Source organism: Erpetoichthys calabaricus, chromosome 6, assembly GCF_900747795.2.
Source record: "Erpetoichthys calabaricus chromosome 6, fErpCal1.3, whole genome shotgun sequence".
In the NCBI taxonomy this organism is placed as follows: Eukaryota; Metazoa; Chordata; class Cladistia; order Polypteriformes; family Polypteridae; genus Erpetoichthys; species Erpetoichthys calabaricus.
Genome location: NC_041399.2, coordinates 198,818,002 through 198,890,090, shown reverse-complemented (window position 1 = coordinate 198,890,090; position 72,089 = coordinate 198,818,002). Strand labels below are relative to the sequence as shown.

The 72,089-nt window shown below is 41.7% G+C and overlaps 1 protein-coding gene across 1 annotated transcript; it reads left to right on the top strand.

The window, feature by feature from the left end:
• The first annotated feature begins 35,992 nt into the window (after positions 1 to 35,992).
• On the top strand, positions 35,993 to 68,594 carry aoc1 (amine oxidase copper containing 1). Its single transcript, XM_028804304.2, has 5 exons — positions 35,993 to 36,174; positions 46,555 to 48,111; positions 51,093 to 51,381; positions 63,654 to 63,786; positions 67,932 to 68,594. Exons 2-5 carry the CDS (start codon positions 46,569 to 46,571, stop codon positions 68,205 to 68,207), a joined length of 2,241 nt encoding a protein of 746 aa, XP_028660137.1. The 5' UTR covers positions 35,993 to 36,174; positions 46,555 to 46,568; the 3' UTR covers positions 68,208 to 68,594.
• Positions 68,595 to 72,089: the final 3,495 nt, after the last annotated feature.

Genomic DNA, 72,089 nt, shown 5'->3' with positions numbered 1-72,089 from the left:
ATATTCTTATTTGACTTTACAATTACAGACTTATTTCTTTGTTTTTCAGTTAGAATTCTTGGCAACAAATTAGTTTCACCGATTGTGCATAACATCTATTATGTTATAATTTAAAAATCGACATGACAGAACCGTAATTATCTGAATTTGACAGATTCCAATAACAATAATTTTGCACGTTTGCTTTCATTATCTTCTTATCTGACTTTACAATTACAGACTTATTTCTTTGTTTTTCAGTTAGAATTCTTGGCAACAAATTTGTTTCAACGATTGTGCATAATGTCAATTATGTGATGATTTAAAAATCAACATGACAGAACCGTAATTTTCTCAGTTTGATGAATTCCAATAACATTTTTTTTCTTTCATCATCTTCTTCTCTGACTTCACAGCTCCAGCCTTATTGCTTTTCGGTTCAAATTGGTTTTGATGTTCCCTCTCTTATGAATAATTTTGTATGTGTGTGTGCTCATTGGTTTATTGATTATTTTTCTAACAATTCATTGTTTATTTCCGGTTGCCACTATTTTGTTCCACGATCACCATTTTGTATCAGTGGTTGCCAAGGAGATCAGTCCTGGAAGTTAAATATATCACATCAGTTATGAACGATTTAAAGATCAGCGCGACAGAACCATAATTTGCTGAGTTTGTCATAATCCAACCAAAAAAAAGTTTCCTTCCATCATCTCCTTATTTGACTTTACAGCTCCAGACTTATTGCTTTGTGTTTCGATTACAATTCTTGGGAGCAAATTCATTTTAATGATCTTACATAACGTCAATAATGTGATGATGATTTAGAGATCAGCTTGACAGAACCCTAATTATCTGAGGGTGACAGATTCCGTGTTTGCTTTCATTCTCTCCTTGTTTCACTTTACAGCTCCAGGCTTACTGCTTTTATTTTTCGATTATTTTATTTTGCGATTCTTGGGTACAAATTGGTTTCGATGATCTCTTGTGTGTGCATGTTCATATGTTTATGAATTATTTTACAAAGAAATCATTTGTTAAATTTAAGTTGACACTATTTAGTCTTGCAGTTGTCACTTCACATCAGCAGTTGCCAAGGAGAGCAGTCCTGGAACTTACACGTATGTGTATCCAGCAGGGGGCGCATGCTCCCTGGGAAGAGGTTTGTCAGAGATTGTGTCGACAAAAGTCGACATTCGCTCTAAAACGGTTAACAATATTTTAGTGAAAATCCATATGTTTGGGGCATGTATGACTATACATATAAATTACACGGCACAAGCAATATGAATTTTTTTCATGGATGTTTTGATGTTGTTTGCTGTTGTTCAGCATTGGTCATCATAGACTTCTATTGTATCAGAAACATCATTATGTCATTCTGCATGAAAACACAACATGAAAAATTTTTGATGGCTGTCACTACAAACTAGATGAGGTAAGTGACATATAAAGGAACTCCGCTAAGATGTGGTGAAAGAGTTCAGGGTGGCAAAGTGAAGGGTAATGATGATGTTCAGGGACTCCACTGATGAGCTGGTCAAATGTGTACAGATAACAATGAGAACAGGGCGCAAGTGGGCAACTGACACTGTGGTGACACAGGCTGGAAGTTCACTTAAGGTAAAGGGAATCATTGGGAACCCATACATGAGAAGTCAAGGACTTGGAACAACCCACTTCCGGCAAGTGAAAGGTGAGAGATGGTCCAGCTCAAGATACGACACCTGGAAGAGGAAGTCCGGAGAGCAAAAGCAACTGACCTGGCATCCCAGGAAATAGGGGGCTAAGTGCGACCATTTAAAGAAAAAAGTCTCATGTCTGGAGCCATTCTTGGTCTCCTTTCTATTAAGGTCAGAGTATGTTTTCCTTTCATGACTGGCAAAGATGAGGGCTTTAGAAAAAGACCACCGTGTAAGCTATGTGGGATCAAGGGCACCCTGGCTCACATCCTGGATGGCTGCAACACTGTCCTCACTCAAGCTGAGATATAGGTGGTGACACACGGTTCTAGAAGATAACTTCTATCCAGAGTTCCGCCAAGGTGGAGAAAAGGCCAACTTCTGCAAGCAAGACAAAAAAGCTACATCTTCAGAAGGCACAATCCCGGCAGATGATGTTGAACCTGGTAAGAATTCTACAGTTCCCTTCAATTTATCCCTATGGCCTGACATTGTCATTTGGTCAGAGCAGACAAGGAAGATCATCCTGATTGAAATCACTTTCCTATGGAAGGACGGGTGCGTCAAAGCCCCTGGGAGGAAAGCCACCAAGTACCAGGACTTGGTCCAGGAGTACAGGGATACAGGGAAGCTGTTCTCTGTCGAGGTAGGCTGTGGAGCAGGGGTCACCAACTCCAATCCTGGAGCGGCCCTGTGGCTGCAGGTTTTCATTCTAATTCTTTTCTTAACTAGTGACCTGTTTGTGCTGCTAATTAACTCCTTTTGAATTCATTCTCACTGACTTGCTCTTGAAGACTCAGACCCCTTAATTGTTTCTTTTTCCTTAATTAGCAGCCAAACAATAATGACACACAAAATGAGCCAAAACAGGACCAGCAAACTGTGACCATCATACAATATCTGAAAAATAAAGAAAGGTGAAAGTCTCAGGAATGTTGATCTGCTCAGATCCACAAAACATTTGACCAGAGTCTTAGAAAAGAGAAAATCAACAATTACAGAAATGTCTGCTAATGCACCATGGGAGCAGCAACAAGCAATGGAATTAAAGAACGAGTTTAATTAACGACAAGAATCGGCGCCTAATGAAGCAACTGATTGGAGTTTGAGGCCCTGACTTAGTTGGTCTTCTGCTTGCTCCCTCACTTCACATTTCATTTTTGTTTGGGTGCCATTTAAGGAAAGAAATTAAAAACGATGAACGATGAAGAAATGCAGAGGAACAAAACTTAAAAAACAAGTCCATTAAAATGAAAGGAAAAGGAGTTAATTAGCAACAAAAACAGGTCACTAATTAAGAAAAGGGTTAGAATGAAAACCTGCAGCCTCTGCGGCCCCTCCAGGAACAGAGTTGGGGACCCCTGCTGTGGAGGGTTCAGCGTGTTCCAGAACTTACTGCCTGGGCAATATCAAGAAGAGAGAGAGAGAGAGAGAGAGAGAGAGAGAGAGAGAGAGAGAGAGAGAGAGAAAGAGAGAAAGAAAGAGAGAGAGAAAGAAAGAGAGAAAGAAAGAAAGAAAGAATAATTCTTTGCATATATATAGCACTTTTCTCACTACTCAAAGCGCTCAGCAATTGTAGGATAAGGGCCTTGCTCAGGGGCCCAACAGAGCAGAGTCCCTTTTGAATTATTAAAGAATTATTTTTTTATTATTAAAGAAAGAAAGAAAGAAAGAAAGAAAGAAAGAAAGAAAGAAAGAAAGAAAGAAAGAAAGAAAGAAAGAAAGAAAGAAAGAAAGAAAGAAAGAAAGGCAGGTGCTTGTGGGGTTGGAGATGCAGCACAAAGAGTCTCCTGCTGTTTATGGCACAAAAGCAAAGAGATGGGCTGGAGATCAGGAGCTGACGTCTAATGGTTTGGCCACCACTGCTGACCCTCAAGCAGGTGGGTGTCATGTATGGGGGGTCAAAACACCCGGGGAAGGTTGGGCACCACCTGTTGACATCAGATCTATACCAAAGGCCCGGGACTGAAGTAGAGCCTGCATCTGGGAATTGTATGCTATTTTCGGGAAGCACGATGACGTATGTTTGTATAATTGGATGCTAACCCTCACCTATTCTGTTTCTCTTCTCGGTACTCAAATGTGGCACTTGGTGCCACGGCCCACCTGCCAAGTTGTTTTTGCCTGCCTAAGGTAAAGTCATCCCTGATGGAGGATCGCAGGAATCATGGGAAAGAGGGGTCCTTTCATCGGATTGGCTGACCCAGCGCTGTTTCAGCCGTGGAATGGCCAAATGGGGGAGGCAGCTTGATGGATGAGGTCTCCAGGAGTCTAAAAATATCCAAATCTTCTTATGTGATATCATCCATCCATCCATTTTCCAACCCACTGAATCCGAACACAGGGTCACGGGGGGTCTGCTGGAGCCAATCCCAGCCAACACGGGGCACAAGGCAGGAAACAATCCCGGGCAGGGTGCCAGCCCACCGCAGGACACACACAAACACACCCACACACCAAGCACACACTAGGGCCAATTTAGAATCGCCAATCCACCTAACCTGCATGTCTTTGGACTGTGGGAGGAAACCCACGCAGACACGGGGAGAACATGCAAACTCCACGCAGGGAGGACCCGGGAAGCGAACCCAGGTCCCCAGGTCTCCCAACTGTGAGGCAGCAGCGCTACCCACTGCACCACTGTGCCGCCCCTATGTGATATCATCTACTGTTAAATTCTGCTCCGTACTTCTAAAATTTTTATTTTTTTTTTACTTCTACAAATTTTTTTTATTTTATACTGTATTGAGGATTTGTTCTGTTCTGTGTATTGTATTGGCCTGTTAAAGCCCATTGCAGCACTTCCTGTGTGATTTTGGGCTATACAAAAATAAATTGTATTACATTGTACTGTATGTTGGATTCCTATGAATTTTCCATTGATGTCTTTTGTCTTTTGTAATTTGACGATTAACGATGTTCCAGTTCACGTCTGCCCGGCTCCTGAGCAACTCTTTAGCTGGACGTTTAATTTGATCACTTTGGCTCCTGAACACGTCATTAGTATTTTTAAATGTCTCTGTTCCTACGTGTGTTATCGTGATAACTGTGTTATCCTTTTCACAAGATAACAAGAAATGGTTTGCAGAAAGCAATTAGTATTTCCATATGTCATAACCCCCCCCAAAAAAACAAAACTTGTCAGTCATCAGGAAAAACAAAGAGATAAAATGATACAGAAATAAGTGGTGATGTCGTAAAAGAGACAGGTACGAGATTACGGCCCTCACGGCTTGTAAATGCACTCTAAAAGAAATCAAACTGAACTGATAATAACAGCACACTTCTTGGTAAAAGAAAAATACACATAAAGCAAGATAGAATGGCATATGTCTTCTGGTAATGTTAGTTTTTGGAAAGTCACTTGCGCTATGTGATCTGTTGGGGGCGCACCTGCACCCCAAACCCCTAGAGATAACCAAACCACTCAGTCACGGGTTCAAGGGAAGAAGTTTTTATTCAGACGAAACGCCTTCTGCAGGCTTTCATCACCTGATAACTCAGTCACCGTTTTGTTTCTTTCCTTTTCTACCTCCACTCTCCTCTGACCAAGCCTTGTCCACCTCCTCCTGACTCTGACTGCTGGATTTAAGACGGAGTGGCCGCTTTCCAACATGAACCCTGGAGCACATCCGGTGGAACAGGATTGCCACCAGGAAGCCCTTCCGTGTCTGGTGGAATCTCTCTGAATTAGTGGAGTCTGCTATCAGCAGGTCCCCCCCTAGTGCTGTTGAGAACCCCCAGCAAAACTACAACTCCGATGCTGCCCTGTGAGTGTCCCAATGGGAGCCATACTAGAGGGACCCTGCCACCCAGTCTACTGGGGGAAACACAAAGTGCTGGGGCTCTCCCTTCCAAGCCTCCCTGACTCCCACCACCTTCTCGGACTTACGCTGCGAGTCGTCTCCAACTGGGGCGACCGCTTCCTACTGCGCCCACCGAGTGTCGGCCAAACACTCCCGCAGAGGGTTCTCCTTCTCCAGCCTTCCTGTCCCTTCTGTTTCTCCTTTTTTTTGTCTCTCCGCACTCACGCTCCTATTTATAATGGGGACGTGGCACAGGAGTGGCGATTAGCAGCTCCCGGCATCAGTTACGGACCCCACAGTGCTGCACCCCTTAAGAAACGCTTCATCTCTTGGTGCTGAAACGTCTTTTAAGAAGGACTGGAGACACTGCAAAGTGGGAGATGCTTTACTGTCCCAACTTTTTTTTTTTTTTGGAATGTGTTGCAGGCCTGAAATGCATTAATGGGTCCCCACTCTCTGCAATGAAATCAAAGTCAAATTTAAGAATCACTGCATTCTTTTACTTGCATTTTCCATACCATACCAACGTTCTGATTTGGGGTTATAAAAAAGAAAACAGGAGTGAAGAATGTGTCAACAGCAATGTCAGGCAGGCGCACTCCTAATACAAAGGGACCCCCGGGCGGACGTGATCTCTACATACAGCAGGCCCTGATTTGTGGAGTTGTGTCCTGCCATCTACGCTCTCTTTCGTCTACAAAGATTCGACTCTTTGGCCTTTCCTGTTAGCATTCTGCAGGTGCAGGCCCAGCTTGCACTGGATGTCTCGACGTGGCTGCCCGCGAGTCGATATTAATTCAGCAGAGGTTACAGTGAACATAATGCGAGGTGGAATGCGTGTCGCCATTTGACACACATTTATCAGTCAACATGAGCGAACGGCACATACAAGAAGCGATAAAAAAGGAAAAGAGCGGAGGTCGAGGAGATCACATCTGAACAGCAAACAAGAAAATCGAAGGCTTTGATGGACTCGTGCAGATAAATGTCTGGTGCAACCTGCCTTATCTTATCTGTACGACTGCTTTTCCAGAGCGACTCTCACATCAAGGTCCCTTCTTTCTCATGTGCGCTGCGTTTTCTTGTCTTCTTTCGAATGCAGAAATGACATACTCGGGGTAGAAGGGGAGCCATTGGACTTCCCTGCATATACTAGCGTGTTTTATTTTATTCAGTTGTTCGAAACGCTTGGCCAGATCCAGTGAAAAGTGCCAGCAAGTGCCATTGGTGTTGTGTTGTTCCACCTGTCACCTTCCCATGAACACACGGGCTGCTAAATGTCGCCTGCTTTTTTAAAACGTGTGTGAAACGGGAGATCAATTTTTTTTTTTTCTTGTTAGCTCATGGATCGATTCTCTGCTGGACAGAATATTCTTCAGTCGTTGTGTGTAAAGTCTTGGCAAGAATGCAGATACATAAATAATTAACCAGCTTGATCCAGCCGGGACCAGCCGTGGGTTTCTTCATTTCTGGAATTCGTTTCTCCCGATTCACTGTCATGCAGGATGGCATGGAGCAAAAGGGAGGAAAGAACCAACTCTTGAGCGGGCACCAGTCCATCACAAGGCACACTCATCCACATACCCACAACAGAGGAATGAGAACATGCAGACTCCACACTGGCACTGCCAGGAGCCCCCAATCGGACCATCGTGCCGCTCACGTTCACGTTCACTGTCATACATTCAAGGTTCAGGATGTTGTATCCAGACTCATTACACACAGGTTTTGCCCAAATGTTTCTCTTCCTTTTACTCTTTCTCTTTTTTCCCACAAACCCCCAGTTCACCACACCCCCTTATTCCCATCCTGCCCCTTGTCTTTTATGAAATCAACGATGTACAAAACTCTTAAAGAAACACGGGGTTCAATTCTGGACGTAACACGGGAGTTTGAGGAGCATGAAATGGCTCTGACTGACATACAGTTCACTCACTGTAAACTATTTTATAAATCCGTTAAATACTGTAATTGAAGAAAAGGAAATGAGGGGATGAATGGAAACTTTGATGATGTTTTAGTGATTCACCACAACGGACGCTTCAGCAGATGATGACGTGTGTTTACTTTACCTGCAGCACCGGCCGTATTCCACTGCTGTGGCTGTGACCTGCCAATCTGTCACTCTGTCTTTGGGCTTCACCGTCCTGTCGGGGGCCTCTGGGACCCCGAAACATAAAATAAAAAAAATAAAAAAAGGGACACCTATGTCCCCTGTCCTTTTGTCTCTTCTAATGTTTCCTCTTAACAACACTGCCAATAGTCCTCTCACACCAAAAAGCGTGACAAAATGTCACCAGGGCTGTGCCTTCAGACTGTAAGACCTACGGCGCCATCAGCTGTGTAGTGTTTTAGGGCGACAGACCCAGGCATGTGAAAAGGACTACATGATATATGGATAGATGGAAAGATAGATAGATATGGAGGGGACTGTATGATGGATGGATAGATATGAAATGGAGTATGTGATAGAGAGATGGATGGATGAATAGATTGATATGATGGATGGATGAATGGATGGATAGTTATGAAAAGGACTATGTGATGGATGAAAGGAAGGAAGGATTGATATGAAATGGACTATATGATGAATAGATGGATAGATAGATGGATATGAAAAGGGCTATATGATAGAGAGATGGATGGATGGATATGAAAAAGGGCTATATGATAGAGAAATGGATGATGGACAGATATGAAAGGCACTATATGAGGGATGAATGGATAGACATGAAATAGACTATGTGATGGATGGACAGTGTCACAAAAGAGTCCAAAAGACGTTAAAAAGGTTTGGGGCAGCCACCCATATATTGTGCCCTAGTTGCAAATTGGTAATTTGTATGGAGTTCTTAACAGGTTTAAGTCCAAAATACAACTGACTCAAGATCAGAAATATGGTGGCTTTAAAGGCCGAGACCGGAAGTGACGTCATCCATGGGCCTGGAACCGGAAGTGGCGTCATCCATGGGGCTGAACGGGAAGTGACGTCATCCATGGGTTCGGAAATGTGTGGGATTTCCCGTTGATGGTCTGCAGAGGATTAAGAAAGAGAGTTAGTGCAACTCGCCACCCCCTGGTCTGATATGGAACTATACTATTATTCAGGCCCTTTAGTTGCGTCCCACTCGCATGTGTGTGACAATAGATACAGTAATCCCTCCTCCATCGCGGGGGTTGCGTTCCAGAACCCCCCGCGAAAGGTGAAAATTCGCGAAGTAGAAACCATATGTTCATATGGTTATTTTTATATTTTTTAAGCCCTTATACTGTAAACTCTCCCACACTATTATAAACATTTCCCGCAGAATTATACAGCATAAACCCTTTGTATTCTCTTTGATATTAGGTAAGATTTGTAGAAATTATGTATGTAAACACAATTTATATACAGTAAAACCTAAATATTATTTTAAAGATATCGAGCGTCTCTGATATCACATATGTTACAGCCATTACGACAGACAGGCCACCAGCATTAAATATGTACAATGCAAGAAAAATTGTATACAGTAAAATGTGTGTACAGTTACACTAAACTATGTACATGTAATAAGTACTGTACGTAGATAATTAATTATGATTACTCACCAACAATGACACGACGACTTGTCCAATAACGATGAGTTTAATTTTACTGCACTACAAAGGAGAGCGTTACAGCTCTTCTAAAGGAGCCTCTTCAGGCGACTGTGTAGCACCTCCGCTGTTCTTCTTCCAGCACTCTTCAATCCAAATCCCTAAAGCAGATTCCATCCAGACTACTGCCTTATCACGTCCACTTGCAACTCGTTTTGCGCCCTGGTTAAAGGACTCTGCGGCCGTAGATCTTATATGCTTTTCCTCCTTTTTAAATAAAAAGAATCGTGGACTCATTGATGCTGTAATGGTGTCCTGCAGCGGTGTAGCTGTTCTCTTCCTTCAACATATCCAAAACTTTTACCTTTTCTACAATCATTTGCATCTTCTGTTGGCGCTTGGACACGGCCCCTGAAGCAGTAGCACGTTAATGCTGAATGAGTGAGCTGAGACTTCCTGGTTAATGCAGCACTCTGTCGCTGAGCCAATCAGCAGCACACAGGAACTTAACTGTGTGCTCTGATTGGGTAGCTTCTCAGCCATCCGCCAATAGCATCTCTTGTATGAAATCAACTGGGCAAACCAACTGAGGAAGCATATACCAGAAATTAAAAGATCCATTGTCCGCAGAAACCCGTGAAGCAGCGAAAAATCCGCATTATATATTTAGATATGCTTACATATAAAATCCGCTATAGAGTGAAGCTGCGAAAGTCAAAGCGCGATATAGTGATTACTGTACTGTAGGTATGAAAGGGAGTATATGATGGATGGATGGATAGATGCATAGATTTATATGAAAGGGACTATATGATAGAGATGGATGGATGGACAGATGTGAAAGGGACTATATGATAGATAGATAAAAATGAGAGAGAGAGAAAAGTTAGGAGCACATGCTGATACAGCACATTGCTGCACCCTCCACATGACAAACCAACTCAGGATCCTATATTAGGACCCGAGTGCAGCCATGCAACGGGTGACACCTCAGCACCACGCCAGTTCAGAAGGAGTGGAACTAGTGTGAGGTTTTTTATGGTGGCTGGAGTGCCAATTCTGCTACCAACCCCCAAGTTATTCCATATAGGTTGGAGGGCCAACATGGAAGGCTGGATGCAGATTAACGTCATACCCAGGACGGAGCAATTGCAGGTTAAGGGCCTCAATGGAGTAGAGTCACTTTTGGCGTTTACAGGATTCGAACCAGCAACCTTCTGATTGCCAGTGCAGATCCCTAGCCTCAGAGCCACCAGTCTGCATAGATAGATAGATAGATAGATAGATAGATAGATAGATAGATAGATAGATAGATAGATAGATAGATAGATAGAGACTATATGATAGATAGATAGATAGATAGATAGATAGATAGATAGATAGATAGATAGATAGATAGATAGATAGATAGATAGATAGATAGATAGAGACTATATGATTGAGAGATAGATGGATGGAAAGATTGTGTAAATGAAGCAAAAACAAAAGCCTGAAGGGCAGGGCCACTGGCAGGTGATCCCCATGTAATTGTTGGCAAACACTTCCAAAAACGGCTTTACAAATCCTCAATGTCTTTTCAGATGTGAGTCCAGGACAAGTCTAAGGTAAGATGACGGTTGAGTCAGTTATGAGGCAGCTCAGGTGACTGGAACCTGGAAGTGACATCAGACAGCAACTACAGTAGTCTGATTTGTATTCAGAAGAAGAGGAGAGGCATTCGGCGACAGGGCACACCCTCGACTTGGGGCGGAATTGATATTTGACGAGCCCTGAGGTTGTCTCCCAAGCATGTGTGTGTCACTAGCTACTGTAAATATGAATATGACAGACAGACAGACAGACAGACTGAGAGAGAGAGATGTGTAAGTACCCTTCTCTGAGGTAAGACACATTCTTATTCTGGTTCAAGTGTGACTTTTAGTGCAGTTCCTAGGAGTAATTTTGAGATGCTTAGTAAATACGGGCCCAGATTATTATTTCTAAGACTTTCACATTGTATCCCATTAAATATTTTTTTGAAGCAGATGTAGTATTAAGGAAACATAAATATATCTGTGCCGGGTTCTTTAATGATCTAAATGTTTTTTGTTGTTTTTTTTTTTTTCATAAGGTTCTTTATATCTTTTGTCTCATGTATGAATTTAATCAAAGATCCTGACATGAAAACTTACCTTTTTTTTTCTTTTTTGATTTTATTCATTTTATTAAAATCAAATAGCATTCCATACAAATAAGTCAAGTTTTACAAAAATAGGTTTGAAACAAATCAAACCCCCACCCCTGAGAAAGACAGCTAGGCCAGCAGTGTAAAACTTTAAGCTAGTAAAAATAAGTAAATAGATAAATTAATAAATGGATAAAGATAAATGGAGTAAAAGAGGGGAGAGAACCTGCTTCCTCAATTTAAATGTTTATTCTAAAATGTTATTGATTAGATCCTGCCAGGTTTTGAAAAAGTTCCGCACAGATCCTTTAAGTGGGAATTTGATTTTTTCCAATTTCAAATAGTGTGTAACATCAGTTACCCACCGACTTAAAAGAGGAGAGTTAGGATTCTTCCAGTTAAGCTTTATAAGTCTACATGCCAAAAGTGTAGTGAATGCAATTACAGTTTGTTTGACCTTCTCCACTTTAAGCTCTTCTGGAGGTCCACCAAACACAGCTTTTAATGGGTTAGGAGGGATTGTGACACCAAGGCTGTCTGAAAGGCACTTAAAGATTTTGGTCCAGAATGATGTTAATTTGGTGCAGGTCCAAAACATGTGACGCAGTGAGGTTAGAGCTCGATTGCAGTGTTTACAGGTTGGATTTTACCCTGGAAACATTTTGGACAATTTCAAATGAGACAGATACGATCGATACATAATGTTGAGTTGAATAATTGTATGCTTTGCACATATAGAGCTCGAGTGAGTTCTCTGCATTACTACCTTCCACTCCTTTTCTGAGATATTGAGTGAGAGATCCTTTTCCAACTGTCCTCTTGGATCTTTGAAAGGGAGGGACTGTAAAATGGTTTTATTTACCATATATACTCACATTTAAATCGGGTTTTGAAACACAAAAAATCGATCATAAAATCAGACCCCAACTTGTACGCTCGTTCAAAATTGCGACACTTAATTTTTATTTTTTTACATCTTCTTGCCTCCTCCAATCTCTCACCAGTTTCTGAGACGCATCGAATTTTGTTGCAGCAGCGCAGTTACCAATTTCTTTTGCTGCTTTTACGACGTTTAATTTAAAACCATCTTCATATTTTCTTCTGATTGAACGCTTCATCGTAGATAAGGGATGCTCTTACTATAAAGGTGTATGAGGTGTGAGATGCAAAAAACACAAAATAGTGAAAACGTCGCTTCAGAATAGTTTGGGTATTAACGTGTGGTTATGTAGGCACAATAGAGAGAGATTGAGAGGTTAGGAGAACACGCTGATAACAGCGCATTGCCACACCAACATAGAAAACAAAGACAGTTTGCTCCGTGGTTAATCTCTCAGGTGGATGTTAGCATATCACAATCCCTTGTACCAATAGTGTGAGTTATCCTCATTCGACTTATATGAGCGACATTCTAAAAATACCAAAAATTATACGGTAAAATCAAGTCCCGACTTATCCGCAGGACAACTTGTCCACGATTATATATGGTATTACGGAAATGCTGTCTGAGTCCTCGAGACTGATCAATATTTTTTCCATCACAGAGGTAGGTGGGAAGTGAGGAAAATTGAGCAGGTTCTGTTTAACAAAGTTTCGAATTTGAAGGTAGTGAAAGAAATGTGTTGCTGGAAAGTTAAATTTAGAATGTAATTGTTTGTAGGATGCAAAGACGTTGTCGATGTCCAGATCTCTAACTGATTTAATCGCAAACGTTTTCCAGGCATTAAAAACTGAGTACTTTTGAGAGGGTGGAAAAAGGTGGTTCACAGATAAAAGCTTCTCTATCTTAAAATGCTTCCTACATTGGTTCAATATTCTGAGTGAGTGAAACGCAATTGGGTTGTTAGTATATTGGCGATAACTGACATGAAAACTTCACAGACATACACTGTCAGTACACATACAGTAGATAGAGACACACACACTATGTTTAGAACACACACCAGAATGACTAAAAAGAAAGAAAAACTAAACAAAAATTCTAACATGGTGATCCCAGTCCCATTATAAAGGCACTACAAAGGCATTTTGCTGTTAATATAAAGGAGCCCCAGTCGTGTTTCTTGACACACTTCTGCTGAACAATTTGTCTGCTGAATTCCGCCTTCTGGATAAACCCTCTGCATTTATAGGGCGGAGGGCAGTTCCTGGCAGTGATTGGCAGGTGGCTCCGCCTCTTGGGGAACCACCCACAAAACATACTGAACACAATCAAGGCATTGTAAGCAATGCAGACAATTTGCATAAATAACTCAAAAAGTAACAAAATTGACATAAAATTTGAATTTGATCCCCAGCCAGAGGAAGAACCCTGCCTAAAATATAGCAGCCAACTCATTCTGTTGGCAAATCATGCCCAGGCTGATGTGACTTGTCACTGCCGTTACTGTATTTTGTACAGTTAAGTGACAGCCAGGTATTGTGCTGAATGTTCGTTGCTCATTTTCATTCCAGTACTAGACACTGTTTATTTTGTGCACCAGGTAATTCTCTTAAAGCAAGCCTGAAACAGCAGACGTTAGAAAGCTTCTTCATATCTGGGATGACATACAACCATCCATCCATCCTCTTCCGCTTATCCCAGGTCGGGTCGCGGGGGCAGCAGCTTGAGCAGAGATGCCCAGACTTCCCTCTCCCCGGCCACTTCTTCTGGATCTTCCGGGAGAATCCCAAGGCGTTCCCAGGCCAGCCGAGAGACATAGTCCCTCCAGTGTGTCCTGGATCTTCCTCGGGGCCTCCTCCCGATTAGATGTGCCCGGAACACCTCACCAGGGAGGCGTCCAGGAGGCATCCTGATCAGATGCCCGAGCCACCTCATCTGACTCCTCTACGATGCGGAGGAGTAGCGGCTCTACTCTGAGCCCATCCCGGATGACTGAGCTTCTCACCCTATCTTTAAGGGAAAGCCCAGACACCCTGCGAAGGAAATTCATTTCAGCCGCTTGTATTCGCGATCTCGTTCTTTCAGTCACTACCCATAGCTCATGACCATAGGTGAGGGTAGGAACATAGATCGACCGGTAAACTGAGAGCTTCGCCTTACGGCTCAGCTCCTTTTTCACCATGACAGACCGATGAAAAGCCCGCATCACTGCGGACGCCGCACCAATCCGCCTGTCGATCTCACGCTCCATTCTTCCCTCACTCGTGAACAAGATCTCGGGATACTTGAACTCTTCCACCTGGGGCAGGATCTCGCTCCCAACCCTGAGAGGACACTCCACCCTTTTCCGGCTGAGGACCATGGTCTCGGATTTGGAGGTGCTGATTCCCATCTCATCCGCTTCACACTCAGCTGCAAAATGATCCAGAGAGAGCTGAAGATCACGGCCTGATGAAGCAAACAGGACAACATCATCTGGGATGACAGTATCAAGAAAAAGGTCCAGTGGGGCAGATAGCAATAAAAATGTAAAGAACAAAAAGCATCATTTAAAGTTCAGAAATGTGCCAATCCTTTTGTTAAAATCAGGATTTTTATTATTACTGCTATAAACACAAAGTTAAGATGCTGACTAGATGTGAGCAACTAAAAAGACTACATTATGCAGGCTTACAAGGCAATTCAGGCCCCTTCTTCAGGGAAGATGAGGCCTGAGTTGCCTCAAAAGCTTCCATATTGTAATCGGTTCAGTTAGCCAATAAAAGGGGTCATTTTGCTCGACTTTCATTGCATCCATAATGGCTAACACAGTACAACACCCTAGTATTACTCTGCGTGTACAGGGTGGTCCAGATCTAATTATGCAATTATTGCATTACATTGCATTAAATGTTGCATAGTTAGATCTGGACCACCCTATAGATATGTCTGGATTTTTGCCTTTCTTCCCTGTGTTTTCACTTCACTTTGGATTTGTGATCTTTGGGACTGTCTTTGCTCAGGATTACCTTATTGTTTAGGCCAGGGGTTCCCAAAATCGGTCCTGGGGGTCCACTATGGCTGCAGGTTTTTGTTCCAGCCACATTCATAGTCAGTGACAACAACTGATAACACTGATCTCATATCATTAGCTGGTATTTGTTTTTCTCTTCTCTTATTTTACATTCAGAAAAGCACAGCAGCGTGATTTTTACATTTATAAGATATTTAGAAATATTTCTGTTATTTATTTAATTTAAACGCTTATCTCTCTGATGTTGATTTCATTATATTTTGCCCTTTCTCTGTGCAGTTTTCCCCCTTTGTTGTATCTTATTAAAGATGAGCCGAGCAGACAGCCAGGCAAACAACTCTAAATAATCAAAGGCTGCAAATACTTTAACGTCAGTCCCATTAATTAGTAAATAATGGATTAATTAAACAATTAGAACTCCTGGAAAAGTAGAATGAAAATCAAGATAAAAATATTGTTACAAAGAAAAAAATACATTATCCCCATATAACTGCTTGGTACATTTTAATATATATTGTAGAAGTCTAGCCCCGGACACAGACAGACACGGACTCAGAATGTCCAAAATAACACACGTTTATTTCTCCTTTCTTACTCCGCACAAACACAGCGCACAGATCAGCACAGTACTCAGTCCTTCTTTCCTTCTGCCACCTCTCCTCCTGAGTTTTGTCCACCTTCCACCCGACTCTGGCCCTTGAGTGGTGGTTGCTGGGCCCTTTTATAGTCCATCCGGTAGTGCTCCAGGTGGTTGATCGCCAAGTTCCGGCTGCACTTCTGGGTGTGGCGAATACGCTGCCCATACGAGCTCAGGAGTCCCAGATGCAGCACCCCCTGGCGGTGCCTGCGGAACCCAACAGGGCTGCACCCAACTCCAATTCCCATGGAGCCCTGTGGGAAACCGAGGCACCACTCCAACCCAGGGGGGCGGCCATCTAGCGTCCAGGGGAGGTATTGCACCGTTCAGTTGAGCTCCGCCTGACTATACAGTGAATGGACCTTGGCCATCTGCCACAGTATATATACAGTACTGTGCAAAAGTTTTAGGCAGGTGTGAAAAAAATGCTGTAAACAAAGAATGCTTTCAAAAATGGAAGTGTTAATCATTTATTTTCATCAATCAACAAAATGCAGTGAATGAACAAAAGAGAAATCTAAATCAAATCAATATTTGGTGTGACCACCCTTCAAAACAGCATCAATTCTTTTAGGTAGACTTGCACGCAGTTTTTGAAGGAACTCAGCTGGTAGGTTGTTCCAAACATCTTAAAGAACTAACCACAGATCTTCTGTGGATGTAGGCTTCCTCACATCCTTCTGTCTCTTCATGTAATCCCAGACACACTTGATGATATTGAGATCAGGGCTCTGTGGGGGCCATACCATCACTTCCAGGACTTCTTGTTCTTTTTTACGCTGAAGATAGTTCTTAATGACTTTGGCTGTATGCTTGGGGTTATTGTCCTGCTTCAGAATAAATTTGGGGCCAATCATACGCCTCCCTGATGGTATTGCATGATGGATAAGTATCTGCCTGTATTTCTCAGCATTGAGAACACCATTAATCCTGACCAAATCTCCAACTCCATTTGCAGAAATGCAGCCCCAAACGTTCAAGGTACATCCACCATGCTTCACTGTTGCCTGCAGACACTCATTATTGTAACGCTCTCCAGCCCTTCGACGAACAAACTGCCTTCTGCTACAGCCAAATATTTCAATTTTTGACTCATCAGTCCAGAGCACCTGCTGCCATTTTTCTGCACCCCAGTTCCTATGTTTTCGTGCATACTTGAGTCGCTTGGCCTTGTTTCCACGTCGGAGGTATGGCTTTTTGGCTGCAACTCTTCCATGAAGACCACTTCTGGCCAGACTTCTCCGGACAGTAGGTGGGTGTACCTGGGTCCCACTGGTTTCTGCCAGTTCTGAGCTGATGGCACTGCTGGACATCTTCTGATTTCGAAGGGTAATAAGCTTGATGTGTCTTTCATCTGCTGCACTAAGTTTCCTTGGCCGACCACTGCGTCTACGATCCTCAATGTTGCCTGTTTCTTTGTGCTTCTTCAAAAGAGCTTGAACAGCACATCTTGAAACCCCAGTCTGCTTTGAAATCTTTGTCTGGGAGAGACCTTGCTGATGCAGTAGAACTACCTTGTGTCTTGTTGCTGTGCTCAATCTTGCCATGACATGAAACTGTCTTCCACAACCTCACCTTGGTAGCAGAGTTTGGCTGTTCCTCACCCAGTTTTAAGCCTCCTACACAGCTGTTTCTGTTTCAGTTAATGACTGTTTCAATCTACGTGTGACATTGATGATCATTAGCACCTGTTTGGTAGAACTGGTTGATCAGACACCTGACTAGAATCCTACAAAATCCCTGACTTTGTGCAAGTGTACCTATAAGAATTGATGCTGGTTTGAAGGCATAAGGTAGTAACACCAAATATTGATTTGATTTAGATTTTTCTTTTGTTCGCTCACTTTGCATTTTGTAAATTGGTAACAATAAACAATCATTATTTATATTTCTGAAAGCATTCTTTGTTTACAGCATTCTTTCACACCTGCCTAAAACTTTTGCACAGTATTGTATATATATATATATATATAATATATATATATTACCAAACTTAGTTTTCTAATTTCTAAATTCTTACACAGAATCTGGGAAATAATAGTTCACTTAATTAGCTCAGGGAGTCCTATTAAAAACAGAAGCTGGTTGGAACAAAAACCTGCAGCCACAGGGGGTCCGCAGGACCGAGTTTGAAACCCCCTGGTCTAGGCAGATCCTTTATGCCTGTTTGCTTTAGAGTGCTTCATTGCTTGATGGACATTTTTTGTGGGAATAAAGTTATGTGCTTGCCCGTGTTATTAGTCAGAGTTTTCCTCTCTTGTGGGTACTTTTGGAACTGCTTTTTGAGTCTTCCGTAATTTGGGACTCCTAAGTCACAACAGGTAGCTAACTTTAGAAATGTTTTAAGGTTGTTTTATCCACTGAGGGATAACGTGTAGTCCAAACTCCACCATATTTACACAGTCACTTCAGTGATGTCATCAGTGTGACTCATGGGGACGCGGTGTCACAGTGGTAGCAAATATAAAAATGTTTACTGTTTGGCGATTGGTTATGTGGAGAAAGAAAATGGAAGGACTGGAATTGGGGGTTTGTATGTTTGACAGCGACAGTACAGCTAAAATAAAAAATACAGAATAAAGACCACTCATCCAGAAGAACGTCCATTCATCTCCCCAGGACACCTTGACACAATCTCTCTAAAAAGGGATTGCAAAAGCAGCCATACATTCAATGCAGAGAACAATTATGGCAATTGTGATGAGGCTTCCAAGAGGCTAGATGTATGAATGAGTATCCCAATGGTTTAATTGCAATGATATGTAAATATTGGATTCGTGATCTGGTGGTCAGGGACACAAATACAGAATTCAATGGATGTTTTTCTGAGTGGGCTTTATTTATTGCAGCCGTGCCGTCTTTATCGAATGTACCAAACCCCAGTTCCTATCCTTTCGTTTTCTTTCCCCACGTGACCGAACACAACAACATAAATGTCTGCGCCACCATGCCCACAACATGTTTAATACATGCTTTAATGAATTTCATCAAGAAAATGATATCGAGTATACGTCTTACTATTCTAAAATGTTCAGAGATCTGTAATGTCATGAAGTTAATGCATTCTGTGTGGCGATCACTGCCTGCACGCTCAATGTCAGGGTAAGAGAAAGCCTTTTTAACACTTAACTACTCGTGCTGGTTTATTTTGTACACCAATCTCAGTTATTTTTGCCCAATGTCCTTTCACTTGAACCTAACAGCAACATCTGCCATCTCTCCTCAGCTTGATTGACTACAAGTTCAGTGTCACGGTGCTTTCCTTCCAGTTGCAAGTTCCATATGGTGCATTTGGTACACCGTCCAGGTTCTCACGTATGTATGGCAATGACTTTGTCTGCAAAGAACATTCAAGAACTGAAGTGAAATGTGGTCAGTGTGCAAATCCTGCAGTGGAAGAAAGTGTGACCAGTGACGAATGAACCCTGCAGAAGTGGATCAGGTTTATTTTCAGGTAACCCTAGACTGTGTCATACTATTCAGTAATATGGTTTTAAGTTACATTCAAAACATGTACAATTTACAATTATTGCAATATTTTTGATTACAACCTCACAGCATGCATATAACTATCCATTTTAACAGTGGTGCACCGCGCGAATACTTATGAGGTGAGAAATGGTGCGAGTAGTTAAGGGTTAAGAAGCACAGAGTGATTAACGGCTGGATTGGGGAACACATATCTGTAGAATACGAATAATTTAACATGTTACTTTAGTTGCAATGGGGTTTGAGAAACTCTAGTAAATTAAACATCGATTTTAAGGTGAAGTTTAAGACGTTCTACTTTATTGACAAAATAAACTACAAGATTAAAGTGGAAATTTCAAGATTGAAGCCACTAATTACTACGTGTTTCCCTGAACCACACTTCAATTAGTAGGACCTAAATTTCGCATTCACTGCAATTCTTCTTTTTCCCCACGTGCTTCTGTCAATGTCTTTAAAAAAAAAAAAACACTGAACGGAAGAGGCTATTTATATTGATTTGCATATTCAAATAGGAAAAATTGGGGGAGGAGTCGGGGGAGGTGGGGCTGTAGGCGCATGCCTGTGAGTTAAAATTCACATCGATTTATAAAGGGGAAGTGGGTGGAACATTGCTTAAATGCAGTTTTATGCATCTGACTTTTTTTGAGCCTACGCTCATTTCTACTTTTGTCCATACGCCTTGTTTTAGTGTGAATTCTATGCATGCTGTTATACATTAGGTCCCAGGACTCTTCTTGGAGTAGGCACTCTGGCTAAACTGAGTAACCAAGCAAGAAGGGCTGTGGTCAAGGAGTCAACCAAGAACCCACTGGTTACTCCAAAAAGTCCTCTGCCGAGATGCTGGAAGCAGCACATTATCAGTCAGGCATTTGTGGTCAAGTGACTAGGGAGATGGAAGCCACTGTTGAGTTAAAGCATTAAGACTCTGATAGCATGAGAGAAAAGACCCTCTGGTCTGATGAGAACTTTTTGGGCAAATCTCCAAACAAGACCGGGTACAACTCATCTGCTGCCCAATCCTATCCTTATGGTGCAGCATGTTGGTGGCAGAATCTGTGCTATGGGGGGACTAGTCAGAATTGAGGAAAGGACGAATGCAGCCAAATACAGAGAGGTCCTTGAAGGTGCATAACACCTTAGACTGGGGTGACTGAGGTTCACCTTTCAGCACAACAATGACACAAAACACACAGCCAAGACAACAGTGGAGCGTCTTGGGGACAAGTCAATAACTGCCCTTCAGTGGTCCAGCCTGTTGGAATTTCTGTGGAGGGACCTGAAGATACAATACAATTCAATTTATTTTTGTATAGCCCAAAATCACACAAGAAGTGCCATAACAGGCTTTAACAGGCCCTGCCTTTTGACAGCCCCCCCAGCCTTGACTCTCTAAGAAGACAAGGAAAAACTCTTGTAGGGGGGAAACAAAAATGGAAGAAACCTCGGGAAAGGCAGTTCAAAGAGAGACCCCTTTCCAGGTAGGTTGGTTGCAGTGGGTGTCAAAATAAAGGGTGTAAATACAATACAATACAGAAAATAGAACACAAGTAATCCTCAATACAATATAATAGTGCAATAGAAATCTTACAAGTACAGAGCAGAATTCAACACTAGCTGATATCACGTAATACGATTTGGATTTGTTCAGAGTCCTGGAGAGCTCAGACATCAAGATGCCTCCCCCCAATTGGCCATTCCAAGCTGTGGTCAGCCAATCCAATGAAAGGAACCCTCTGCCCGACAATTCCTGCAGTCCTCCATCAAGATGGCAGTTCACACACAATTCCCATCCAATCGTGGAGTATGAAGATATCTGCCACAAAGAATGGCATAAACTGCCCACATCTTGGTGTGCACAGCCTGTGGAGACGTACTTACTTACCAAGAAGATTGAAAGATGGGGCTTCTACAGAGTACTGATAATTTAGGGTCCGAATTCTTATATGAGGGCAGCACGGTGGCGCAGTGGGTAGCGCTGCTGCCGCGCAGTTGGGAGATCTGGGGACCTGGGTTCACTTCCCAGGTCCTCCCTGCGTGGAGTTTGCATGTTCTCCCCGTGTCTGCGTGGGTTTCCTCCCACAGTCCAAAGACATGCTGGTTAGGTGGATTGGTGATTCTAAATTGGCCCTAATGTGTGCTTGGTGTGTGGGTGTGTTTGTGTGTGTCCTGCGGTGGGTTGGCACGCTGCCTGGGATTGGTTCCTGCCTTGTGCCCTGTGTTGGCTGGGATTGGCTCCAGCAGACCCCCGTGACCCTGTGTTCGGATTCAGCGGGTTGGAAAATGGATGGATGGATTCTTATATGAATGAGAGACTTCAAGTTTTTGATTTTTAGCAGATGAGAAAACCTCTCTGAAAAAACACGTTCACTTTGTCATCCTGGGTTTTTGAGCAGAGAGTGATGGGAAAAATTATCAAATTTAACCATTTAGCTGAGAAATTTAAATTTAATGTACAAGGTCGTAAAGTTTGCCAAAAGTGAAGTGGTGACTGGAGACTGATAATGAAAGGCAATTTATGACATATACAGTAGATAATGGAAGGTGCCATATATACGTAGATATTGTGAAGGACAACCGGGTGCCATGCCCGGCAGGGACGCCCCAGCTGCATCTGTTCCGGGGGAGCCACCATGGGCAGCTCAATACCTCCCCCGGGACGCTTGGTGGCAGTCTCCCTGGCGGACGGTGATCCCCCAGCCTAGCGCATGGCTCCATGGGAGATGGAGTCCTCCACAGCCTGGTTGGGGGCTCGGATGGCCGCTAGGGGGAGCTGCATGGAGTCTGCAGCCTGGCTGGTCGATTCTTCAGCCCCACCTGGAAGTGCAATTAGAACCAGGTGGTCAAGCACCTGGAATGCTTCCAGGTGGGTTATAAAAAGGGTCAGCCACCACCACTCAGAGAGCCAGGGTCGGGAGGAGGAGGAGGAGGACGAGGACGAGGACGAGGACGAGGACGACTACGCTTGCAGAGGAGTGGTGGGAGAGGAGAAAGAATTGTTGGTGTGTGGAAAAGAGTGCTTGTGGGACTGTGTATTGCCTGTGGGTCATGGGGAAGACGTGCGCCCACGGGTGAAGAAAAAAATAAAACTCCTTGGTTTATTACGTGCCTCTGTGTCGTTCTGTGCCGGATCAGGCGCCTATATAGAGCCTTTTCTACAATATAAGAACTTTTCCATCAATGTTTATCCCTTCTTGTTCTTTCACCACTCAGGATTATAGTTCTGCAATACCGCTAAAGGGACAGAGGACTGGCAGTATTATGGGGTGGTGCAGGATTACGGGGAGATGTTTTCCCTCACATGATGGCCAGGACCCTTACCTACTGGGAATGCTTCATAAAAGAAGGACCAGAGGAGAGGACTTGCACAGGGTATTTTCTAGATGGCAGCCCTCAGAAGGTGGGTGCCTCAGATTCCTGCAGGGCTCCATGGGAGTTGCAGTTTTGACTGCAGAGCCCTACTTTGTCAGAAGTGCTTCCAGACCACTCTAACTGACCACCGGAATTTATCCCGGCTGCAGGATACAAAGTGCCTGCTGCCACTGCTCCAGGAGCCAGAGTTGGGAAGAAGAAGAAGACAAAGCTTGCCGGAGGTGGAAAGAGAAAGAGAAAGAAAGAAAGAAAGAAAGAAAGAAAGAAAGAAAGAAAGAAAGAAAGAAAGAAAGAAAGAAAGAAAGAAAGAAAGAAAGAAAAGACAGTGCCATTATTGAGCTTGGCCACTGTGCTGGGCAGGTGGGAAATGATTTGGGAAGCATTTCCCACAAGAAAAATAAAAAACGTGTTTTGCTGAACTTGTGTCTTGTGTCTGTCTGTGTCTGGTTTGGGAAGCTGAGTGCCCTCTGAAGGCCACCCACTCGAACACCGGACCAGCCACCAGTGGACTGATATTCCCTGAACCTGACGATCTAAGATCCCAGCAGTAATATCCTGCAGCCCCTTCCAGGGCCTCCATCCAGCTTCTGACACGTTTTAATGAATGACATGGCAAAAAAAGTAGAAAAAAAAATAACACTTTATTAGCAAGTTAAATAGTGCCAAGGTACACTGGCGCAAGTTGTGCTTCCCCAGCAGAGATAAGGAGCCGGCCTTGACTGTCAAATCATGAAATTACCTGAATATCACAATTTATCTGCCTATTGCTCAATCTGCATGGAACAAAGAAGACATTTATGAGATGGGGTTCCATGCAATTCATGCCCTGGTTAAAAGAGTTCTGAACTTCTTGTGCATGCCAATACGCACGTACAGAACCAGGAAAGCTTTGAAGGAGTGGATTCCACGCTTTCTCCTTCTGCCAAGTGTAGCACAATGTTGCCCCACAGGCCTCTGCTGCTGAAATATTATAATATTATAATAATGTGTGCGAGTCAGCATTAACTGCATTTCCCTACTTGATGAAGGGTGTCATCATTTCCAGGTTTCTCCAAATTGGCATACGCATGGGTCAGAGTAGCCACAAATATATGCACATTCCCACATCAAGTTTCCTTTTATAAATACCGACACTTGTGCGGGACATTCCGTATTCACAGTTCCAGCCTCTTTTTATGCATACATAAGCTTTATAAATGAGGCTCCTTGTCCTCACACTGGTTGTCATGCTACAATCTGCAGATCCTCCTATGGTGTCGTTCCAGACGGATCCTTCAAAGTAGTCATGACACCTTTCCTGCGACTTTTGTGGTCAGCCCTGTCCCATGTGCTGGTAGCATATACAACAATCACCAAGATCCTCTAGTGGTGGTAATAAACATAACACACATGCAAAATCAATTATAGCCATAGCTGGACATCTCTTATCCCAGTTTTCACATCAATATGACCCCAGTTTTTGGGTAAAACTATTTTTGCCAAATGTGCCACTTCACTCGATTTCCAAAAGAAAGCCCCTCTTCATCCATTCCTGTTATTTTATTCGTTTTCACCCTCATCTAACCAGGCCCTTGCTGTTAGTGACTTTGCTTTTCATTGCTGGAAGGTCCATTTCAGTATCGTCTTTAATATTATCCATCTCTCTCTCTCTTTTTTTTCCGTCTTTTATCTTCACCATTTTCAAGCGTGATTGTCTTCTGAGACAAGACTTCTTATTGTGCCACTGAAATTACAGCCTCATTTTGGCGACTGATAATTCTAGCATGCGTGCGGCTTTGATCTGCTCTAAAGCTGACTGACGGGTCCATCTCTCAGTGGATGGGATGCACGGCAATCATCTCCTGCACCGCGTTTCAAAAGCATTGATTTTTGTTCTTATGCAACTTTGAAAGCTTTTTTCATCCAGCATCCCTAATGTGTGTTTTTCTGCTAATGGAGATGATCTGCACATCAGCTTGGGCTCTCCAAGCACTCCATCAGCCGTGAGTTTATTTTCATATTCTTCTGGACTTGTACTGCACTGAATTTCTTTGTAAACACAGAGACTCTTTCCATAGAGTTCCTATTTCAGGCAATTTCCTGATCTTTTGCCTAAAATGTCTTGAAGCAGGAGACTGCAACCGATGCTTCTCTCCCTGTGGTGGCAGCCATTGAGGAGTCACATAGTGGGCTTCTTTTGCTAACCTAAAAGTGTTAGGGGATTTTTCAGATAAAGAAGACAGAGATTTAGAGGAGAGGCAGTCATACTTCACTCCATAATGACCATGGCGCCAGAGTTCTTTCCCTACTCTGGTCATTGCCACGTAGGTGGCGCAGCAGTAGTGCTACTGTCTTGCAGCAAGAAGATCTAGGGTTAATAATAATTCATTACATTTATATAGCGCTTTTCTCAGTACTCAAAGTGCTATCCACATAGGGAGGAACCGGGAAGCGAACCCACAATCTTCCACAGTCTCCTTACTGCAAAGCAGCAGCACTACCACTGCACCACCTGTGAGGACATCACTATGTGATGGCACTTTGAGTAGTGAGGAAAGCACCATATAAATGTAATGAATTAGTATTATTATTATTATTATCCATCTATCTATCCGTCTGACAGACCTCAGTTTGTGAGGGTCAAGGACTGTGTTTCTGATGCAAATGTGAACAACACTGGAGCACCACAAGGAACAGGCCTGTCTGCTTTTCTGCTATAAATATACATTAGAACTTTAGAACAATCTGGATGAGAGCAGGCCATTCAGCCCAACAAAGCTCGCCAATTCTATCCACTTCATTCTTCATATAAAAACATCAAGTGTAGTTTTGAAAGTCCCTAAAGTCCTACTGTCTACCACACTACTTGGTCACTTATTCCAAGTGTCTATCGTTCTTTGTGTGAAGAAAAACTAACTAATGTTTGTGCAAAATTTACCCTTAACAAGTTTCCAACTGTACCCCCGTGTTCTTGATGAATTCATTTTAAAGTCACAGTCTCGACCCACTGGACTAATTCCCTTCAAAATTTTTAAACACTTCAGTCAGGTCTCCTCTTAATCTCCTTTTGTTTAAACTGAAAAGGCTCAGCTCTGTAAAGGGCTCCCCTGTAGCCCTGCAATCAGCCCAGTCTCTCTTCTCTGGACCTTCTCTAGTGCTGCTATGTCCAATTTGTAGCCTGGAGAGCAAAACTGCACACAGGACTCCAGATGAGGCCTCACCAGCGTGTTATAAAGCTTCCGCGTCACCTCCTTGGACTTGCACTCCACACATCAAGGTGCTATACGACCTGACATTCTGTTAGCCTTCTTCATGGCTTCTGTCTGGCACTTGATAGTTTTGAGTCCACTGTGACTCCTAAATCCTTCTCATAAGGTGTGCTGTCAATTTTCAGACCTCCCATTATGTATTCAAACCTCACATTTTTACTTCACACATATATAACTTTACATTTACTGACATTAAACTTCATCTGCCACAAATCTGCCCAAGCCTGTATGCTGTCCAAGTCCCTCTGTAACCATTTAACGGATTCCAAATTATCTGCTAATCCACCTATCTTGGTATCATCTGCAAACGTAACCAGCTTGTTACTCATATTCCTATCCAAATCATTTATATTTATTAAAAATAGCAGCAGCCCCAGCACTGACCCCTGCTGGTCACCACTCTTAACATCGGCCAATTCTGATGAGGTTCCTCACACCATGTCCCTCTGCTTCCTGTGTCTGAGCTACTGTAATTCTGCACCCATCTAAAAACATCACCCTGACCTCCCACTTCTTTTAGTTTGATGCCCAACATCTCATTTGGCACCTTATCAAATGCTTTCTGAAAGTCCAGATAAACAATATTATCTGCTCCACTCTGCTCATATCCTTTTGTTCCCTTCCCATAGAATTCCATCATGTTAGTAAAACATGACCTCCCTCTTCTGAGCCCATGCTGACTGTTCCTAATAACTCCTGCCCTTGCCGTGTGTTGCTCAATCTTCTCTTTAATAATTCCTTCCATTCATTTTCCTGTGATGCATGATAAGCTTACTGGCCGACGGTTGCTTCGATCTGCCCGGTCACCATTCAGAAATTCTCAGATGATTCTGCACTTACGGGGTGCATTGATAAGGGGGATGAAGAGGGGTGTCGGGGGAGAACTTTGAGAATTGTCTTCATCTTACCATCAGCAAAACAAAGGAACTGCTTATTGACTTTCACCAAGCCAAAGAGCCTCTATGTCAGCCAATATGTCCAGTCACTATTCAAGAAGTGGATGTGTGGGTGGTCTACTCAAACAAGTACTTAGGGGTCCACATCAGTGACAGGTGGGACAACTCACAATTTATTTTTGTAGTTACTACACCATTTGCTTTAAATGGATGGAACCAAATACTGTGGTTTCTTGCAGGACCCCAGACCAGTACTGCTTTAGCTTGAAGTGGTTAACATCTGAATGTTCCACTTTAACTCACTTTGAATATTTATTTCTAAAAACGATAAGCTCCTGTCACGCATGGGTGCCAGAGGATCATTTTCCAGGCTCAGACAAGGTACGCAATTCCCTGCTAGGTTGGAGAGGTGGGCACCACCACAAATAATGTCGTCTCTTTTCTCCTCTGTAGCTCCAAGAAGCTGCCTGTTAAGGGCAGCTAAGCCACTCCTACCTCCAGATAAACCCCGCCTCTTCCAGTCATTTGACAATATATACACAGTATTCCAAGGCTCCCAGTGTCTCAGACTGAAGAACACAGTCCTTCATGATGGAACTCCCCGACCCAGACCTGCTCAAGAGAGCTGCGAAGGCCACTGTCACGCCCGACTTCTGTTGTGTGCCTTCATTTTTGTTTATTGGACACTCAAAGGTGGCACCTCAACTTTTCTTTGGGTCTACTTGGCCTCATTTGTCCTTCATGTTGTGTTGTCTATAAATACGTCATCACCCTTGATGCCCTCAATTGGCCTGTGGTCAGTCAGTCAGTCAGTTTCCAACCTGCTATATCCTAACACAGGGTCACGGGGGTCTGCTGGAGCCAATCCCAGCCAACACAGGGCACAAGGCAAGAAACAAACCCCAGGCAGGGCGCCAGCACAATGCAGTGGCCTGTTGTCCTTAAATTTTTTTTTACTTTTTCGTATACAAAGTCTGGGCAAAGTATTGTAATCGTCCAAAAATTCGATGTTGAGATTTTGATGAATCTCGATGTTTTAGACCTCCCTGAGTCCAAAAATACCATTTTTGGAATTCTGGGTGTCTGTCTGTGTATGTGTATGTAAACATGATAACTTGAGTACACTTTTACTTAGGTCAGCCAAGTTTTGCATACAAATATTAGGTACAAAATGTAGATTTCTATCAACTTTTGAGCTATTTCCTCTAACCAGAAATGGTACTTTTTAATTCATGCAGCTGCAGAGTCCTATTTATTCAACTTTACCGTTATAACAATTGTTCAATCTACTTCTTCTTTTGGCTGCTCCCGTTAGGGGTTGCCATAGCAGATCATCTTCTTCCATATCTTTCTGTCCTCTGCATCTTGTTCTGTTACGCCCATCACCTGCATGTCCTCTCTCAGCACATCCATAAACCTTCTCTTAGGCCTTCCTCTTTTCCTCTTCCCTGGCAGCACTATCCTTAGCATCCTTCTCCCAATATACTCAGCATCTCTCCTCTGCACATGTCCAAACCAACGCAATGTCTCCGCTCTGTCTTTGTCTCCCAACCATCCCACCTGAGCTGACCCTCTAATGTCCTCATTTCTAATCCTGTCCATCCTCGTCACACCCAATGCATATCTTAGCATCTTTAACTCTGCCACCTCCAGCTCTGTCTCCTGCTTTCTGGTCAGTGCCACCGACTCCAACCCATATAACATAGCTGGTCTCACTACCATCCTGTAGAGCTTCCCTTTCACTCTTGCTGATACCCGTCTGTCACAAATCACTCCTGACACTCTTCTTCACCCACTCCACCCTGCCTGCACTCTCTTCTTCACCTCTCTTCCACAATCCCCATTACTCTGTAATGTTGATCCCAAGTATTTAAACTCATCCACCTTCACCAGCTCTACTCCCTGCATCCTCACCATTCCACTGACCTCCCTCTCATTCACACACATGTATTCTGTCTTGTTCCTACTAACCTTCATTCCTCTCCTCTCCAGAGCATATCTCCACCTCTCCAGGGTCTCCGCAACCTGCTCCCTACTATCGCTAAGATCACAATGTCATCAGCAAACATCATAGTCCAAGGGGACTCCTGTCTAATCTCGTCTGTCAACCTGTTTCCATTGCAAATGAGAAAGGACTCAGAGCCGATCCCTGATGTAATCCCACCTCCGTTACTCCTGGCGCAGACCTCACTACTGTCACCCTTCCCTCGTACATATCCTGTACCACACTTACATACTTCTCTGCCACTCCCGACTTCCTCATACAGGACCACAACACCTCAGTATAAGCCATGGATGAAGAATGAAAATGTGACAAACCTTCTCAATTACACCATTATAGATGGCACAGATGGTGCACTAACTAATTGATTTGAAGGAAGCGCCCAACTCAAAATGAATGACATTGATGCTTTGTACATCTTTTTAAAATCAAAGTGTCTCTTGATCAAGTTTTTAAAAAATATTTCTTAACATATTATTGAACTCGTGTGTCATCATTAGAGCTGTTTTAAAGTCAACCGTCCTTTGTGGGTCAGTTTTACCAAACTTTCCATACGAGTCCATGGGTGCGCACTAACCACATCTTTGGACAGTTTGGTACTCTCATTCTGTTGAAGTTGACCCCCAAAAATCCAAAGAAAGCATTGTTATGGTCTTGTTGCATGGAAGAAACAAACTATTAGGATAAACAAATATTAGGTACACAATGTAGATTTCTATCAACTTTTGAGTTATTTCCGCTAACTGGAAATTGTACTTTTTTATTCATGCAGCTGCAGAGTCCTATTTATTCAACCATCCATCCATTTTCCAACCCGCTGAATCTGAACACAGGGTCACGGGGGACTGCTGGAGCCAATCACAGCCAACACAGGGCACAAGGCAGGAACCAATCCCGGGCAGGGTGCCAACCCACTGCAGGACACACACAAACACACCCACACACCAAGCACACACTAGGGCCAATTTAGAATCGCCAATCCACCTAACCTGCATGTCTTTGAACTGTGGGAGGAAACCCACGCAGACACGGGGCGAACCCAGGTCTCCTAACTGCGAGACAGCAGCGCTACCACTGCGCCACCGTGCTACCCTATTTGTTCAACTTTACCGTTAGAACAATTGTTCAATCTTCTTCTTCTTTCGGCTGTTCCCGTTAGGAGTTGCTACAGCGGATCATCTTCTACCATATCTTTCTGTCCTCATCATCTTGTTCTGTTACACCCACCAAGGAACTGATGGTGGATTTTAGGAGGCCCAGACCCCTCATAGACCCAGTGATCATCAAAGGTGACTGTGTGCAGATGGTGCAGACCTATAAATATCTGGGAGTGCAGCTGGATGATAAATTAGACTGGACTGCCAATACTGATGCGCTGTGCAAGAAAGGACAGAGCCGGTTATACTTCCTTAGAAGGCTGGCTTCCTTCAACATCTGCAATAAGATGCTGCAGATGTTCTATCAAGCAGTTGTGGCAAGCGCCCTCTTCTACGCAGTGGTGTGCTGGGGAGGCAGCATAAAGAAGAGAGACGCCTCACGCCTGGACAAACTGGTGAGGAAGGCAGGCTCTATTGTTGGCATGGAGCTGGACAGTTTAACATCTGTGGCAGAGCGAAGGGCGCTCAGCAGGCTCCTATCAATTATGGAGAATCCACTACATCCACTAAACAGTGTCATCTCCAGACAGAAGAGCAGCTTCAGCGACAGACTGCTGTCACTATCCTGCTCCACAGACAGATTGAGGAGATCGTTCCTCCCCCAAACTATGCGACTCTTTAATTCCACCCGGGGGGGGTAAACGTTAATATTTAACATTATACATAGTTATTGTCTGTTTTTTCACCTGCATTATTATCATTCTTTAATTTAATATTATTTATTGTATCAGTATGTTGCTGCTGAAGAATGTGAATTTCCCATTGGGATTAATAAAGTATCTATCTATCTATCTATCTATCTATCTATCTATCTATCTATCTATCTATCTATCTATCTATCTATCTATCTATCTATCTATCTATCTATCTATCTATCTATCTATTATATAGTGCCTTATCTATCTATCTATCTATCTATCTATCTATCTATCTATCTATCTATCTATCTATCTATCTATCTATCTATCTATCTATCTATCTATCTATCTATCTATCTATCTATCACCCACCTGCATGTCCTCTCTCAGCACATCCATAAACCTTCTCTTAGGCCTTCTTCTTTTCTTCTTCCCTGGCAGCTCTATCCTTAACATCCTTCTCCCAATATACTCAGCATCTCTTCTCTGCACATGTCCAGACCAACACAATCTCGCCTCTCTGACTTTGTCTCCCAACTGTCCAACTTGAGCTGACCCTCTAATGTCCTCATTTCTAATCCTGTCCATGCTCGTCACACCCAATGCAAATCTTAGCATCTTTAACTCTGCCACCTCCAGCTCTGTCTCCTGCTTTCTGGTCAGTGCCACCATCTCCAGCCCATGTACCATAGCTGATCTCACTACCGTCCTGTAGACCTTCCTTTTCACTCTTGCTGATATATATTATTAAATTGATTTGATTTCTTGTCGATGGTTCTTTAATTTGCATAATTTAAAAATATAATCCTTGTCTTGCAGCTTACTCCTCAAATATCCATCCTTATACATGTGAGTATACGTGAAAGTCGAAGGGAGACGACTGCTGATTTTTATTTCTGGTTACCTCAGCCACTGCTCTGATGAACTATTTGCTCAATCCAGTACCATACTTCATAACTTTTTTTCTCTGCTGCCACATCTCTGTGGAGTTCAAGTTTTTCGAGTCTTTTAACAAAAGAAGTAACTTTCCAGACATTTTCTCATCCGTTTGTACAGGGCTGTCCAAGGTCTACCTGAGCCTTACTGTAGGCCTACTGCAGAACCTGAGGACGCAGCCTGCTGTTTGTCTTTATGGTTTGTTTTAGTAAACAGCAAGAAGGCGGACGGAGATCTCACTAGATGAGTACCACCTGCAGTGCCTATAAAAAGTGTTCACCTCCTTGGAAGTTTTCACATTTTATTCTTCTATAACGTTGAATCCTAGTAGATATAAGTTGGCCTTTTTGACACTGATCAACAGAAAAAAACCCTCTAATGTCAAAGTGAACACCGGTCTCTGCAAAGTGCTCTCAATTAATTAGAAATATGAAGCACAAAATAATTGATCTCTTAAGTATTCAAGTTAGTATTTAGTAGACACGCCACCATGACAGCCTTGAGTCTACCAGCCTGCACTGTAAGACTGCTCCAGCTCTGTTAGGCTGCATGTTGATCGTGAGAGACCACCCTTCATCAAGTCCAGCCATGCATTCTCAATTGGACACTTACTCAGCCGCTCCGGGACATTCACGTTGTTGTTTTGAAGCTCTTCTTATGTAGCTTCAGCTTTCTGCTTGGGCTTGTTGTCTTGCCAGAAACAAATCTTCTCCCAAGGTACAGGTTTATAACCGACTCATCAGGTTTTTCACTAGGATTTACCCGTATTTTACTGTATTCATGTTCTTTATGGGCCAACTGCAGAGGACATCTGGAGTGATTGTAATGCCGAGGCTGTTTGAGAGGTGGGTCAAGATTTTGGTCCAAAATGACATGAATTCAGTGCATTCCCAAAACATGTGGCCTCCAGGGGGTGTCTTACCTTTGGTACATTCAGGACAGTTTTAAGAGAGATAAATGTGATCAATGAAGCACCTCCAGTTGGATTATGGAATGCCTGGCACAGACAGAACCGGAGTGCATTCCACGTATGGCTGAGTGCCACTCCTGCTCTGAATGTCGATTGAAAGGTTCCTTTACCACCATGCCCTAAGATCATTGCGAAGTACATTCTTCTTTATAGATAGATAGATAGATAGATAGATAGATAGATAGATAGATAGATAGATAGATAGATAGATAGATAGATAGATAGATAGATAGATAGATAGATAGATAGATAAGAAAGGAACTATATAATGGCAGCATGGTAGCACAGTGGTAGCGCTGCTGCCTCGCAGTTAAGAGACCTGGGTTTGCTTCCCCGGGTCCTCCCTGCGTGGAGTTTGCATGTTCTCCCCGTGTCTGCGTGGGTTTCCTCCGGTTGCTCCGGTTTCCTCCCACAGTCCAAAGACATGCAGGTTAGGTGGATTGGCGATTCTAAATTGTCCCTAATGTGTGCTTGGTGTCTGTGTGTCTGTGTGTGCGTGCCCTGCGGTGGGCTGGCACCCTGCCCGGGGTTGATTTCCTGCCTTGCACCCTGTGTTGGCTGGGATTGGCTCCAGCAGACCCCTGTGATCCTGTATTTGGGATATAGCAGGTTGGATAATGGATGGATGGATGGAACTATATGATAGATAGATAGGAAAAGCACTATATAATAGATAGATAGATAGAAAAGGCACTATATAACAGATAGATAGATATGAATGGTACTATAAGATAGATATGAAAGACACTATATGATAGATAGATAAGGCACTATATAATAGATAGATAGATATGAAAGGTACTATACAATAGATATACAGATAGATAGATATGAATGGCACTATAAGATAGATAGATAGATAGATAGATAGATAGATAGATAGATAGATAGATAGATAGATAGATAGATAGATAGATATGAATGGTACTATAAGATAGATATGAAAGACACTATATGATAGATAGATAAGGCACTATATAATAGATAGATATGAAAGGCACTATACAATAGATAGATATATAGATAGATAGATATGAATGGCACTATAAGATAGATAGATAGATATAAAAGGCACTATATAACAACTAGATAGACAGATACATATGAAAGACACTATATAATAGATAAATATATAGATAGATAGATAGATAGATATGAATGGCACTATAAGATAGAGAGATAGATAGATAAATAGATAGATATGAAAGACACTATATAATAGATAGATAAGGCACTATATAATAGATAGATAGATAATGAAAGGCACTATACAATAGATAGATAGATAGATAGATAGATAGATAGATAGATAGATAGATAGATAGATAGATATGAATGGCACTATAAGATAGATAGATAGATAGGAAAGGCACTATATAACAACTAGATAGACAGATACATATGAAAGACACTATATAATAGATAAATATATAGATAGATAGATATGAATGGCACTATAAGATAGAGAGATAGATAGATAGATAGATATGAAAGACACTATATAATAGATAGATAAGGCACTATATAATAGATAGATAGATAGATAGATAGATAGATAGATAGATAGATAGATAGATAGATAGATAGATAGATAGATAGATAGATAGATATGAATGGCACTATAAGATAGATAGATAGATATGAAAGGCACTATATAACAACTAGATAGACAGATACATATGAAAGACACTATATAATAGATAAATATATAGATAGATAGATATGAATGGCACTATAAGATAGATAGATAGATAGATAGATAGATATGAAAGAAACTATATAATAGATAGATAAGGCACTATATAATAGATGGATAGATAATGAAAGGCACTATACAATAGATAGATAGATAGATAGATAGATAGATAGATAGATAGATAGATAGATAGATAGATAGATAGATAGATAGATAGATAGATAGATAGATAGATAGATAGATAGATAGATAGATAGATGTGAATGGCACTACATAATAGATAGATACATAGTTCTGCCTGTCGGCAGCCAGAGAACCCTGCTGGGCTACCCTACAGGATCACAATTCCTAACAGTCTTGCAGATACAGGAATGGAGATACTGGCACAGGAATGCTGCCATCCACTATGTTGGTGGAGCAGGTGCTCTTGGGAGACATATTCCCCCTGTGTCCATTCATTACACAGGGTATGGAGTTTATCCCAGCTGGGATGTCAGTCCACCCCTGCTGTCTGTCACAATAGATAGATAAATAGATGTGAAAGGCACTATATACTAAATAGATATGAAAGGTTCCATATCCTAGGTAGATAGATAATGAAAGGCACTATATAGATAGAGAGATAGATAGGAAAGGCACTTTATGATAGATAGATAGATAGATAGATAGATAGATAGATAGATAGATAGATAGATAGATAGATAGATAGATAGATAGATAGATAGATCATCCATCTGCCGGGGTGTGTAGTCACCAGTGAGTCTCACAGGGCTGGTGCATGGTGGGCATATAAGTTTCCTCTGAGGCAGAGAAGGGTGGACAAAGGGACAAAGCAGCAGGGAGATACTACCAAAGTGCCCCCTAAGTGTTGTGCCTGTGAACGCTGATCCCTGACTTCTCCCGTAGTGTCGCTTTTTCAGACAGCTGAGCCTGTGTGTGAGATTTAATGTTTTTGTGATTAGTAGACCAGTGGTGTGCCTTGAGATGTTTGCAGTTACAAGTGTGCCACCACAGGAAACATGTTGGGAAACACTGGATTATGTATTTGTGGACTTATTGGAAGCTCTTCACTTTTGGACGCTATGTGTTTAGCTTTTTCTAAATAAAAGTGCTCAACACTTTGCACTAACCCCTTGCTGACTGTTGCGTCCTCATGAGCCAGGCTCATCCCCGGGTGTGTTATCAATGGTTTCGGGTTCTGACTCGGACTGTCACACAGGTATGCTGAATAAAGATTTGCTTTGCTTCGTATGCAGTAAGTTATCATGTTGATCTTTCTTTATGAAAAGCACTGGATCAACTAGCCACTGACTGACTGATGTATCACACAAAAGGGCATTGCCTTTTGTTTGTATTTGGAGGCAGTGTGATTGCGAACCAAACTTTATGGCACAATTAATAGTTTTACACTGTACACGCATGACTTTCAAAGAGATAAACAACCCGTTATTGTTTTACAATAAAGTTTTCCACAGTAAACACGATTGCAAAGATATGGTACACGTGTCTCCGTAGATTTTTTATAGCAGGGTTATAATGTGACTTGCTGAGGATCTAACCAACTGGGAGCCTTGGGCGTGATGGTGCCAAGCATGGGGGGTTTAGCACCAAATGCATCCCTGCATGATCTTGTGCCAAGGTGATGCTCTCCTCCCTAGCTCACGTAAATGATCTGAACTTTTGCAATGCTTGTTTACCGTTCTACGAAGTTTAAACAAATATGTCAAGTTTAACAAGATTAATAATTTACCAGAAAAATCAGCCGTTCAGACGTTAACGCTTGTGTGATTTTGAGTTAGTTAACTGCGGGCAGCTTATCAACCGGCTCTGCTTCTTCAGCGTCAGTGCAATAAAGGAGTGAAAGGGGAGTGACCGCCGCACAAACAAACATGGGCTCGTGTTCATAAAACAAAAGCATCAAGACGGCAGCCCACGAAAGCCACAAGCGAGAGATTAAAGGCACCAGCAGTCGTGTTAAGGGCAGAGAGTCACCTGAGCAGCAGACTTTCATCTTAGGCGGCCAGCAGGTAAGGAGATTTACTGTGTATGTCGTTAAAAGGAGCGTGTCTGATGTCACCTGCACAGATATTATATTGTATGTGCCAGGTGCACGAACTGTAGCTAATTATAAGGAATTATTTCACTTTTTTATTTTCATTCTGAATATTTAAACATAATTTTCAGGTAGGAAATTATATTATATTATATTATATTATATTATATTATATTATATTATATTATATTATATTATATTATATTATATTATATTATCCTTCATTTCATTTTCCATACCAAACCCACATATCCAGAGTGTCATCAAGATATTATGTTAAATTATATTAAACAGTATTATATAAAATGTTTATATCATATCATATTATAGACAAATATATAGATAGATAAATAGTGAAGGCACTATATAATAGATAGATAGATAGATAGATAGATAGATAGATAGATAGATAGATAGATAGATAGATAGATAGATAATGAAAGGCACTATATAATAGATAGATAATGAAAGGCACTATATAATAGATAGATAACGAAAGACACTAAATGATAGATAGATAGATAGATATGAAAGGCACTATATAATAGATAGAGGGATAAATATGAAAGGCTTTATATAATAGATAGAGGGATAGATAGATATGAAAGGCACTATATAGTAGATAGAGGGATAGATATGAAATGCTCTATATAATAGATAGATAGATATGAAAGGCACTATATAATAGATAGAGGGATAGATATGAAAGGGTCTATATAATAGATAGATAGATATGAAAGGCACTATATAATAGATAGATATTAAAGGCACTATATTATAAATAGATAATGAAAGACACTATATAATAGATAGATAGATATGAAAGGGTCTATATAATAGATAGATAGATATGAAAGGCACTATATAATAGATAGATATTAAAGGCACTATATTATAAATAGATAATGAAAGACACTATATAATAGATAGATAGATATGAAATGCACTATATTATAGATAGATAATGAAAAATACTATATGATAGATAGATAGATAGATAGATAGATAGATAGATAGATAGATAGATAGATAGATAGATAGATAGATAGATAGATAGATAGATAGATATGAATAGCGCTATATAATACTGTAGATAGATAGTGTGGTAGTAATTACCACCACCCCCAAATGACTCAAAATCTCAACCAGAAAACAAAATTTATTACCACAATAGATAGATAGATAAAGGAAAGGTGCTATAGTAAATAGGTAGAAAGATAAAAGGCACTATATGAGACAGAGATAGATATATAGATAAAAGGCACTATATTGGATAGATAAAAGGCAATATACAGTATAAAATAGATTGATAGAGAAAAAAATCTATCTATCTATCTATCTATCTATCTATCTATCTATCTATCTATCTATCTATCTATCTATCTATCTATCTATCTATCTATCTATCTATCTATCTATCTATCTATCTATCTATCTATCTATCTATCTATCTCTGAATGACAGAAATGTTAAGTGGCAGTAAAGAAATAAAGGAAGCAATGAAACAGTTATGACCACAATTAAACTGGGGTGGCACGTTGGCACAGTCGCAGCGCTGCTCCCTTTCAGTACGGAGACCACCGTTGGTGTCCTTCCTGTCTACACGGAGTCTGCAGGTTTGCCCCGTGTCTGTGTGGGTTTCTTCCGGGTGCTCCAGTTTCGTGCCACCGTTCAAAGACTTGAGGGTTTGGTGATTTGCCCAGCGCTATGTTTTCCCTGCTGTGTCTGTGTGTGTCTGTGTGTTTGTATTTTCCCCCTGTGATGGACTGGCACCCTGCCCAGAGTTTATTTCTGCCTTGCTCCTGATTCTGGACAGGGTGGTGTTCAGCAGCCCACATGACCCTCGTCTTGATTAATCGGGTTAGAAAAAAAAATGATGATTAAATGATAGAATAAAGCAATCAAATTCAGAGTTGTGAATTATGGGATATAATTATACAGAATAGAATGTCATGATTTGAAGCATTTGCCTTCCCCCTTATTCCAATGAACTGCACAAAAATGCAAAGTGCTTGGAAAACAGAGATTTTGTTTAATCATCTCACATCAGACTTACATGTCATCTTTTACGCATCGTTGCAAATTATTTTTTTGTGACTGAGAAAAAGATGCTTATCAATTATGGGATTATCAGTCTCCAGTTCTCTTAGACTTTTTCTTTACATTTTCATTGAGTATCTCAAGTTGACCTGTGAAAAAGTCTCAGGTGGGTTAGTCGTTGGGTGGTCTGCCAGTCTTCTTTCAGCAGTTATTTAAAGATCTTAGTGGTAGTCACGCGGCTAATATTCTTAGTTCCTAGTTCCGGCGCCACTGAGAGTGGCAGCCTTTTCAGCAGCTCCGTGTATGACTGTATGTGTATGTGTACTTTTCTACTTTTATTTTTCTATTTTTATTTATTGATCACTTTGTGAATTTCCCCTTGGGATTAATAAAGTATCTATCTATCTATCTATCTATCTATCTATCTATCTATCTATCTATCTATCTATCTATCTATCTATCTATCTATCTATCTATCTATCTATCTAATGTCCCCAACTCACAGCTCCAGAGTCCTAAGTTCAGGCCCCCAGCATTCTCTTTGTGTCCAAGTGGGATTCTTGCGGTACTTCTGGTCCCATCCACATTCAGAAGTCCTGTAGTTTAGCTGTTGATTGAGGGCCTTGTATGAATGAATATGAGTTTGGCCTGTCCAGGGCTGTTTGGTGCCTTCAATCATTTGTTAACAGGGTGGGCACCAAGTCCAATGGTTAAAAAACTGAGTATATTCGTAGGAAGTGAAGAAACTGTTAATGATATTTTTAATTCCAGACATGACACGATTTTTTATAATTGGTTATTCTTTGTAATCAAATGCAGTTATACCTATCCTGAGTTAGTATCTCAGAGCCAGGCACATAATACACTACCTGTCAAAAGTTTTGCAACACCTCAGTTTTTCCAGTTATTTCTTCAAATTGGAATACAATGAATAACCTTAAATGGTGGAAAGGTAAGCACTAAACTGTCAGAGCTTTAAATTTAAAGTTCAGGTTAGCAAAAAGTGTAAAAAAGCAAATTTCAGAATATTACAAATGGGCCTTCTTCACAACTCTAAGGTCACAACCTACAAATGTTCTGCAACAATTAAAACAAATGAAGCCTTGCAAACAATTTGCACCGGTGTCCCAACTTGTGCTGATTACTTAAAAGCCCTCCGTGTGTCTTAAAGCAGAGTCAGAACAGACTGTGTCACTACACCCTCTGAAGTACGACTTGGACAATATTATACTGTAGAAGTTGTCAATTCCGGTGATAATGGTAAGAAAATGGTAATTAACAAATGAAATGCGACAGAGCGTTGTCACTTCTAGAAGTGTAGGCCTTTCATTTAGAGAAATTGCAAAACAAATGTCAGAGAGTCCAGTGGTGTCCTACACAATCCAGAGGCAACTGGACACTGAGAGAGACTCTGATAGGCCGAGCCAAAGTCACGAGCCAATCAGAAGGCAAGTTTCTGAGGGTCACCAGCCTGCGTGATCACAGGCGCCCCACAGCACAACAGCTTAACATTGCAGGTCGACAAAAGCAAGCATCAGTGTCTACTGTGAAGATGAGACTTTGTCCAGTCTGCAGTCGTCCACAGGCCCTATTTTGTCCATTAAAGCAGCGTTTCTCAAACTTTAAACATTTGTGACCCGAGTTTTCATAATAGTTTTAATCGCGCCCCCCTAACTTTTTTTGAAAGGACCCCACTAATACCAGTTTGTTCTTTTTTAATTAATGCTATATCATAGATGCATATTTTATTATACCTACTTAACTTTTATTGACATTTATCTAACTCTATATTTATTTGTCTAGTATCAGAATGTAGTTTAAGTTCATTTGTTTTGGTTTCAATAGATTTATTTTTCATATTTTCGATTCTTGTTTTCTTTTTTTTATATCTTTGCGCCCCCCCTAGGGGGGCCTGCCCCACAGTTTGAGAACCTCTGCATTAAGGAATGGCTTTCTTACTGCCGCAGCACAAAGTCTCACACCCGATCGGAGCCTGAACGCTCCACGTATTATTGTATTATTTATTTAAAAACTGCACTTCGCCACGGCCCTCTCATCCCAACAGTCTCATCTAATACCTAAAGTAAGGTAGCATCACAGTCTAATTGTAAATGCCAAACCGTACTAGAATATAGTCACTGCGCTTTAACACGTAGTACGTGGTCTGATAAAACCAGGGGTGTCGGTGAGCCCCAGACCCCAACACGAACACACCTGCACAGTCCAGAGTTCAAATACTGGAAGGTTTTATTATAATTACCTCCAAAAAGTGATAGAAGCACAAGCAGAAACACAAACACAGGCCTTCCTCTCCACAATGCTTTCCTTCTCCCTACCGCTCTGCCCTCCTCCACTCAAGCGTTGCTCCACTAGCTCCCAGCCCCGACTCACCTGGATAAGGGAGTGTGGTTCCTTTTATTACAGACCCGGGAGTACTTCCTGTGCCAGGGTGACTTCCCGATGAAAGCATTTCCGGGTCTCATGGAAGTCCATTACAATAGGGAGCGTGTCTCCCTGCAGTGCCCTCTCGTGGCACCCAGTGACCCCAGAAGTGATCCACTGCTGGACTACATATCCCAGAATTCCCTGCTGGTTTCCTACTGTGTACCGACCTCCGGGGCTGCTGCCATCTAGCATACTGGGGGAGTAAAAAACCTCCAGCGACGTCTTTCTTTTCCAAGTCCGTCCATCCCTTTTGGTTCATCCTTCTGGGTCCGATCCCTCCTTTCTCCCTGGCTGGGATGCTTCTATGCCTGTGTGCCTGTTGGGAGCCTCCCGTCTGGGTAAGGAACCATCTCCTCTTCTGGCCAGGATGTCCATCCAGCCCATGTAGCATCTACAGTGGATAAATCAAAAAGTAAAGGCAATTTGAAAATGATGCAGTAACCTCAACAGATAGAAGCTAACGCAATGCAACATTATTGCGATGACTAATAGGTAGTTTGGACATGCATAGCTCAGCACAGCACTCTGCCATTAGTCTAGCTGAAGCCATGTCAAATGAAGGTGGACACTCCACTGTGGGATTGCACCATTGTTGAACAGTAGTGAGATTTGTTTGAACAGAGGGAGAGAAACCTCCTGAAATTCACCAAATGATGTTGGCTCAGCATGGAAGTGAAAACAGCAGGACTCAACCAAGGGGTAGAAAGATTTAGAACATGTGTAAGTGACGAAGCTCGATCTGATCTTATCTGCCATCAACATCATGCTCACAAGTCCACATGAACATGGCAAATGCTTCCTTCATAGAACAAGTGTAACTGATGAAGCTCGATCTGATCTGATCTTCTATCAACATCAAGCACACAAGCCTACATCAACATGGAGAATGCCTTTATCATATAACAAGTGTAAATGAAGAAGCTTGATCTGATCTGATCTTCTATCAACATCAAGCACACAAGCATATATCGACATGGCGAATGCTTCCATCATAGAACAAGTGTAACTGACGAAGCACAATCTGATATGCCTTCAACATCATGCAAGCAAGCTGACATCAACATGGAGAATGCCTTCATCATAGAACAAGTGTAACTGACGAAGCTCAATCTGATCTTCTATCAACATCATGGCCACAAGTCCACATTGATATGACAATTGCCTTAATCATAGATCAAGTGTAACTGAAGAAGCTCGATCTGATCAGATCTGCCATCAACATCATGCAAACAAGCCTATATCAACATGGTGAATGCCTTCATCATAGGACAATTGTAACTGACGAAGCTCAATCTGATCAGCCATTAACATCATGCCCACAAGTCCACATCAACAAAGCAAATGCTTCCATCATAGAACAAGTGTAACTGATGAAGCTTGATCTGATCTGATCTTCTATCAACATCAAGCACACAAGTCCACATCAATATGGAGAATGCCTTAATCATAGATCAAGTGTAACTGATTAAGTTTGATTTGATCTGATCTGCCATCAACATCATGCAAACAAGCCTACATCAACATGGCAAAGGCCTTCATCATAGAACAAGTGTAACTGACGAAGCTCAATCTGATATGCCATCAACATCATGCCCACAAGTCCACATCAACATGGCAAATTCTTCCATCATAGAACAAGTGTAACTGATGAAGCTCGATCTGATCTGATCTGCCAAAAAGATCATGCAAACAAGCATACATCAACATGGTGAATGCCTTCATCATAGAATAAGTGTAACTAATGAAGCTCGATCTGATCTGATCAGCCATCAACATCATGCAAGCAAGCAGACATCAACATGGTGAATGCCTTCATCATAGAAGTGGTTTGGGTATCAGCTATAGATCTGCACATGCTGTAGTGCATGATGACTTGGGGTACCATAATGTTTGCACAAGATGGCAACCCCAACAGGTAACTGATCCGCACAAGCCAACATCCTTTGGTGAATTTCATCAGGCTTCTCTCCTGTCCAAAGAAATCTCACTACAGTGCATTGTTCAGCAATGGTGCAATCTCACAGCAGAGCATCAATGTTCATTTGACCTTGGCTTCAACTAGACTAACGGCAACTGAGCACCGCCATGAATGTGTTGTGTTCCGTCAGTTTCTCTTAGTGGCTATACTTCTGTAATTTTCAGTTTAACAGTACAGAAGAAAGATGATACTTGAATGAGTTGCTCCATCGTCCTCCAAGTCAGGCCTTCTAACTGAATACCTTCTTCTGGTGGCCCCTGAGAGTTTTATACTGATGTTCTGGAAGGGGTGGAGCTTTGCAGTGAAAGTGACAACTGGGTTACTTCTCATCCGGCTCATGAGCTTCTGAAATCCTGAGATGAAGTTAATGACAGTACCCCCCACTCTGCTCGGGGTGGTATTACCTTCCTTACTGGAGTCTTGAAGAAGGCCCAGAGGGGGATGTGCTTGACATGATATATTTATATATTTACATTCACATATGTAATATAGATCTTATTTTAGGAGTAGACCAGAAGAATCAGGAGAAGAGAAGGGATATGGAAATGCTAGCAGTCGTCTGGTTAGTCAGGCTCTTCTCAGTAGAAGTGCAAGTAGAGAACTGTTAGTCAACAGTGCCACACTCAACTCCATCCTCCATTTATGTACTTTTTAGCTCAGACCACCAAGAAGACAACAGACAGCTTCATATTAGAAACTTGGCTCCATGCAAGTCTTAATTTCAATTAAGCAGGTTCAAAGAACGTAGAAGAACAAAAATATGGACGGATGAAACTGTCCAAACTGTCCAACATTTATTTCTATAGGCCATTTTCATACAAATGATGTAGCTCAAAGTTCTTTACAAGATGAAGAAAGAAAAAAGAAACATAAAAATAAGATTAGTTAATGCTAAGTTTCTCTATTATAATAAAAAAATCCTGGGATGACATGAGACTTTTTAGCCTGGGATGAGACGTGACATTTTCAGAGAGACACTCTCACGTCCCGAGAGACGAGACTTTGTGCCAAGAGATTTAACCACACCTGGGGTTGGAAATAAAAGACAAAGAGTAGATGACAAAGTAGAACGTCGTAAAGAATTCAAAAACGTTGGTGCGATACACATGCAGAGCAGGTTAGAAATAATGGAAATACGAAAATTTGAAAGTCTCAAAAAACTGACAGTAAAGATCGCATTACTTCAAACAAACAGAAATTATTACTCAGCAAAATAACGGAACAGCAAATAGAGATCGAATATATTGTTCGGATTTAAACTTTAAGTCGGAGACTTGTAGATCATCTAATTTGTGTTGCCATCAGGGAAAAGTAGTGTTTCTTCTTGATGAAGAGGCCTATCCGTAAGAAATAAAAGATTTGTTGTTTGGTGAAAGTGAAATCCACATACGTGAGTGGCTGGCGCATAGCGCAGGCCCAGGGGGCTGCCGAGCAATGTGAGCAGGGGGCAAAACCCCCTAGTAACAAAAAATAAAGTAAGGTCCAATGACCAGGAGGACAGAACAAAGAAAAAAAACTCCAGAGGGCTGGAGAAAAAAGAAAACAAAATCTGCAGGGGTTCTGAGGCCTCAAGACCACCCAGCGCCCACTGGGCATTCTACCTAACATAAATGATCTTAGTCAGTCCTCATGGTTTTCAGGCTTCACGAGGAAGAATTAGACGATGATGGTCATGTGGACATCTGACCTTCAGTCCATCAGTGTAGGGACTGCATGGTTCCCTGATCAGGTGGCGCAGATCAACACCATAAAAAAACGGAAAGAGAACAGCAGAGAAAATAGGGTTTAGTACAGATTGCGGAGCCATGATAAAAATAATAATTAAATGCATATACAGAATATCAGGGTTACACTAAAATGAAGCTATGAGAAAGCCATTTTAAAGTAACGGGTCTTTAGCAGTTTATTAAAGTGCTCCACTGTATTAGCCTGGCAAATTTCTATCGGTCAGCTATTCAGATTTGAGGTGCATAACAGCAGAAGGCCACCTCACCACTTCTTTTAAGTTTAGCTCTTGGAATTCTAAGCAGACCCTCATTTGAAGATCTATGGTTAAACGTAGGTGAGTCAAAGAATGAATGTGAAAAGCAGAGCAAAGTTATAAGAGTTTCCCATAGGAAAGTTTTAGTGCTTAGTGGTTGATCTTTGATGGCTCACGAGATTCTCCTTTACGTTTCTTTTAAGAATCAACTTTGTCACAGATGTTTCTCCTAAAATTCCTTAGGAGACGTAACTTCAAAAAAAAAAGAGGCATGAGATACAACTAAGGAGTCGAATTTGAGAATTTGGTTTGAAAACAGCATGTCGTATTTTGTCAGGTCTCTTTCTAGTCTTCTTTTCATCTCTTTCAAGACTTCATATGTTTTGCTTATTATTGGATGGATGTCTTTTACCAAAGGTGACTTACAGCATTGCTTCCATTTCTTGTGTTTTTCCAATTGGAGCACAGGCAGATGAAGTGACTTCCTTGTGGTCACACAGTGGTGTCAGTAGTGGGATTTGAACCTGCAATCTCAGGGTTTGGAGTCCAACATCTTAACCAATATTCCTGATCTAACTGGAGCACAGCGATATATGAGGGACGTTCAAAAAGATTCCACACTTTTCTAAAATACATGACATCACTTTCAATAGTCACCTTCGTTTGCGATGAAATTTTTCCAGTCTCATACCAACTTTTTAATGAGCAATTACTACTCCTCCCACCTTCAACGTTTCCAACAAAAATATAAAACTGTGGAATTTTTTTGAACATCCCTCGTAAATTACAGGAGCTAATAGTATGATTCAGAAGCAGGGGCTACAGTTTTGTAATCATATTAAAGTGTTCTATTACCACAAACAACTGTCCATGCATTCCACCATATATCACCTAACACACAGTGCAAATACTTTGAAATTGTAAAAAATTAAATAAATAAATGACATGTCATTTGGGAGACCTGAGGTCATTGTGTGACTTTTGCTGAGGTCTCTGCTGAAGGTCAAGAGGAGACACTGGGGAGAACACCTAGGTGTTTTTTTCCTCAGGAGAAATTTCTGAGAAGCTGGAGACTGTGAACGCTAGGTGGCACTGTTGCCCCTTTAAACCCAACAGACAGATGCTCAGGACACCGGGTAAAAGCACTAAGAAGATCTTCAATTCTTTCTTCTTCTATAAACAGTGCCTCCAAGCGCCACAGCCACACTAAACAAGCAAGTAATTTACAATTCTCAATAATAAATACAACTCTCTTCTTCTTCACACCTCCCAGCATCCTTCATTCACCTCCACCTGACTCTGGACTTGCCTGCTGAGTCTTCAGTAGTCCTTTAAATAGTCCTTGACCCGGTTGTGCTTCTGCTCTTCCAACCACGTGACTTGTCAGCACTTCCGGGTCAGGCAGAGAATTAAAGTTATTTAATCAGCCCGGAAGTACTTCGGGGCTCTTGTTCTCGTGACTTCCTAGTACTTCTGAGGTATAAGGGAAGCGAGACTCCCCCAGTCCTTCCACAGCACCCTCTGGCAGCACCCACGGTACCAAAACAGTGCTGAGATAGTGAACTCCAAGTCCCAGGATGCCATGTGGGAATCCGGGGCACCACTATACTCCAACGGGAGCTACCATCTAGCATCTTGTGGGGAGGCAGTGTCCTACAAAAGCTGCCTTTCCCCATCTTTTCACCTCAGGGGCGTCCCGGTGGGGTTGAACTGCCGCCCATCTCTTATAAGACTAAAGAACATGTCTCCACTTTATTTCTTTCTGATCTCATTGTTGTCTAGGAGAAACCAAAAAGATATTATGGAGATCTCTTGTTTGATTTTTCACTCCTATGAGCTAATAAATGAGCTTTAGTTGGCTTTTAATAAGGTTCTTTAAACTTCATTCCATTGTACTATTTCTTTTGTAGGTCTCTGAGTGGAGATGTGGCAGCACTTAGTCGTAAGCATGGCTCTGTTGTCCGCCACAACAGCAATTTGTCACCCAGCTGAGAGAGAAAGGGCCAGGCAGGGTGCCTCGATCTTTGCTGATTTAAGTCCACAGGAATTGAAAGAGGTGAAGAACTTTTTGTTTTTGCGTCCAGATCTACGTCTCTCTTCAGTAAAGGAGGAAACCCTGAAGAAAAACAGCATCTTCTTGATTGAGTTGCACGTTCCCAAGAAGAGCGAGGCTCTCAGAGCGCTGGACAAAGGCCATGAGAAGCCAGTACGCCAGGCCAGAGTAGTTATTCAGTTTGGCGACCAGCCTCATCCAAACATCACCGAGTATATTGTTAGTCCATTACCCAATCCTACTTGCTTGAAACCTCGAACCTTTAAATCGAAGCAGTCCATAAAGTTTGAATCAAGGCCTATCAGCTTAGTGGAGTACAAACATTTAACTAAAATACTAAAAGAGGTCACAGAAAAAGCGTATCGAATTTTGATAGAAAGCTCTGGATTTTCTTTCCACAACTGCACCGACAGATGCCTGACTTTCTCCGACATTGCCCCACGTGGTCTGGAGTCAGGAGAGAGGCGGACCTGGATAATGCTGCAGAAGTTCGTTGAAGGCTACTTCATTCACCCAATAGGATTCGAAGTCTTCATCAACCACAAATCTTTGGATTCGTCTGAGTGGTTTGTAGAAAAGGTCTGGTACAACGAGCAGTACTTTGACAGTGTGGAGGAACTCGTTGAGAAATATGAGAGAGGGGCGGTTCGGAAGGTCAAGCTTGGTGAACATAATGATGAAGACCTCTTCTCCACCTATATACCCCGTGGTGAGAGAAACACTCCAAACAACATCCATGGGCCCAAGACAGTGCTACCTCAGGGACCACGGTATCGAGTGGAGAACAATTTTGTTGAATATGCAGGCTGGTCGTTTGCATTTCGTGTACGCTCCAGTGCAGGCCTACAACTGTTTGACATTCGCTTCAACGGAGAAAGAATAGCCTACGAGATCAGCCTCCAGGAGGCGTTGGCCTTCTATGCCGGAAACTCACCCGCTGCCATGCAAACAAAATATATTGACGCCGGCTGGGGAATGGGAACTGTGGGCTACGAGCTGGCTCCTGGTATAGACTGTCCTGAGGTTGCTACCTTCATCGACCTTTATCATTTCTATGACACAAATCACCCAATTCGTTACAAGAATGCCCTTTGTATCTTTGAGATGACGACCAACACTCCTTTGCGAAGACACTACAATAACAACTTCAGAGGTGGCTACAACTTTTATGCTGGCCTGGAGAACACTGCTCTAGTCATTCGGACCACCTCAACAGTTTATAATTATGACTACATCTGGGATTTCTACTTTTATCAGAATGGGGTGGTGGAGTCGAGAGTCAGTGCAACCGGATACATTCACTCCCAATTCTTCACTTCTGAAGGTGTGAACTATGGTAACAAGGTGTACAGCTACGTCCTGGGGAATCTGCACACCCATCTGGTCAACTACAAGGTTGACTTAGACGTAGCAGGTAAGGCCTCTCCACTTGTTCTCCATGAATCCTTTATAAAGGTGGGGAGTGTGACCTAGTGGGCTAGTAGAGCAGAGCGACTGGAAACCACTTGGTTCCAGCTTCATGTACGAGGTGTAAATCACGAAAAGTGTGATCTTCCGTGAATCACGTAAAGGGATACTCTGATCAAAAATTACATTTTTGTTATTTGTTTCTTACCCCATGTGGTTTGTAGCCTCTTATCTTCTCTCGTATGCCTCCTAGTTCCCTAAGGAACATGAGGCTTTGGTGGTTTGTAGTGAGGTTAAGACAATTTTTTAATGTCGTGTTTTCATGGAGAACTGATAGAATGGGTATCTTTGGAGAGCAGCGCTGGACAACGGGAAGCAATATCAGAACATGTCGTGTACTCAGCATGTCATGTCATACAGTTGTATGTTCCAAACATGTAAAAATCAAGCATTTTTTTTGCTAAAATATTTGTAATTAAATATGTCCACAAAATCAGAGTAGTACATGAACAGGAAATGGACTTAAACAGGATTGAGCTTTTGAATTGAAGACAGGGCTCTTGACCAGTGAAGGAGGTGGGGAGGCAGATCTTGAAATTTTAAAACTCTGTTACGGTGCGATCTGCTCAAGACATCCCAACAAAAATGGAATTGTCCAGAAGAATAAGTGTGCTAGATTTCAATAAAATTGCTCCATAAAGGGCCAAATTGTTTTATGCTGACAGAAGGACAGAAAGGCAGACAGACATGGCTATCACAGTAGGAGCTTCTCACATTACATGTGAATAAAGCAAACAAGAATACGAACAGGACTACTAACACACAGTCAGACGTGCACTCTTGTAACCGCCATAGACCAGCACTAGGATGTTCCTTTCCAACTATGAAAGCGAAATATAATTTGTGTTTTCTCCACATTTTTCAAAAGGACAATTTTGGGTAGGATTGGATTTTTGTGGGCCTCAGGGCCTTGAGATAGGCACATATACTGGAAAATGTTTTTCTGTAGGTTGTTTTCAAATAGCCAAGGAATTTCTCTCAGTCAGGCTGGTGCCACCATTAAGTAGAATTAGGGGTTCGCTTAGGGCGCAGGTCATAGGGGTGTGGGTGGACCCAGCCACATGAGTTAGCTACCGAACAGTCACTTGACACACTAATAAGCTTGGCCTAGGGCACAAAACAACCTAACACCGGCACTGCTCTCAGTTTGTCACTCAGTCAATCAGGAAGATGTAGCTGAAGCTGAAGATGTCTCCACAAAACATAAAAAAAAAATTAAAATTAGAAAAATAAAGCTAATGGCAGGATGTGAACCACAATGCCTCTTACTTGCAGTCAGACATTCATGCTGATGACCGACAACCAGCACTGAGACTGCCCTCTGACATTAGATGTGCAACATCACCACAGTTTTATAATTAAATTACAGCGAATTTTATATTTTATATTAGAATTAAATTAGCGAGTTTGGACTAATATAGGCCTCAGGTCCATGACATTGATCCATTAGTGAAAACTGGTTATCTTTAGGCTTCTACAGATTGTGGAGAATTTCTTATCAGTCAGTCAGTCAGTCAGTCAGGGAGATAAAACATTATATTTACTGTACGCTGTATAAAGACACACACTGTAGAAACATGCTGTGAAAGGCACTATATAATAGATAGATAGATAGATATGAAAGGCACTATATAATAGATAGATAGATATATAGATATGAAAGGCACTATATAATAGATAGATAGATAGATATGAAAGGCACTATATAATAGATAGATATATAGATATGCAAGGCACTATATGATAGATAGATAGATATAAAAGGCACTATATAATAGATAGATAGATAGATAGATAGATAGATAGATAGATAGATATGAAAGGCACTATATGATAGATAGATAGATAGATAGATAGATAGATAGATAGATAGATAGATAGATAGATAAATAGATAGATAGATAGATAGATATGAAAGGCACTATATAATAGATAGATAGATAGATATGAAAGGCACTATATGATAGATAGATAGATAGATAGATAGATAGATAGATAGATAGATAGATAGATAGATAGATAGATAGATAGATAGATATGAAAGGCACTATATAATAGATAGATAGATAGATAGATAGATAGATAGATAGATAGATAGATAGATAGATAGATAGATAGATAGATAGATATGAAAGGCACTATATAATAGATAGATAGATAGATAGATAGATAGATAGATAGATAGATAGATAGATAGATAGATAATGAAAGACACTATATGAGAGATATATACTGTAGATAGATATGAAAGGCACTATATAATAGATAGATATGTAAGGCACTATATAATAGATAGATAGATAGATAGATAGATAGATAGATAGATAGATAGATAGATAGATAGATAGATAGATAGATAGATAGATAGATAGATAATGAAAGACACTACATGAGAGATAGATACTGTAGATAGATATGAAAGGCATTATACAATAAATAGTTAATGAAAAGCACTATAGATAGATAGATAGATAGATATGAAAGGCACTATATGATAGATAGATAGATATGAAAGGCACTATATAATAGATAGATAGATAGATAGATAGATAGATAGATAGATAGATAGATAGATAGATAGATAGATAGATATGAAAGGCACTATATAATAGATAGATAGATACATAGATAGATATGAAAGGCACTATATGATAGATAGATAGACATATAGATAGATATGAAAGGCACTATATGATAGATAGATAGATAGATAGATAGATAGATAGATAGATAGATAGATAGATAGATAGATAGATAGATAGATAGATAGATAGATAGATAGATAGATAGATAGATAGATAGATAGATAGATAGATAGATAGACAAACGAACAGATTTAAAGTCCTGTCCCTTTGCCGTTATATCACACTGCCTGCTTTGTTTTGCTTTAATCCCTCCGTTTATAACAAAAACAAATTTTATTTGCAGGAAGACAGAACAGTTTTGAAAGCCTGGCACTAAAATATGAGAACATTACCAATCCGTGGAGTCCTTCTCACTTCATTGTGCAATCAAAGCTCCATCGTACTCAACATGAGAAAGAGAGGCACGCTGCGTTCCCTTTTGGCAAGACGCTTCCCAGATATCTTCACTTCTACAACCCAAATCAAAAGAACAGGTGGGGTCACTACAAAGGATACCGTATCCAGTTCAACTCTCATGCATACAGCGTCCTCCCCAAGGGCTGGAAAGAAGAGAAAGGCATCACCTGGTCAAGGTAAAATTAATAACATTTCGAAGTGATCAGAACTGGAAAGTGGGTTAAAAATGATATCCTGTACAGCAAGTGAATGTATAATAATGGTGTGGTACACATCCAGTGTGCTGGGTTTGAATATTTCACCCTATTATGTCCCAGTAGACTTTTCACCTTCTCCCTGTGTCTGTAGGGGATCTTTCTCCCCATATCCCCAAACAGACATGAGTTACAGTTGGTTAACTGGTCACTCTTAAAAGGCTCAGTGATGTCCACGTCTGCTCCTCTCTTGTACCTGAGACTGCTGGGATAGTTGAATGTGACTCCATATCCTCCTAACCTTAATTACTGTGCACCTCTGTAGTGGCTGGCTGTGGACACCAATGAGTTTAGAATGTGTTTTCTAGCATAATACTGTTCATGTGTTTTACTTGAATTGTTTTAATTTCTCGTATACAAAGTATAGGGAAAGTATTGTAATCATCCAAAAATTCCAGTTTGAGATTTTGATGAATCTCAATGTTTTAGACCTCCCCGAGTCCAAAAATACCATTTGTGGAATTATGTATGTGTGTGTGTATGTAGGTGAACGCGATAACTTGAGGACGCTTTCACTTAGGTCAACCAAATTTTGCACACAAGTATTAGGTACAAAACGAAGATTTCAATCAATTTCCGTTAACTGGAAGTGGTACTTTACCTTTTGATTTATTTTAATCTGTTCTTGATTATCATGGCACCAGAGAGTGTGGTGCATGTTGGTTTGACATACGCACAAGAATTTCACTGCGTTGTTTATGTGACAATAGGACTACTACTAATACATTTACTATAATTACTACTACTACTACTACTACTACTACTATTATTATTATTACCAGTAACGGTGCGCTGCACGATAACGTGCAGGTGAATACACTTGACTTGAGTTTTCATAGTTTTCATCCTCTTTCTCTGTACGTTTACCATTCGTTTGCTCAGAGGTTGATGTGCTTGCTGTTTCCTGAGCAGATCTTCTGTACTCCACCCTAGCGGCCCGCTGCTTCTCTTTCATCGGCATCTTTTCGCGTTAAAACTGATTAAGTTAGTTTTTGTGTTACAATTACTTAGTGCGTTTTCTTTAATTTTTCACTTAATCTGGCACATAAGTCTTCAATCTGCCTCAAGAATGATTAGTGAAGGTGGTAGGGAATGAGAACAGCGCCCGTAGGCATCCTCTACACGGCAGCCCTGCTGCACGCTGCCGACAGTTGATTCTACAATAAAATAAAAATAAAAATAAAAAGAGTAATAAAATCATCACCCCGAAAGCGGATAGTAGACGTCACGTAGTATATGTGTAGCAAATTTCAAATCAATAGGTGAAACGGTTTGCGAGCTACAGGTGATTTAAAATCCTGGACAGAAAAACGAACAGCGTATTATAGAAGAAGATTATTATTATAACTGCTATTATTGCTACTGAAGGAAAAGGGGTTGAATGATCACTCATTTGATTAATTATAAGTTTTGCCTTCAGCAACACTCGTAATAAATTAAAACAAGACGCCCAATGAATGTATGTCGAGTGGAGGAATCTCGGTTTCACAAGAAATATGAAGAGATCTGTACAGTAAATGAACAAGGCTCATAAATCGGCAAAAGTCTCCATTAAACACTTTTATTTTCTCTGTTGTGGCCTACTTTCAACAAATTACCCAGTCACACTTATTGCAATAAATTAAATAATACTATTTATTTATAACATAAGGATAATAGAATATGGATATAAATGAGTATACAGTATGTGTAGAAATACAGGGTAGCCTGTAGTGCTGCCGGATAGGCAGATGTGGTCACGTCGCCTGCCTTGCTTTCTTGCTATCTGACCCCTGGAAACCACTTTTGTGGTGGCAGTGTACTGAAGTGGTCAGTGCAGTATTTGTTGCAAGAATGAAATGCAATAGCAGATGCGTACGTGCGGACAGGTTCCATCAAAGCAACAAGGGAAATTTTCGCCAGCTGGTTTCCTCACCGTAGACACAAAAAGGGTTTATGGCCACCACAATCGGCTGACTTAAAAACATGCGACTATTTCTTGTGGGGTTATTTAAAGGGTTGCGTGTATGAGACAAATCCACGGACGATAAATGAACTGAAGTTGAATACTGAAAATGTGATACAGAGAATCGATCACATGACGTTGCAATGAGTGTGCATGAACACGATGAAATGGCCACAGAGATGTATTGACGCACAAGGAGATCACTTTCAGCATCTTCTGTAAATGTGAGTACCAGATTTGATCATTGTTCTCTTCACCACATAATGCAGTCATCTCGGTGGAGGCGGGCCACTTTTTCCTGGGCCACCCTGTATACAGTATGTATATAGTGTGACCACCAGGGGGTGTTGCAGCACCCCAAACTGCAAACACAAACTCACGGATGGAAGTCTCTGTGTAAACGAAAGGGTTAATCGTGTTCCGCTAGTCTCCGAGGGGCACAAGTGAACACAAAACAGTCTTCAATAGCTCTGTCCTATGGCAAACCAAACTAACATTTCGAGATATCTCAGACTACGTTTCATGATACCTAGACCTGCATTTTAGAGATCTCAAATTGAATTACAGATGCAAAAAATGCATCTGTTTAAGATACCTAAAATGCATTTTATGATATCTCAAATAGATTTCCGGAGATCTTGAAGTGATAAGCTGAACATTTTGAGGTATCTGAAATATAATTGAAGATATCTTGAAATAAGTTCCTGTGCATTTTGAGATATCCTATTGTCATTATTATTGTCACTATTTCTCATAAAAAAACGTTATTTTATTCAAGCAAGACAGGACTCCCCACCAGTGAAGTGCAGCGGTTCTAAGGACACACATGTACAACACTTGCATGGCTGATCTGCGCACATTGGGGGTCTCACATTGTAAAGTAGACCCTGGCTCATTTAAAAAGAGGAGTTAATTAAAAAAATGAGGTGATTGTTCCTGGCTGGATGGCTTGCCATGTATCGTTCACCTTAAACTAAAGAGTACGATAATTCAAGCTGATAGATAGATAGATAGATAGATAGATAGATAGATAGATAGATAGATAGATAGATAGATAGATAGATAGATAGATAGATAGATAGATAGATAGATAGATAGATAGATAGATAGATAGATAGATAGATAGATAGATAGATGGAAGGCACTATTAGATAGTGTAGAAGCTGGCCCGGACACAGACAGGCGGACACCAATGGTTCACCAACCAACACACGTTTATTCATAATCACTATTTCCAAGGTCACACACATCCCCAAAACTCCCCCAAAGTCCAGGCCTCAACAATGCCTTTTCGTTCTTCAGGCCACCTCCTTTCCTCTCCTCCTGAGCTCCATCTTTCTCCATTCCCGACTCAAGCCATTGAATGGAGGGAGGCGGCCCCTTTTATCCCCACCCGGACGTGCTCCAGGTGTCTCCCGATAATCTTCTGCTGGCAATCCCAAGTGTGGCAGAAGTACCAGCTGCGCACCTGGAAGCACTCCGGGTGTCCCTGGTCGTCTTCCCCCCAGCACTTCCAGGTGTGGCGGAAGTGCTGAGGACCAGGGCTCTCCAGGCATCAGGGTGCCCCCTGGCGGTGACCACAGGCCCCTATAGAGTTGAGCTTCTAAGCTCTGTTTCTGTGGTCCCCAAAACCACCAGGGTGGTCGCCTCCTCGTGGTCTTTGTACCACCCCCAGCCGCTTGCCAAAATAGATAGATAGATATGAATTAGTTAGCTAGATAGATAGCTAGATAGATAGCTAGATAGATAGATAGATAGATAGATAGATAGATAGATAGATAGATAGATAGATAGATAGATAGATAGATAGATAGATAGATAGATAGATAGATAGATAGATAGATAGATAGATAGATAGATAGATAGATAGATAGGTTCCCTGCCTTGTGCCCTATGTTGGCTGAAATTGGCTCCAGCTGACCCCCGTGACCCTGTGTTCGGATTCTATATGAGTGAGGCACGCAGGCTCAGACGGAGAATAGGAGACGATTACCCACAGTCCCGCAGTGAGAGAGAGAACCACCATCAGCTCAGTTGTGACCACATAACGCTCAGTAGACAAAGCCCATTCCTCTTTGCAGCACCTCTGAAAAATGACTGCAGCAATGTACAGAGACATCCTGGATGAAAACCTGCTCCAGAGCGCTCTTGACCTCAGACTGGGGTGACGGTTCATCTTTCAGCAGGACAATGACCCTAAGCACACAGCCAAGATATCAAAGGAGTGGCTTCAGGATAACTCTGTGAATGTCCTTGAGTGGCCCAGCCAGAGCCCAGACTTGAATCCGATTGAACATCTCTGGAGAGATCTGAAAATGGCTGTGCACCGACACTTCCCATCCAACCTGATGGAGCTTGAGAGGTGCTGCAAAGAGGAATGGGCGAAACTGGCCAAGGATAGGTGTGCCAAGCTTGTGGCATCATATTCAAAAAGACTTGAGGCTGTAATTGCTGCCAAAGGTGCATCGACAAAGTATTGAGCAAAGGCTGTGAATACTTATGGACATGGGATTTCTCAGTTTTTTTATTTTTAATAAATCTGCAAAAACCTCTAGTAAACTTTTTTCACGTTGTCATTATGGGGTGTTGTGTGTAGAATTCTGAGGAAAAAAATGAATTTAATCCATTTTGGAATAAGGCTGTAAAATAACAAAATGTGGAAAAAGTGATGCGCTCTGAATACTTTCCAGATGCACTGTACATATGGTGGCAGATGGCCAGGACCCATGCCCGGTCAAGACACTCCTTTGACACTGGATCTGGGGGAGCAGCCATGGGATGTACACTACGTACCCAGGAACACTTGGTGGCAGCCCCCCTGGGTTGCATCAGGACCAATATTTTGGAACGTCAGAGCTCATTCCTGTTGGGCTCCGTGGCCACCACCAGGGGGAGCTGCACGGCCTAACAAGCCCATCTGGCCGGGAACACAGCCACACCCGGAGGTGCAGCTGGAAGTAGGTCAACGAGCACCTGCAGCACTTCTGGGTGGGCTAGAAAAGAAGCCGACAGTCACCACTCCGGGCGGCAGAGTCAGGAGGAGGAGGAGGACAAAGCTGCCTTGGACGAGTGGAGGAGAAAGAAGAGTGTTTTGTGGTGGTGTTTTGCTTTGTGCTTTTGGATGTTTAGGGACTGTGTTGGGCTTGTGGGACACAGGGAAGACATGGCCCATGACTGAAGAAAAATTAAAAACCTTTTTGTTTATTTTTTATATGTGCCTCCAGTGTCAGTCTGTGTCGGGTCGATGCCTATATAGCACCTTTACCACTATATATATATATATAGTGTATATATATATATATATATATATATATATATATATATATATATATATATATATATATATGTACATATATATATATATATATATACATATATACACTAGGGAGTTACCTCCCTGCTCGCTACACGCCAGCCACTTTGCGTCTGTGTCCCTTGTTTTGTGAAGAGGGGGTCTGAACGCATCCCAAGGAGACGCGGTCGCTCCTCCGAAACCCCCTCTTAGGCGATGATAAATTGGGAAATAAATACAGTTTTTGCTCGATCAGCTGCTGGCTTGTTGCTGCTGCTGCTGCTGCTGCCGTGTGATCTGCATCTTGCGTGGTGCTTTGAACATTTAAAAGCCTGTACAGCAGCTGTCCTACTCTTTGTCTTTTATTTCCAGCCCTGGGTGTGTTTAAATGTCTTGACACAAAGTCTCGTCTCACGGGACTTGAGTTCTTGATATTTTAGTTTATAATTTAAAGACGGAATAAGAATATGAAAATCTAACAACATCACATTAAAGTTCGATAAATTCTGAAAAGAATGATACCAAATATATATATGTAGGTTTTAAAATAAGCCGATTTAAAGTGTGACAAAAAATGTGACATAAAAATGTCACTTAAAATCTCTGCACAAAATCGTTGCACTTTTAGGCTTAGGATTTTATATATATAATATATATTGTCGCAGGAGGCTGGGGGTCAGTCCTGGCTGGGATGCCTGGAAGGACCGAGAGGTGGCACATTTGTCCTTCGGGCCACGAGGGGGCAACCGCCCTGGAGCAGAAGAGGGCCACGGAAGGGGAGCAGGGAGGCTCAAGCCTCCACCGCCATGGGGCGCCCCGAGACTCATGGAGCCCGGGACATATTTACTTCCGCCACGCTCCTGGAGGACGATCCTTCCAGGGACACCTGGAGTGCTTCCGGGTGCTCTCCTGATGCTTCCACCACATCAGGAAGTGACATCAGGCAGAGCACCTGGAGCTCATCCGGGTAAGGATAAAGGGGGCCGCCTCCCTCCAATCAGGGAGCTGGAGTCGGGAGCAGGAGCAGGACGAAGCTCTTGGAGAGAGAGGACAGTTGGCCCAGAGACTTTGAGAGAAAGGCCCGGAGTAACGGTGATTGGTGCAAGGAGCACAATGTACTGTGCCGGTCTGTGTTGTGTTGGTTGCAAAGAAAAAGAATAAACACGAGTTTTATAAAGATGCGGTGTCTGTCTGATGGTGTCCGGGCAAGTCTCACAATATATATATGTATATGGAGTAGATATAATATGCACATAGTCATGGGACATAACCAGTCCTCCAGAACGTTAAATGAACGACATGTAAACATATTCTTCGCACTCATCTGGATTTTGGGAGAAATTGATGCCAAGAAAAAGCCATATGCGACATTTTTTTGATACCATCCAAATATGCATCCGACCAAATGCAAGTAGTGAAAGCCCAAGTGGACTGTCTGATTGGGTGCCAAGAGCAGAATAACGGCCGCCATTTAATCCGAGCTCACCTGATGCTACAGAAGGCAAAAAGACGCTCAGTTCAGACATCCGTGTGGACAGGGCCTTAAGCATGCAGGTGGTGTGGCTTTGGGACATACAGGATTTTTGCATCAAAGTTAAATCTGCTGTCTGAATAGGGATTGTGTGCCACTAAAAGCATAGAAGAATGGACAATGCCCACTTTGTCCTACAGCACAGGCAGAAGACTTGAGGGGAATGAGCTGGTGTATATGGAGTTGTGACGGTCCGGGTCGGCTTCATGATCCCAAGGTCACCTCTGGGTGCCTCTTGAACCCGGAACCTTTGATAATGCACCACAGGAGGAACTGGGCAAGTGAGGACACACACAGTCAACAAAGGGTGAGTACAAAGTGATGCAGTGCTTTTATTACAAAACAAAAAAGCAAACAACAGAGTCCAAAGTACAGTACAAAAAGATCATCCATAAATAAATAGTCTGTAAAATCAGGAACAGTCTGTGACTTAAAATTCAATAAATAATCCAAAGATTAAACCGGAATTAAACACAGATATCGGGTCGTTACTCTCTCTTTTCACTGAGTTTGGTGGAACTTCCTCTCTCCTGTCTCTCTAGCTCACCCAGCACACTGCTCAGACAGCGGAGACCCCCATCTTGGCTGCCTCCATCAGCATCTGCCAGATAGTCCAGAGTCAGTTGTCCTCTCCTCTTCATTCATGCTGTCCTGGCATCCATTAGATCCCTAAGGAGGACTCCATAACCTTTCTACCTGCTCCACCAGTAAATCAGCCTGCCCTGTCAGGGCTACTGACTGCTCTTCCTCCTATCTCTGACAATGGCTGATCTCTGGCTCCTCTCTCGTTTCCTCCTTTTTTTTCTATCTGTCGCTCTGCAGTTTTCTTTGAAAAGCCTGTGGGATGCAGGCATGGTAGTCATGGCTCCAACACTAATAAGGGAATGGGTCAATCCCACAAGTGTGCACATCTACCTCTGGAGTCACTCCACTCTGCCATGCTACCTACACCCCACCTGAAAATGTAAGCACATTATTTATTTATTTAAAATGTCACGTGCCACAGAACTGCTATCTCAGAGGAGTGCAGAAAAATTAGAAGGCGTAGGCAAATAAGGTGTAAGTTTTGTATTTTTCATGGTATACATTCATTTGCTACACAAAATTGCATTCCAAAGTGAAACATTTTTTACAAATTTTAAAAACAGATTATCTGTTCTTGCAGCTTTTAATATTGCAGTACATTAGTGCAAATATAAAAAAATGGCTTAAACCCTTCGATGCAAAAATGTATGACACGGTATGACAAGTTAGGTTAACCCTTTAACCGCCAACTCCCTAAATATTCCCCAAGCCAGGCGAAATCTGAACAATTTTCGTTTTTTTACTTTTTTACATTTTTTTTACATTTTTTACATTTATTCAAGCAGTATTGACCACTAAATGTTGTGCAAGTTGCCAGTGTATACACGAAATCTATAAATGTAACCTGAATTCTCAGCTAAGCAAAACATCTTGATACCAAACCGTGCCCTTTTCAATGGTAGATACTGTCGAAACTGTAAGCGGCCCTTCCACAACAATAAACTTTCATTAAACTGCAACTGACGGTCCTGGCATGTAGGGCAACTGAAATGCTTCAAATAAATGATCAATCAAAGGACGTAGCTTGAACAAGTGGTCGCGGTTTGGATCTTTCTTATCTGGCTCGTTTCTGTTGTCATTCAAATGAAAGAATTTCAGCAGCAAAAAGAATCGGTTACGTGTCATGACAGCTGCAAAAATAGGTGTTGCATACATAGGATCTGTAGACCAGTACATCTCAATATCTGGTTTTCTGATTATTCCCATCAACATCAAAATCCCAATGAATTTTTTCATTTCGTTTTCATCAGTGTCAAACCAAGCACGAACACGGGAATGTGGAGGTAAATTGGGATTTTTCTCAATAAACTGTGCTGCATACAGATTTGTCTGATGAACAAAATGTCTGATCAAATCAGGTGACACAAACAGCTCATAAAACTGCTCAGCAGTGTAATTGTTTACATCAACAATAAAGCCACACGTTCCCTCAAACGGATGCAGAAAAGGTAGTTCACCACGGGCAGCAGCCCAGCTGAGATGCTGGGGATACACCCACTCAGTGCCGTCATCCGATGCGTCTTCATTCACAGTATCATGCAGCGCACGTTGCTGCTCATCACTGTCGCTAAAATCTTCTTCAGAACTGCTACAATCATGATCAGAACTGTCCAAAATCGCCTGCAAAGCCTCACTTGAAGTCAGTTTACGTTTCGCCATATTCACAGCTGTTACATGCGAATCACGTCACATGACCGGCCAAAACAACCACAGACTTGTCGAAATACAACGTAGTAATAATACCCACGCCAAACCATCAGTTATACTACTTGCCAGGCATTCATATAACCACAGGCAAATGTGCCGGATAATTCCGGCAGTATGGCGTTAGCAATAAAACAACGGTGCCGGATATATCCGACAGAGGGCGGTTAAGGGGTTAAGGAAAGGTATGATAAGGAAATACATGGAAAGATAAAGCAAGACAAGGCAAGAAAAGATAAGATAACATAGGATAGGACAAGAAAAGGCAAGCAATGCCAGGAAAAGATAAGACCAGATAAGATAAGATGATAAAGAACGATGAGCTAAGGTAAAGAAAGATAAGGCAGGGTAAGATGCAATAAGATAGGATAGGAAAAGACAAGAAAATATAAGGTAAGACAAAGTAAGATAAGACAAGATAAGGTAAGAGAAGAGAAAAGAAGATGGGAAGTGATAAGATAAGACAGGGCATGACCAGGTAAGATAAGACATTGCAAGATAAGATAAGATATGCTAGGATAAGACAAGATATGTCACAACAAGATGTGATAAAATAAGATAAGATACAATAAGATAGGTTAAGAAGAGATAAAATAGATAAAGAAAGATTAGCTAAGGTAAGGAAACATAAGGTAGGTAATAAGATATGATAGTAAAAGACAATACAAAATAATGTAAGACAAGTTAAGATAAGATAATAAAAGAGAAGATGGGATAGGGTAGGATAAGATGAGATGGGACAAGATAAGAAGAGAGAAGAGAAGACTGAACAAGATAAGAAGAGAGAAGAGAAGAGAAGACTGGACAAGATAAGACAAGATAAGATAAGACAGGGTATGACCAGGTAAGATAAGGTATTGTAAGATAAGATAAGATATGCTAAGATAAGACAAGATATGTCACAGCAAGATATGATAAGACAAGAAAAGATACGATAAGACACGAGAACATAAGATAGGTTATGAAGAGATCGGATAAGATAAAACAGATAAAGATTAGCTAAGGTAAGGAAAAATAAGGTAGGTATTAAGATATGATAGGAAAAGACAATACAAAATAATGTAAGACAAGTTAAGATAAGATAATAAAAGAGAAGATGGGATTGGGTAGGATAAGATGAGACAGGACAAGATAAGAAGAGAGAAGACTGGACAAGATAAGACAAGATAAGATAAGACAGGGTATGACCAGGTAAGATAAGGTATTGTAAGATAAGATAAGATATGATATGATACGACAAGATATGTCACAGCAAGATATGATAAGACAAGAAAAGATACGATAAGACACGAGAACATAAGATAGGTTATGGAGAGATCGGATAAGATAAATAAAGAAAGATTAGCTAAGGTAAGGAAAGATAAGGTAGGTAATAAGATAGGACAGGAAAGACAATACAAGACAAGGTAAGATAAGACAAGAAAAGAGATGATGGGATAGGATATGATAAGATAGGACAAGATAAGACAAGACAGGATATATTTATTTTGTGTGTACAATAAAATAAAAAGTAATTTGAAGCAAATCCATACATGCCACATATACACAAAAGAAATCTTTGCCTTTGGTTGGTAAAATAATAAGTTATTGCACTGAAGAAGTGGAGAGGGGTAGGTAATAAAGGAACAGTCACAATGGTGAAAATAAGCATGAAGGGAGTTTTAATAAATAATGAAGCCGTCACAGTGATTGTACATTCAGCACCATTATAAATAGACTACACACAGTCCGCCACGTATAAGTATATGAGTATGTGTGATGTACCTGAGCTTCAGTTCAGGGTAATCGCTGTGTGTGTTCAAAAATCCCAGTGCTGTCAGATTCTTTAACCTGGGGGTGTGGGCATACAGGGCACTGAAGCACTTGCCAGATGGCAGAGGAGTGAAAATGCTACAGCCAGGAAGGGTCAGGTCTCTGCAGATGTTCTTGACTTTACAGCTGCAGCAGGTTCTGAAGATTTCTTCCAGTGATGGAGGCTGTGAGCCAGTGATCGTTTGGGCCATTTTGATGATGCGCTGGAGGATTTTCCTGTTCTCAGAGGTGCAACCAGAGTACTATGCTAAAATGCAGTATATTGATGATAGACTCTATGGTGCACCTTTAGAAGCTGAATAGTAGCTTTTGTGGGAGTTTTGCTTTCTTGAAACTCCTCAGAAAGTGAAGTCTCTGAAGACATTTTTTTGGCCATCGCTGTCATGTTGATAGACCATAATAGATCTTGGCTAAAATGGACTCCTAGGAATCCAAAGCTCTGAACTTCCTCCAGCCTCTCACCATTGCTGCGGATGGGGTGATGACCATTGAATCTCAGTCTCCTGAAGTCCACAGTCACCTCTTTTGAGTTGAGAATAAGGTGATTGTCTCGGCTCCAGTTCTCCAACTTCTGAACCTCTCCTCTGTATTGTGAACTGATTGATATTAGAGATCAGGCCTAACACAGTGGTATCATCCACAAGCTTACTTATGATGTTGGAATCATAAGCGGGTTTGCACTCATATGTGAAAAGCGAGTATAGGAGAGGGCTCAGCACACAGCCCTGTGGTGCTCCAGTGCTCAGTGCTATGGAAGAGGAGGAGGAATGCTTACTCATGCGCATTCTCTGTGGTCTGCTGGTAAGAAAGCCCAGAATCCACTTGCAGAGATGTTTATTGAGGTCAGCGGATGCCATTGTAATGAGATAGTCAATGTGATTCGCTTCACCTGCCAGTGGTTTTAATGTTGTGGCTGACCTGTGTGTGTTAGGTGATCTGAGCTACAGAAGCATAAGTGTGAAAGTCACTGGTTTATGGCATTCACAGACATAAGAACATAACATGTTTGGCAAACAAAAGGAGAGCATTCAGTCCAATAAGCCTGTGTGATCAACTAATTAGCTATGTTGGCCCGATGTCTCATCCACAAACTTGAACAAAGTGTCAATTCCAGTTTTCTCCTACATGCAGATTAAGTGAACTGGAGTTTCTAAATTAATAGTCAATGTGTGTAAGAAAAAGCGGCCTGTGATGGACTGGAGTCTCATGGTGGGTCTTGTATTGCTCAGAGAGGCTCCAACTGCTCAAAACTCTGAACTGGAATGAGAAAGTTTAGAGAAAAGATTGAATAAGTCCTTTTATTTTTTCTCTTCTCTTTTTTTCAGGTATCCCTTGGCAGTGACACGTTATCGGGACAGCGAGATGACAAGCAGTAGCATCTATTGTCAAAATGATCCTTGGGAGCCAGTGGTGCACTTTGAAGACTACATCCGAAACAATGAGAACATTGTGAATGAGGTAGAGCGATTTTTTTTTTGGAATGTTTTAAAATTGTGTCCCCGTATTGTCAAGTTTCTGTCCATTGGGTGCATAAAGTAATAATTGACCAAATTACGGACTTTTCTTTTGCTATTGGATGAGTAAGGAGATAAGGTTGTCTGACAGCCAAAGAAGACCAAATCCTCTTTCTTTAGAGTGAATAAGCAACTCCTGTGGACCCTCGGGCTCCAATGAATTCTGTCCCACCCATAGGGCTGAAAACTCAAAAAAAGGGGATCTCCTTAATATCACTTTGGTTTCTCCTGAACAACAATGAGATCAGAAAGAAATAAAATGGAGATGTGTTCTCTTGTCTCCTGCTTCTCAGATTTGTCTCATGAGACAAAATACCTCAAATTCTCATATGGTTCTCCTCTTGAGTTTGATGAGAGGATCTCAACAAAGTCAAACAACGGGCTCAGATTTTCAAAGAAGTGCCTTGACATTTTTTTATAATTTGTAAGTGTAAGTGGCCAAAATTTTGGAGAAGGACAAAAGCGTTGGTTTTCACAAAGCCTGCTGTTCAGTGTTTTTAGATCTTTTTGTCAGGTGTTTCTATGGTATACTCTCGACGGTGATCTCATTAGACCTTCTTCTGATGCAAGGAATCTTGGTGTCATTTTTGATTCCTCCCTTTCTTATTCCGCCCACATAAACCACATTAAGAAACTTTCTTATGTTCACCTCCGTAACGTATCCCGTGTTCGCTCATTCCTTTCCTTTTCTAATGCTGAAAAACTTGTCTATGCTTTTATCACATCCCGCATCAATTATTGTAACTCGCTGCTAGCAGGTGCTCCTTCTAATCTTATATCACAGCTCCAGTTGATCCAAAACTCTACTGCAAGAGTCCTTACACGGACCAGCAGCAGCGAGCACATCACACCCATCCTGCTTCGCCTTCACTGGCTCCCTGTGTCTTACAGGATTGAATAGAAAACTTACAAAGCTTTAAATGGCCTTGCACTGGACTACATCATTGACCTTCTAAATCACTAAGCTCCACTAAGGTCCTCTGATTCTGGCCCTCTTGTTGTGCCCCACACTAACCTGCACTTTATGGGTGACAGCAGGGCCTTCACCTCCATAGCACCCAGACTTTGGAATGACATCCCGAAATTAATTCGATCAGCTGACTCCATTCATTCTTTTAAAAAACAACTTCAAACTCCTCTGTTTAGGAAGGCTTTTAACTTAACTTGACATTCTGCCCTTTCTTTCAGTTTACCTGTCTGTCCAGGTGCTCAGGATAATTTGTGTGTCTGTTATATCACAAATTAGGTTATTTGTAAGGTTTTTCTTATAGTATTGAATTTAGTATTTTACTCTGGTTTATTGTTCTTTATTCTGTTTAATGCTTTGTTGTCTGTTCTATTCAGAAAAACATTTGTATCCAATGTTAAATATACCCTGCTGTTTTTTTTTCTAAGACAAGTCTTGAGCATGGGAAAGGTGCTATATAAATAAAATGTATTATTATTATTATTACTGAAGTAGAATTACAAGCATTTCATAAGTTTCAAAGGCTTTTATTGACAATGACATGAAGTTTATGCAAAGAATCAATAGTTGCAGTGTTTTCAAGACCTCTGCCATTCGCCCTGGCATACTGGCAATCAACTTCTAGGCCAAATCCTGACTGGTGGCAGCCAATTCTTGCATAATCAATGCTTGGAGTTTGTCAGAATTGATGGGTTTTTGTTTGTCCACCCGCCTTGTGAGGATTGACCACAAGTTCTCAATGGGATTAAGGTCTGTGGAGTTTCCTGGCCATGGACCCCAAATTTCAATGTTTTGTTCCCCGAGCCACTTAGTTTTCACTGTTGCCTTGTGGCACTGTGCTCCATCATGCTGGCAAAGGCATTGTTGGTCACTAAACTGTTTTTGGATGGTTGTTAGAAGTTGCTCTCAGACGATGTTTTGGCTCCATTCTTTATTCATGGCTGTGTTCTTAGGCAAAACTGTGAGTGAGCCCATTACAACCCCACACATGAATGGTCTCAGGATGCTTTACTGTTGGTGTGACACAGGACTGATGGTAGCGCTCTTCACCTTTTCTTTTCTCCGGATGCCCCAAACAATTGGAAAGGGGAGTCATCAGAGAAGATAACTTGACCCCAGCAGTCCTCATCATCTGTGGTAGAGCGACAGGCGTTCAGCAGGCTCCTATCAGTTATGGAGAATCCACTGCATCCACTAAACAGTGTCATCTCCAGACAGAGGAGTAGCTTCAGCAACAGACTGCTGTCACCGTCCTGCTCCACTGACAGACTTAGGAGATCGTTCCTCCCCCAATCTATGCGACTCTTCAATTCCACCCAGGGGGAAAGTTATTGTCTGTTTTTTCCTGCATTGTTATCAATCTTTAATTTAATATTGTTTTTTATCAGAATGCTGCTCTATCTATCTATCTATCTATCTATCTATCTATCTATCTATCTATCTATCTATCTATCTATCTATCTATCTATCTATCTATCTATCTATCTATCTATCTATCTATCTATCTATCTATCTATCTATCTATCTATCTATCTATCTATCTATCTATCTATCTATCTATCTCATCAGTCCAATCCCTGTACCTTTTGCAGAATATCCGTCTGTCCCTGATGTTTATCTAGGCTTCTTTGCTGCCCTTCTTGACACCCACCAGGCCATCCTCCAAAAGTCTTCACCTCACTCACACCTGCCTGCTGTCATTCCTGAGCAAGCTCTGCCCTGGTGGTGTCCCGATCCCGAGCTATTAATCAACTTTAGGAGACGCTCCTGGCGCTTGCTGGACTTTTTTGGGCACCCTGAAGCCTTTTTCACAACAATTGAACCTCTCTCCTTGAAGTTCATGATGATCTGTGTAAAAAGGAACAGACTCGACACACGTAAAAAGGTCTGGGGCAGTCACCCGTATAATATTCCTGGCTGCAAATGGTTTTTTAAACAGTACAGAGCTGTTGACAATACAGAACTGATGAGGGTTGGAATAGATGGCGGCTTTAAGGGATCAGACTGGAAGTGATGTAGGAGAACTGGAAGTGACGTTCTTCAGGGCGCTGGAACCGGAAGTGACCTTCTTCTGGGTGCCGGAACCGGCATCGTCATCACTGACTCAGATAGGTTTTCCTGTGGCTGGTCTGTAGAGATAACAGGAGAAGGTTTAGTGCACCCCATTACCCCCTGGCCTCGCGTGGAATTATCTTTGCTTGGTCCACACAATGTCCCCTTACTCGCACGTGTGTGACATATGATAAATGGTTGATTTAGGTGCAATCTTCCTAGCAGCAATACCTGTCTGTGAAGCCCTTGTTGTGCAAAGCAATGATGGTGCTTTTGTGGCAGGGCTGAAACGTAGTGGAAAAGGGTTTTTGGAATGAAGTTCATTTTCATGGCAAAGAGGGACTTTGCAATTAATTAATTGCAATTCATCTAATCACACATTCTGGAGTAGATGCAAATTGCCATCCGAAAAACAGAGGAAGCAAACTTTGTGAAAATTAATTAAATTAAATATCAATTAAATTGGCCACGACTGTACATGTTGAAGTGGTAATAGATCACTTTACCATGATTACAGAACTGTAGTCCTTGTGTCTGAATAATGCAATCCACGACTCTTAATTTATATTACTGTGCTCCAATTAAAGCCCACTCATTTTAGAAGAAGAAGGCTGGCAGTGCAGCATCATGGGTAAGACTTAAGACTTCAAAGCCTGAGGTTGTGCATTCAAATCCCACTACTGACACCATGTGGCAACAAGAAAGTCACTCCATGTCCCCGTGCTCCAATTGGAAAAACAAGAGACGCAACCAATCATATCTCAAATGTTGTAAGTCACCCAGGATGAAGGCATCAGTCCAATAATAAGTTCATTATTATTATTAGTTAAATATTGCATGCTTTTCAAACCAAATTCTCAATTTTGACTCCTTTTACCTCAGTCGAATCTCATGTCTCGTTTTCATCTAATGCTGGAGAAACGTCTGTGACAAAGTCAATTCCCAAATGAATCCCTTTGGAGTCTCACGGGCCATCAAAGATCAGCCAGTGACCGGTAATGTTTTTCCAATGGGCAGGTCTTGTAACAGATGCTCTCTTCCTCTTCCTCATGTGTTTGTTGTCTCCACAGGATTTGGTTGCCTGGGTAACCGTCGGCTTCCTGCATATCCCCCACTCGGAAGACATCCCAAACACGGCCACCCCCGGGAATGCAGTTGGATTCTTTCTGCGGCCCTTTAACTTCTTTGATGAGGACCCCTCGGTGGCTTCCAAGAGCACGGTCATTGTCCGACCACATAAAGACAGCTTCACGAAACTAAACACACAGCGGTGGACGCCTGAAGTTGTGGGCCACTGTGTGTCCGACAAGCCATTTTACTACAATGGCACTTATTATGAAGTTTAGGAGGGCTAAAGTTTGGGCTGGTGCTGTGTGTTTGTACTCTTTTTCTTGTTTTATATATTTTGTTTACATTTTTACAGTACGATTTGCAATCGGCCTACAAGTTTGGGTTTTGTTTGTCTGGAGAGAAAAAATTCACAATCATGGCACTGGACTTCTCATTTCGTAACAGCACTAAAGATGGCATCTTCTCCTCAGGCGTCCACCATTTGCGTGGGAGGCTGATATGAGTGAGGCCTGAGGTTAAGCCAATAAGAAATGTAGTAGCGTCTCTGTCATTTGGAGTGTACATCCTTTTGTTAAGTTGTTTTTGAAGTGTAATAGAAGCTTTTCTTTTCACGCAATATAAGCTTCTCCTCAACTGCTAATAAAAATCTTCTTATAAAATAATTAATTTCTAACAATAATATAATTTTACTCCTTCTTTTTTTTGGATTCACTATGGCAATGCTCTGCTTAGCCAAAGATAATATAAATCCATCCATTTTCCAACCCGCTGAATCCGAACACAGGGTCACGGGGGTCTGCTGGAGCCAATCCCAGCTAACACAGGGCACAAGGCAGGAAACAATCCCGGGCAGGGTGCCAACCCACCACAGGACACACACAAACACCAAGCACACAAAAGGGCCAATTTAGAATCGCCAATCCACCTAACCTGCATGTCTTTGGACTGTGGGAGGAAACCGGAGCCCCCGGAGGAAACCCACGCAGGGAGGACCCGGGAATCGAACCCAGGTCCCCAGATCTCCCAACTGCGAGGCAGCAGCGCTACCCACTGCGCCACCGTGCCGCCCATCATATAAATCGTATATTAAAATATTGTCCCGCAAATCTCCGTACCATTTAAATATGCAATTAAAAATACAAATGAAGAGATGACTCTGCACAGTTAGCTACTTCAAGAAGGAATCCTACTCTGTTGGGCTCTTGAGCAAGGCCGTTAACGTAAAAATTGTTCCAGGGGCACCGTACAATGGCTGACCCCAGCCTAAGGGTCATGTGAAAAGATGATTTCCCCTCGGGGATTCATTCAGTATATCAAATCAACGTAGAAATAGTGTTGAGCTGTCAAAATTCGCCAACGTGTTTTTTTTCGACGTGAGTATGCTTTGTTCGCTGATGACTGTGTTTGCTGAAAATTCCTTGGAAATTCACTGAGTATGTATATTACATTTTACAGATAAATCGGTAATTTCGTTTAAATAATGAATACTGTTAATAATGACACACATGGGGGCGGTAGCGCTGCTGTCTTGCAGGGAGTCACGTCGCTGATATTCCCTGACTGGAGTTCTCATGTTTCCCTGATGGGTTTCCACACTGTGCTCCGGTTTCCTTCCAAAAATATGCAGATTTGGTGACACTAAAATGATGCCAGCGTGTATGGAGGAGCAGTTTCAGCGACAGACTGCTGTCACTGTCCTGCTCCACTGACAGACTGAGAAGATCATTCCTCCCCCAAACTATGCGACTCTTCAATTCCACCAGAGGGGGTAAACGTTGAACATTATTCAAGTTATTGTCTGTTTTTTACCTGCATTTTTTATTACTCTTTAATTTAATATTTTTTGCTGCTGGAGTATGTGAATTTCCCCCTGGGATTAATAAAGTATCTATCTATCTATCTATCTATCTATCTATCTATCTATCTATCTATCTATCTATCTATCTATCTATCTATCTATCTATCTATCTATCTATCTATCTATCTATCTATCTATCTATCTATCTATCTATCTATCTATCTATCTATCTATCTATGTGAGTGCTTGTATTCACCTTGCGATGAGCTTGATGCCTCGTCCAGGGATTGTTTCAGCCTCGTGCCCAATATTAGCTGGAATGGACAAATCCCTGGACTGATGGATTTAATCATTAAACATCCTTTTCAGAGATATTGCAGTAAGGTGTGATTGGAGTTTAATGGGGGTACCAGGCAATTCACAACACAGCGAAGCCGAACCTGTTCTCCCCGTGATGATATCTCACACTGCCACCTGGTGGATTCCTCCAGATTTACGTAAAGTACGCACGCAAGTATAAACACTTCAACGCTTGCATAGTGGGAGCGTCCGCTGCAGCATGCGTCGTGTCGCGTGAAGTATAACTCCGGCCTTAGGGGTCACCACAGTGGATCATCTTCTTCCATATCTTTCTGTCACACCCATCACCTGCATATCTTCTCTCACCACATCCATAAACCTTCTCTTAGGCCTCCCTCTTTTCCTCTTATAGAAAGTATGGAAAACTCATACTAGTGTTTGTAATGTGACCTTACCTGATCTTATATTTATAGACGTGGAGTACATGGCAACAGACATTTACAGACAGTTGAATTACAAAGTAATGTATAACAGAAAAATATTTGCTGATTGGATGGCATTCAGTTTCTTATCCCTGTAACATCCCACTGAGTGAATCCCAATGGCAGGTGGGCTTGTAAACGAAGACTTTATTGCAAGACATTTCATAGTAAGGTTATTATACTCAATAATCATGGCGCCGGAGGGTGACAATAGTGACCCTATAAACCCATAAACTTGTACTATATGGTGCTGTATTCACTGTGCGCTGTTTGCATTATGGCTGGCTCTGGTCTGCAGGTGTGAATGTCATTGTAATGTGCAAACATGTCAAAAGAGTTTACCTTAATTTAGCAAATCCTGACTCTTCATATGCAAAATCTGACTTAACTGGAATATGAAGTAGGTCTCAGAGTGACACAATTTGGGTCCTTCTCTTAGCTGTAGGTGTACAGGCATTTGTCAATTTTCTTAATTTAGAAAACTTCTCCGAACTTCACCGGGATTGAGGAGAGCTCATCAGCTGTCCTGACTTGCTAAGAGCAGCCAGATGTTGGCGTTCAGACAGATATGGGCCAACACATTCCTGGAAAGACTAGTAAACCGATATCAATCTGACAGAGATGGAAAAATTGGTGGAATAAATCTTGAACGTTATGTGATCGCTCCATCTACAAAGAGAAGAAATGTGCTGCCAGGCTGAAATGAAAGTGATAGAGATGTTACGTGTAAAACGCAGCTTTGCAACACCAAACTAACCATTTCTCAAAGTTCAAATGCCCTTACAACACATAAGGTAATACACAGATTTATACATTTTTTCTGACGACTCCACGTGAGGTATTGTTAAAGCAGGCTGCATGTCCTTAAAGCTGGAGTTGTTGGTTTGATTGACTTCTGAACCGTTCATCCACCTGAAGCTAAGGATGTTCAGGCCCGGCCACTACTTGGATGGGAGACCATCTAGGAAAAAGCTTGGGTTGCTAATGGAAGAGGTGTTGGTGAGGCCAGCAGGGGGCGCTTACCGTGTGGATCCCAGTGCCCCCAGTGCAATGACGGGGTCACTGTGCTGTAAAAATGGTTCTGTCTATTAGATGAGATCCTGACTCTCTGTGGTCATTAAAGATTCCTGGGCACCCCAGGGTGTATCCTGATGTCCTGGCTAAATTGCCTTCCACGGTCGAGTCACTCTGACCCCCTAACTATCCCTGGTCTCTAATTGGCTAACTACCTCACCCCTTCATCACCTTACAGCTAATATGTAGTGAGTGTAGTGCTGCAAAATGGCTGCTGTCGCATCATCCAGGTGGATGCTGCACAGAAGTGGTGGTTGAAGTGTAAAGCAGAGTGCCATATAAATGTAAAGAATTAGTATTGTTTATTATTATTGGTTCCAAATCAAGAAACCAAGAACATTCTAGCATTTGTAGTGTATAGCCAGTCAGTCATTATCCAACCCTCTATATCCTAACACAGGGTCACAGGGGTCTGCTGGAGCCAATCCCAGCCAACACAGGGCGCAAGGCAGGAACAAATCCTGGGCAGGGTGCCAGCCCACCACAGGGCACACACACACACA

What these genes read in the sequence shown, in the direction of transcription:
- aoc1 (XM_028804304.2), top strand. Translation starts at nt 46,569, where the DNA reads ATGTGGCAGCACTTAGTCGTAAGCATGGCTCTGTTGTCCGCCACAACA. An exon ending in GGTTGACTTAGACGTAGCAG is followed by an intron (nt 48,112 to 51,092) that starts GTAAGGCCTCTC and finishes TTTTATTTGCAG; the next exon opens with GAAGACAGAACAGTTTTGAA. An exon ending in AAAGGCATCACCTGGTCAAG is followed by an intron (nt 51,382 to 63,653) that starts GTAAAATTAATA and finishes TCTTTTTTTCAG; the next exon opens with GTATCCCTTGGCAGTGACAC.